Source organism: Heptranchias perlo, chromosome 29, assembly GCF_035084215.1.
Source record: "Heptranchias perlo isolate sHepPer1 chromosome 29, sHepPer1.hap1, whole genome shotgun sequence".
In the NCBI taxonomy this organism is placed as follows: Eukaryota; Metazoa; Chordata; class Chondrichthyes; order Hexanchiformes; family Hexanchidae; genus Heptranchias; species Heptranchias perlo.
In genome coordinates, this window is record NC_090353.1 from 9,650,741 (window position 1) to 9,722,829 (window position 72,089).

General features: G+C 45.2%; 2 protein-coding genes and 1 long non-coding RNA gene across 3 annotated transcripts in view; 1 reads left to right on the plus strand and 2 right to left on the minus strand.

The window, feature by feature from the left end:
- Window positions 1-14,934: 14,934 nt before the first annotated feature.
- Window positions 14,935-34,023, plus strand: LOC137299381 (procathepsin L-like). Its single transcript, XM_067968081.1, has 8 exons — window positions 14,935-15,099; window positions 18,029-18,170; window positions 19,868-19,990; window positions 21,342-21,500; window positions 22,181-22,405; window positions 31,036-31,204; window positions 32,808-32,925; window positions 33,620-34,023. Exons 2-8 carry the CDS (start codon window positions 18,039-18,041, stop codon window positions 33,717-33,719), a joined length of 1,026 nt encoding a protein of 341 aa, XP_067824182.1. The 5' UTR covers window positions 14,935-15,099; window positions 18,029-18,038; the 3' UTR covers window positions 33,720-34,023.
- On the minus strand, window positions 15,700-37,822 carry LOC137299382 (uncharacterized). Its single transcript, XR_010957888.1, has 3 exons — window positions 37,738-37,822; window positions 36,099-36,204; window positions 15,700-15,884 (listed from the first exon to the last, which is right to left on the minus strand). It is a non-coding gene; the product is annotated as an uncharacterized lncRNA (long non-coding RNA).
- Window positions 37,823-51,431: 13,609 nt separating this feature from the next.
- LOC137299383 (procathepsin L-like) overlaps window positions 51,432-72,089 on the minus strand; it is a 23,646-nt gene continuing 2,988 nt past the window's right edge. Inside the window, exons 2-7 of the mRNA XM_067968083.1 lie at window positions 69,036-69,158; window positions 67,267-67,419; window positions 59,581-59,796; window positions 59,280-59,448; window positions 57,062-57,167; window positions 51,432-52,359 (exon numbers count right to left, since the gene is read on the minus strand). Of these exons, the coding sequence (XP_067824184.1) occupies window positions 52,260-52,359; window positions 57,062-57,167; window positions 59,280-59,448; window positions 59,581-59,796; window positions 67,267-67,419; window positions 69,036-69,158 (867 nt within the window). The 3' untranslated portion in view covers window positions 51,432-52,259. The remainder of the gene's footprint in view (window positions 52,360-57,061; window positions 57,168-59,279; window positions 59,449-59,580; window positions 59,797-67,266; window positions 67,420-69,035; window positions 69,159-72,089) is intronic.

The following is a 72,089-nucleotide window of genomic DNA, read 5'->3' on the forward strand; positions in this document are numbered from 1 at the left end:
TTTACAGAATGCCCCTGCAACTGCCCGTTGCCAAGGCAATCACCGTGTTCAGACAGAGAGGTGTCACCTGCAGAACCCCCGAATACACATTCAACAAAAAAACAAACAGGAAAAAAAACAGAGAGAGGCAGAAACATCCGGAAGGCAGAGAAAGCCAGCAAATGACCCATTATATTAAAAACAGATAACATTTGTTCGCTGGTGGGGTAACGTGTAGCGTGACATGAACCCAAGATCCCGGTTGAGGCCGTCCTCATGGGTGCGGAACTTGGCTATCAATTTCTGCTCGACGATTTTGCGTTGTCGTGTGTCTCGAAGGCCGCCTTGGAGTACGCTTACCCGAAGGTCGGTGGATGAATGTCCATGACTGCTGAAGTGCTCCCCGACTGGGAGGGAACCCTCCTGTTTGGCGATTGTTGCGCGGTGTCCGTTCATCCGTTGTCGCAGCGTCTGCATGGTCTCGCCAATGTACCATGCTCTGGGGCATCCTTTCCTGCAGCGTATGAGGTAGACAACGTTGGCCGAGTCACAGTAGTATGAACCATGCACCTGGTGGGTGGTGTCCTCTCGTGTGATGGTGGTATCTGTGTCGATGATCTGGCATGTCTTGCAGAGGTTACCGTGGCAGGGTTGTGTGGTGTCGTGGACGCTGTTCTCTTGAAAGCTAGGTAATTTGCTGCGAACGATGGTCTGTTTGAGGTTGGGTAGCTGTTTAAAGGCGAGTAGTGGAGGTGTGGGGATGGCCATAGCGAGGTGTTTGTCCTCATTGATGACATGTTGAAGGCTGCGGAGAACATGGCGTAGTTTCTCCGCTCCGGGGAAGTACTGGACGACAAAGGGTACTCTGTTGGTTGCGTCCCGTGTTAGTCTCCTGAGGAGGTCGATGCGATTTTTTGCTGTGGCCCGTCGGAACTGTCGATCGATGAGTCGAGCGTCATATCCCGTTCTTACTAGGGCGTCTTTCAGCGTCTGTAGGTGTCCATCGCGTTCCTCCTCGTCTGAGCAGACCCTGTGTATTCGCAGGGCCTGTCCATAGGGGATGGCCTCTTTGACGTGGTTAGGGTGGAAGCTGGAAAAGTGGAGCATCGTGAGGTTGTCCGTGGGCTTGCGGTAGAGTGAGGTGCTGAGGTGCCCGTCTTTGATGGGCACCTCAGCACCTCACTCTACCGCAAGCCCACAGGGAAGTCTATTGTCAATTTATCCGACCACACCCTTCAACCAGACGAAATCGAAGTTCTCAGCCGAGGGCTCAATTTCTGCCCCACTACCAAAATGGACCCCGTTAGTCTCGCGGCGGACACAGAGGAATTCATCAGGAGAATGAGGCTCCGGGAATTCTACCACAAACCCCAAGATTTCAGCAGCGAACCCAATGAGACAATCGACGATCCGGAACAGCAGACAGAGGGATCCGCGGTACAGCAACCGAAGAGGAAAGAGTCAAACTGGACTCCTCCGGAGGGTCGCTGCCCTCAGCTGGACATGTATGCTCAAGCTGTCAGGAAATGCGTCAATGCCAGATTCATCAGCCGCACTCAGAAGACAGTCCAGAATGTCACCCGAGCACAACGCAACGCCATCAACGCTCTCAAGACCAACCGCAACATCGTCATCAAACCAGCGGACAAAGGAGGAGCCATAGTCATACAGAACAGAACAGACTATTGCAAAGAAGCATACCGACAACTGGACAACCAGGAACACTACAGACGGTTACCCGCAGATCCGACCAAAGAACACACCCACCAGCTCAACAAACTGATCAAGACCTTCGATCCAGACCTTCAAAGCATCCTACGCACTCTCATCCCACGTAATCCCCGCGTGGGAGACTTCTACTGCCTCCCAAAGATACACAAAGCCAACACACCCGGACGTCCCATCGTATCAGGCAACGGAACCCTGTGTGAGAACCTCTCTGGATACATCGAGGGCATCCTGAAACCCATCGTACAGGGAACCCCCAGCTTCTGTCGCGACACTACAGACTTCCTACAAAAACTCAGTACCCACGGACCAGTTGAACCAGGAACACTTCTCACCACGATGGACGTCTCGGCACTATACACCAGTATCCCCCACGATGACGGCATCGCTGCGACAGCATCAATACTCAACACCAACAACAGCCAATCTCCGGAAGCCATCTTACAACTCATCCGCTTCATCCTGGATCACAATGTCTTCACCTTCGATAACCAGTTCTTTACCCAAACACACGGAACAGCCATGGGGACCAAATTTGCACCCCAATACGCCAACATTTTCATGCACAAGTTCGAGCAGGACTTCTTCACTGCACAAGACCTCCAACCAACACTATACACCAGATACATCGACGACATTTTCTTTCTATGGACCCACGGCAAGGAATCACTAAAGAGACTACATGATAACATCAACAAGTTCCATCCCACCATCAAGCTCACCATGGACTACTCCTCAGAATCAGTTTCTTTCTTGGACACACGAATCTCCATCAAAGACGGGCACCTCAGCACCTCACTCTACCGCAAGCCCACGGACAACCTCACGATGCTCCACTTTTCCAGCTTCCACCCTAACCACGTCAAAGAGGCCATCCCCTATGGACAGGCCCTGCGAATACACAGGGTCTGCTCAGACGAGGAGGAACGCGATGGACACCTACAGACGCTGAAAGACGCCCTAGTAAGAACGGGATATGACGCTCGACTCATCGATCGACAGTTCTGACGGGCCACAGCAAAAAATCGCATAGACCTCCTCAGGAGACTAACACGGGACGCAACCAACAGAGTACCCTTTGTCGTCCAGTACTTCCCCGGAGCGGAGAAACTACGCCATGTTCTCCGCAGCCTTCAACATGTCATCAATGAGGACAAACACCTCGCTATGGCCATCCCCACACCTCCACTACTCGCCTTTAAACAGCCACCCAACCTCAAACAGACCATCGTTCGCAGCAAATTACCCAGCTATCAGGAGAACAGCGTCCACGACACCACACAACCCTGCCACGGTAACCTCTGCAAGACATGCCAGATCATCGACACAGATACCACCATCACACGAGAGGACACCACCCACCAGGTGCATGGTTCATACTCCTGTGACTCGGCCAACGTTGTCTACCTCATACGTTGCAGGAAAGGATGCCCCAGAGCATGGTACATTGGCGAGACCATGCAGACGCTGCGACAACGGATGAACGGACACCGCGCAACAATCGCCAAACAGGAGGGTTCCCTCCCAGTCGGGGAACACTTCAGCAGTCATGGACATTCATCCACCGACCTTCGGGTAAGCGTACTCCAAGGCGGCCTTCGAGACACACGACAACGCAAAATCGTCGAGCAGAAATTGATAGCCAAGTTCCGCACCCATGAGGACGGCCTCAACCGGGATCTTGGGTTCATGTCACGCTACACGTTACCCCACCAGCGAACAAATGTTATCTGTTTTTAATATAATGGGTCATTTGCTGGCTTTCTCTGCCTTCCGGATGTTTCTGCCTCTCTCTGTTTTTTTTCCTGTTTGTTTTTTTGTTGAATGTGTATTCGGGGGTTCTGCAGGTGACACCTCTCTGTCTGAACACGGTGATTGCCTTGGCAACGGGCAGTTGCAGGGGCATTCTGTAAACACCATGTATTGTTCTATATGTATAAATGCGTAGGCTTCGAGGAGCTCCTGAACATTTACCTGAGGAAGGAGGAAGCCTCCGAAAGCTTGTGAATTTAAAATAAAATTGCTGGACTATAACTTGGTGTTGTAAAATTGTTTACAATTGTCAACCCCAGTCCATCACCGGCATCTCCACATCATACTTATTAATAAGATCACCTCCATAGGCAGCCTCCTTAAGATAAGATTCTGTGGCCCCTAAAGCAGAGGAACTCTTTTCGACTGGTTCCTGCCTCGCACTGCCATCTCTACTTCCTCCTCCTCACTTCACCTGGTGGCTTCCTCTTCACTCAAAGTGGGAATGGTAGTGTAGCGTTTATGTTACTGGACCTAGTAATACCCAGACTAATAATCCAGGCTAGAATTTAAGTTCAAATCCCACCCTGGTAGTTTGAGAATTTGAAATCAGCTTTTTTAAAAGCTAGTATAAAGTGACTATGAAGCTGTCAGATTCTCATAAAAACCCAACTGGTTCCCTAACGTCCTTTAGGGAAGGAAACCTGCCGTCCTTACTGGTCTGGCTCATATGTGACTCCAGTCCTACGCTCGTGTGGTTGACTCTTAACTGCTGTCTGAAATGGCCCAGCAAGCCACTCAGTTGTGTAACGATGCTACAATCAGAGTGACCTTGCACCCACATCCCAAGAATGAATAATAAAGAGTCCCCAAGGTGGATGTAACTGGGCTAGTGCCTACATGATCAGCACATGTATGTGACTCAGTTCCTGACACACTCTGGTGCCAAGTACATCACTTTGATGACCCCTATAAAGTTACCATGGGCGCCTATCTGAAATTGCTGGGTTCAAAGCTTTATGTCATATACACTGCGGGCATCCGAAACTTGGAAGTTGCATCCCACTTAATGCTGGTGGGCGGATTGTTAAGGGGGCAATTTACCTCATTGAAATGGTTGAGGCACTTAATTTTTTTATAGATTCTAAGTCCAAAACGTATTTAACCTCACCTGCACAGGTTTTGCATGGCTTGTCAATCTTGCCAGTGAAACGGAAGCAAGATTCATGCAGAAATTGATTTGGTCCTTTGAACCTGAGATTGACATATCTGAGTAAAAGCTCAAGTATTGCAGCTGGTCTCTCAGTTCTCTCAGGCAAACATTTGGCTGAGATTTCTTCTTGTGTTGAGACTGAGAGTTCTTTGTTGGGACAGCTTTAAAAGCCTTTGGAGCTTCTCATACTGACAAGATCAGGGTGGGGGAGCAATGGATGTATTCCAGAGGACATCTGAGGAGGAGGAAAATGAACACCTTCAGTCTACCTCCAGTCCAAGGAAAGCAGTTCGACAGGGAAGGTCAGCAGCTCTAGAAGCAGGCCGACACACACAAGAAGAAACCAGAGCAACAGCCCCAGTGACCATCAGACACCTCGCGGCAACAAGGGCCTTACGAAACAACCAACCGAATATTACCACCAACCAACTGGGTAATATTGGCCACCGCGACCAAAGTAAACCAACTCGGGAGAAAACCGAAGATCCGCAAAGTTTCCACTCTACAATCTATTTCTGACTTACCTCTGGGTGAATTACTGTCAAGGATTTGTTTGGTGAGCATTATCCCTGGCCCTCTAGAGTCCAACTTAGCTAGTACAGTGGGATTGGGAGGGGTGAGGTATCTTTCTACTGTAATTTCCCTCGTGTGTACCTAAGTGTTCCCCATTTTATTAGAGTGTTAAGATTGTTGTGTTGTATTTTCTCTCTTGAATAAAGGTCAAAGTTTCTTGCACTAAAACCAGTTGTCTGCTGCACTTTGTCACAACCCCCAAATAAGTCCAAGGTCTAGAACCCAGGGAGTGGGAGCGATTCGGACCGCTCAGAAGTCAGAGGTGAAGCTGACACACACCACCACCCCCTACAGAATGGCGACCCGGATAGGACCTTGGCAAAAGGGTTGTAATGCAGTGGACACTGATTTGGAAGAGAGATCTGTAATAGAAGAGAGGATTTCAAATTATGTGTTCAGTAAGGTGAATATGGGAAAAAAATGGGTCACTAATCTGTTAAAGGCTGGGCGCCCGGTAGATGGACAGAAGGGAAGGATCATAAAAAATCCATAGAAAAGGCAGTCTGGCTGATGTGCTTCAAGAAACAGATCCAGCTTTTGGACAGGCTCGTTGAAGCACAGGCAGCTGAGATTCGGGAGTCAGCCCTGGAAGTCCAAACAAAGGCCCTAGCAGGGGAGAAGTTACTGTTAGCATTGCAGACTCTGAACCAGGAAAGGGTGCAGTTAGTGGGGGAGCATAAGACCCAGCAGGAATATTTACAGTGTCAGGTCACTGAGGCTAAGAACAACGAGCTGAGGTTGCGGGAAAAGAATGCCCGCCTGGCAAGTCAAGTAAAAGGGCAGGAGGAGAAAGTGAAAGGCTTACAGGCAGCCTATAAGATAGTGAGCGTACAGAGGTCTGAGGATGCAGACCATGGCCCCTGCCAGAAGCAGATAGAGAGTCTGAACCTTGCTCTAAGGACGGCAAAAGGCATGGTGTGCCTCATAAGCCCCAGTGCAGCCCAGGTCGACTTCACAGGGAACCTGGGGAGAACGGTTCAGACACCACAGGTAGTGCCAAGGGACGACCCGGTTGAGGAGCAGGGGGACCCACGACCACCACCCGTAGTGCCAAGCTTTAGCGATATCTGGCAGGAGGGTAGGGTGGAATTAGGGGCAGAAGCTGAGGAGGAAAACCCCCAGCAAGAGAGGCTGGGACCGGGGCCGATGTGCCCGGCCCGGCAGCAAAGGTTCGGCCCACCCGCAGATAACGGGGATGAGGGACCCCTCCAAACCCAGTTTGTCGTTCCCCACGGCACCCAACAGCTTAGGGCCATGGTAAGCCATTTAAGTAAACTTGCTGCAAATGGGGACCCCTTGGTCCACTTCAGGGAAGTGGAACAAGCAGCAAGCATCAACGAGTGCAATGATGCTGAACAGGCCAAAATGCTGCTATTCTCCCTGGAGAGTAAGCTCTTCCAGTCCCTCTCTGACCAATGTAAGATGGGACAGTGTGATTATGGGGAGCTCAAGGAGGAAGTTCTTGAGGCCATGGGGATGAATGAGGGAAGTCCTTTCTGCCGGGTGGAAAAAACTGTGCAGCTCGTAGGAGAAACCCCACAGGCTTTTGCAGACAGGTTGTGGCCGGTGTATAGGAGCGCATGCAGTGGGATACCTAACCGGGCTAACCTGGACCAGGATCAGCGGGCCCACTGGCTCCGTTGCCTGGTGGCAAACAGCTTGCCACAGGTCAGGGCCGCGGCAGGAATGTGGTTTGACCCAAAGAATCCCCTGACTACCGAACTCACAGTGGTCAGACAATTGACCATAGCTTACCGTAATGGTAAAGGAACCGATGCACACCCACCTAAAGGGAAAGTGCATGAAATGAAACCTGGCCAGGGTAGGAAGGAGTGGCATCAGGAAGGGAATAACCCTTCCAGCACAAAGCTCAACTGTTATGGGTGTGGGAAGGATGGACACTGGAGGAAGGAGTGTAAGAATCCTTGGAAAGATAACAAGGGAAAGAATTCCTCAACCCCAACCCAAAAGGCAGAGACAGGAATCCCTCCCACCACAGTCGAGTCATTTTTGGACGCCATGAGAACCCTATTGACTGGCCCAGGGAAGGTAGCAGCCACCACCAGCGCTCTGACCCCATCAGCCCCATCAAACCCACAACCCTGACTAGAGCCAGCGCAGCCTGTTTACCTGTGTTCCCTTACCTACGAATTATGGAAGAGACCCCTCGTTGAGATGGAGGTAGAAGAGGTAAAGGGGACCTATCTGTTGGACACGGGAGCATCATGTACCGTGATCCATTCAGCTAACCCCACCACCTCACCTCTATCTAATGGGGTCCCATACAGTCTGTCGGGATTCACAGGTAAAGAACAGGCTGGCTCATTTTCCATCCCGCTGAACATTCGTTTAGGAACACTCCGCTCTAAGTGGACCTGTATCCGAATGAAGTGGGTAGTGGAGAGTGGAAAAGGGATCCTGGGAGCCGACTTTATTGTAGGCCACGGGATCCTAGTGGATTTGAGGAATCACTGCCTGTGGGGGGCAAATACAGGAAAGGAAGGCGGAGTAGTAGTCATCCCAGGGAAACAGGGGAAGGGGACCCTGTGCACCATGAAGCCTAAAGAGGGTTATAACCTCGAACTCATGGTCAGCAATACCCCAAGGGAGTTCCAGGCATTTGTGCGAGCCCACCTAGCCACATTTGCCACACACAAACACGACTGTGGGAGGGTCAACGGGTTCGAGGTCAGTGTAGATGGGGACCCTATGGCCCGACCACAAAAGCAATATAACTTCCCCAGGGAAGCGGAGCCAGACATGGAAGCAGCCATGTCCTCTTTAGTGCAACAGAGGGTCCTGAGACCAATAGCCACCCACGTGAACTCTCCACTGTGGCCGGTTAGAAAACCGGACAACTCCTGGAGGGCCACAGTGGACTATCGGGTGCTCAACAGTAACATCCCAGCCTGTGCACCCACGGTAGCAGCAGTTGCCGACCTGATAGGAAGTATCCCAGCATCCGCGACCACTTTCACGGTGCTGGATATCTCCAACGGGTTTTGGTCCATCCCTTTAAGGAGAGGGGATCAGTACAAGTTTGCCTTTACCTTTAAAGGGCAACAGTACACCTGGAACTGTCTGCCTCAGGGCTTCCACAATAGCCCCAGCTTTTCCACCAATGCATGGCAAACAGTTTAAAGGGCTTCAGCCAGCCCAGGCAGCTGGTACAATACGTGGATGACCTGCTCCTATTCACCGATTCGAGAGAGGAGCATGGCCCACTTCTGGCTGAACTGCTGGAACTGCTTGGGCAGGAAGGTTTTAAAGTGAACCCAAAGAAAGCACAGATTGGCCAGCAGGAGGTGAAATTCCTGGGCCTGACAATACGCGCTGGGGAAAGGGCCATAGATAAAGCTAGAAGGGAAGCAGTACAGGAGTTACCAGTCCCCAACACAGTCACGGGAGTGAGATCGTTTCTAGGGCTAACCGGGTACTGCAGAGACTTCATTGAGGACTATGCGGCCACAGCAGCCCCTCTGCTCCGACTCCTGCATAAGGGAGTGGAGTGGATTTGGGATGAAGGGTGCCAGGCAACATTTGTCAGGCTCAAGAAAGATCTGCAGACCGCACCAGCTCTAGGGGCCATAGATGGAGGGAAAAAGTTCTTCCTGGAGGTAGCAGCCAGCAGGGACAGCCTGAGTGCTGTGCTGCTCCAAGAGCGGCATGGCAAGCTGAGACCGGTGGTCTACTCCTCCAGGATACTCACAGATGTGGAGAAGTGCTACTCCAATTGTGAAAGGTACCTCTTGGCCACACATTGCGCTGTGAAAAGATCGCTGATCTTCACAGGCACCTCTCCCATCACCCTCCTCACCCATCACACGCCCACCCAGATGCTCCTGGACGGGAGGATCAAGGATGGGACAGTGAGCAGTGCCCGCATTGCTCGCTGGACCCTGCTTCTCTCACAGATGAACCTGAAAGTAAAAGGGCTCTGTGAGCCGAAGCTCCCAGCTAACCTGGTATATCCTGGAACAGCCCACCGGTGTTCCATAGAAGGGGTTTGGGAAGTAGGCATAGGTTTACAGGCCGGGATACACCCCACAGGCCGTGAAATCTATGTGGATGGCTCCAGCACAGTATCTGCTGGTGAGCGACTCACGGGGTGTGGAGTTTATGACCCAGCGGCAAACCTTGCCCTGGCAATTAAGCTCCCCAGCACCATGAGCGCCCAGCAGGCTGAACTGTCCGCGGTAGTGTACGTGGTTACACACCCCGAGATCTTCCCCACCCCATACACGATTTGCTCGGACAGCATGTTCACATGCAATTCGTGTACGGAGTACCTGGCCATCTGGTCCCGCCGCGGATACACCTCCGCTGACGGGAGACCCCTCACAGTGAAACCCTTGCTGGAGAAAATCTTAGCAGCAGTGGGGGAGGAAGGGGAGGTTTTCATCCATAAGGTGAAAGCCCATTCCTCCGCAGAACCCCGGAGTGAGGGCAACCGGCAGGCCAACGTGCTAGCTAAGGAGGGTGCCCGCACAGGCACTTTCTGGGACCCATTTGGGTCCCGTCCTATAGCAGTAGTCACGGGTAGGAATGGGACACAGGGGAGTGCAGGGGTAGCTTTAACCCCGGACCTTAAGGCGGTCCAAACCCAAGACCCCGTCCTCAAGGCAGTCCTCATTGCAGTGGCAGAAGGGAAAAGGGTAGAGGGCTCTTACAGCACAGCAGCCCTCTCTGTAAAGGAGGGCATGCTGTTTAAGGGAGAGCAATGGGTAGTACCGCAGCAGCACAGGAGGGAATTCCTTTAACTGGCTCATGAGGGTCTAGGAGTGGGGCATCCCGGGCCTGAGACCACCTGGCAGCGGGTGGAACAGGCAGGATGGTGGCCAGGACTCAGGGAAGATGTCCGCAAGTTCTGTGCCAGCTGTCTGGTGTGTGCTGCTAACAACCCTGACCCCCACAAAAGGAACGTACCTATGGGACACATCAGGAGGGTAGAAGGATCATGGCAGTCGATCCAGGTCGACTACATCGGGCCCCTACCCACCGCCCAGGGAGGCTATAAGTACTGCCTAGTCCTGGTGGATGTGTTCACAAAGTGGGTAGAAGCCTTCCCCTGTCGAACAGCCACGGCTATGAGTACAGCCAGGATTCTGGTCAGGGAGGTGTTCTCATGATGGGGGCTACCACAGTACGTGGAGTCCGACCAAGGGAGCCACTTTACCAGGCAGGTCATGCAGAATACCCTTATGGTACTCGGCATAGAGGGGAAATGGCACGTTGCACACAACCCACAGTCCTCAGGGATTGTAGAGAGGATGAACAGAACCTTGAAAGAAAGGCTGAGGAAAGAGACGGTAGACTCACCTAGAAAGTGGGTAGAAGTCTTACCATTGGTCCTAATGGGGATCCGAGCCAGCCAGTCAAAAAGCACGGGGTATTCCCCACACGAGCTCATGACTGGTAGGGTTATGCGGACCCCCACCCATGTGCTAGCCCCGGTGCTCACGGAGGGTCAGCTCAGAGAGGTGAACTGGGACAACTTCGTCAGGAATCTGTTTGAACACCTTAAACAGGTTCACTGGCAGGCTGCTAGCAACATGGGAAAACAGCATCGGAGTAACCGATTGCTGCTAGAACCCCGTACGCACCACGAGTGGGAGATAGGGGATCAGGTTATGGTTAGGAATTTTGCTCGGGTAGGCAGTCTAGAACCATTATACATGGGGCCCTACAGCATTGTAGATAAGGCAAGCCCCATGGTATACGCCATAAAGCTGCCTCGGCGCACCAAATGGTTCCACATTAACCAATGTAAGTTGTTTAAATCGGAGAGAAGGGAACAGCCAGTTGGGGCAAGGTCTGAGGATAAAAATCCTCAGCCTGCAGCAGGAGCAAACTCCCAGACTGCACAAGCGGGTGCAGTGGCTTGTTTTAAGGGAAGGGCCATCCCACCCACCGTTTAGGACACTCCCCCGCTCATCTGGGACTCAGACGAGGTGGGACCTGAGGGCAGAGAGTTACCTGCCCCTGACATAGGTTTAGAAGAGGTACAGCCTAAGGATAGAAATCCCCAGCCAGCGGCAGTGGAGATTCCACAGACCGCACAAGAGGGGACAGTGGCTCGGGTTGAAGACCCACCAGCCAGAAAACCCCCACCAGCCAGTGTCCCTAGAAGGTCCCCACGAATGCCACGGCCAAAGAAACCATGGTCACCGGCTCCCCAGTTTAAAAGGGCAGCCCCTCAAGTCAGGGATCGATCTGAGGACAGAGGTCCCCAGCCAGCAGCCGCAGGCTGTGAGGGACCAAAGGTACAGGACAGGGCGGCCACACCGAAGGGAGTAGTGTGCTGTAGCCCAAACAGGGATTAGCCTGGCCGCCCGGGGACGGGCGGCGGATGTACATAGCTTCTGTTATTTAATTTTTGAGATTGTTATGTTTTTGAGATTGTTATGTTTGGGTGTTTCAGTTAAATGTTATATAAGATGGTTGGTGGTTTAAGTATTATTGTTTACCGTGTATTATTTTTCTATGTATGGACCGTATTTTCCAAGTGGTGCAGGGGTGTTGGACCCCCTCCGTGCTTGGATATGAATGTAACTGAATTCTTACCTGTGTCTGCATCTGAACACTACACCTAAAGGGGAATGTATGTTTTGGGTCTTAGATAGGTAAACTACAGGGGAAGGTTGGCTCTCGAGGATTGAGAATTTTGCTCACCTTTTACCAGCATGATACTTGAAGCAAGGTTAAAGTATCACAGGGGGGAGTGCAAGATTCTCAAAATTCACAGATCCCCCAAAATTCGGTGAAAAATCCTAAAAAACCCTGAGTATGGGAAAACTTTGGCCATTGACTATAATCCTAAAATGGAAGGATAGGTGAGAGGTCACCAGACGAAATCAACAACACATACACCGTGGAACTTCGGAGAATTAATGCTTCAGACATGTCTCTGTTTTAATGCAAAACTGACAGCAGGTGGTCGACACTCAGCACAAATTCGAAAGACAGTCGGCCATTGAAAGAGGCAACTGTTCCAGACATGGTGGGGCCATGTTTTTGTTTTAATGCAAAACCGATCAACACCTAGGACGTTGGGTACAAAAGGAAGCCTGTATACCAGGTGATCAGCAAATCGGAATTAACAATGACCCATCGGGAGAAGCAATGGCAACATGATGAGGGACCATCAAAAAGCCATCAAAGATTCTTAAGGACTTTGTAAGAACTTAAACAGACATGAAGTGTTTTTTTAAAGTGTTGAAGACAAATTGTAAGAGAGATATCCACAAGTGGAAACTCGAAACCGCTCTCTCTCTCTCTCTCTCTCTCGCTCTCTCTCTCTCTCTCGCTCTCTCTCTCTCTCTCTCTCTCTCTCTCGCTCTCTCTCTCTCTCTCTCTCTCGCTCTCTCTCTCTCTCTCTCTCGCTCTCTCTCTCTCTCTCTCTCTCTCTCTCGCTCTCTCTCTCTCTCTCTCTGGCTTGCTGGCTCTGGTGGGCTGCTTGTCTTGTTCTGCCTGTGTCTGGAAGGAAAAGCAGTTTCCAGAAAACAACAAGGCAAGGGGAAGGCAGTTTGACAGGGAAGGTCAGCAGCTCTAGACACAGGCCGACACACAAGAAGAAACCAGAGCAACAGCCCCAGTGACCATCAGACACCTCGCAGCAACAAGGGCCTTACGAAACAACCAACCGAATATTACCACCAACCAACCGGGTAATATTGGGCCACCGCGACCAAAGAAAACCAACTCGGGAGAAAACCGAAGATCCGCAAAGTTTCCACTCTACAATCTATTCCTGACTTACCTCTGGGTGAATTATTGTCAAGGATTCATTTGGTGAGCATTATCTCTGGCCCTTTAGAGTCCAACTTAGCTATTACAGTGGGATTGGGAGGGTATCTTTCTACTGTAATTTCCCTCGTGTGTACTGAAGTGTTCCCCATTTTATTAGAGTGTTAAGATTGTTGTGTTGTATTTCCTCTCTTGAATAAAGGTCAAAGTTTCTTGCACCAAAACCAGTTGTCTGCTGCACTTCGTCACAACCCCCAAATAAGTCCAAGGTCTAGAACCCAGGGAGTGGGAGCGATTCGGACAGCTCAGAAGTCAGAGGCGAAGCTGACACACACCACCACCCCCTACACCACACACTCGCACCTTCCAGCATTGGTTACTGGTTAGTAATCAGCAGTGAGGCTGATTACTAACCATCTCACTAACCCTGGGGCACAGAAACCATTTCTAATGGCGTTATCACCATTTCAATTAGCTCGACGCAGGCTGGCGATCGCCCCTAGAACCATCCACAGCTGACGGGTCAGTTTCACAACTGGCTGGGCATTTACCAACTGAGGCACGGGGGGGTGGGGGGTGCTCCAAATGTTACATGTCTTAAAAAATGAGACTGTGCATTTTTAACCCAGTTACCCATGAATATAGATTGATAGAGAAGTGGGGATGCTGTGGGGTTGAAACAGTTGGAGTCCTGTTGGTGCAGACTTGGACTGCATCTTACCAGTGTGGTCTCTGGGTGCAATGTAGAAAAGTGCTGCCATTCTTAATACTGATGTGGAGATGCCGGTGATGGACTGGGGTGGACAAATGTCATCGATGACGACAAACACCTCGCTGAGGCCATCCCCACGCCTCCACTACTCGCCTTCAAACAGCCACCTAACCTCAAACAGACCATCGTTCGCAGCAAATTACCCAGCTTTCAGGAGAACAGCGACCACGACACCACACAACCCTGCCACGGCAACCTCTGCAAGACATGCCAGATCATCGACACAGATACCACCATCACACGAGAGGACACCACCCACCAGGTACATGGTTCATACTCCTGTGACTCGGCCAACATTGTCTACCTCATACGTTGCAGGAAAGGATGCCCCGGAGCGTGGTACATTGGCGAGACCATGCAGACACTGCGACAACGGATGAACGGACACCGCACAACAATCGCCAGGCAGGAGGGTTCCCTACCAGTCGGGGAACACTTCAGCAGTCAAGGACATTCAGCCTCCGATCTTTGGGTAAGCGTTCTCCAAGGCGGCCTTCGAGACACACGACAACGCAAAATCGTCGAGCAGAAATTGATAGCCAAGTTCCGCACCCATGAGGACGGCCTCAACCGGGATCTTGGGTTCATGTCACGCTACATGTAACCCCACCTGACGTAGAGTCATCCAGACTCAAGTTATAGTTGGCTTGTTCTCCATACACAGATGCGGCCGGACCTGCTGCGATTTCCAGCAAAAAAAAGTTATCTGTTTTCAATACAAACCCAGCATCTGCTACATTTGACCCCTTGTGACCCCACCTCAGTATTCTTGGATGTAATGTTTCCCTGACTAACCTGTTTGAACACCATTCACTCCTTTGATTGCTGTGATTATCTCTCTGCCGAGGTGTGCTAAAGGGCAGTTAGAAAGATTATCTGTAATCACCAGGCATTGTTCTCTGACTATATATGCTGTGCCTATATGCATCTCTTCACTTCACCTGATGAAGGAGCAAAGCTCCGAAAGCTTGTGATTTCAAATAAAGCTGTTGGACCAGAACCTGGTGTTGTGAGACTCCTTACATTCCTAATACTGGTATTGCTCACCTTGGTGCTTACAGCGGTTACACACAAACAGGCAAAGGAAATCTACTTATTTGGCAGTTTCAACTCAGTCATGAGTGAATGTACACACAGGAAGAGTCTTAGTGAAATTCACTTGCTTCATCAGTCGTGTGAGAATGCACCACACAGCAAGAGAAGGCAGCGCTGCTGAATCAATACCATCAACACAATTAGTCACCTTACAACGGTCAATACTAAGATATGTGATAAGTTTCCAGGAAGTGTCAGCCCAGAGTGAACTGCAGCGCGTGACTGACAAGATCACAACAAGGTTGGTCTATAATCTTTCTGCTTCTTTCTCGAATAATCTATACTTCTAGAATGTATTTATTTTTCTTTCAGTGTGTCCTCCTGCTCCAATCCACAAGCCTTTAAGATCAAAGTTTGGTGTCATCTAACCAGTACTCGTTGATTTAACTTGCTCCTGCTCTTTTCAAATTTGGCACTAGAAGCAGTGCACAGGGTTGACAGTAGTTTTATGTGGACTAGTGTCTGCAAGGAACAGAAAATGCATTAGGTTATTGCAGATTAAGGTCCATTATTTGCTGTCTGTGAAACAAAGATGTTCTCATATTTTAATTAAGGTTGAGTGGCGAGACATTTAGTTTCAGTTATCACAGATAGATTAAATGGGGGACAAACATCTTTGCCATTGTCAAAGATTGGCTATGTATTTAACAATGATAAGGGATATTGCAGCCTTTTGTTTCAGTAAACTTCAAATGGTTTGGATCAAATTTCTGCAGATATGATCCCAAGCAACCTTGTCCCGGATCAAAGAATCATGCCAAACCTGAGGTTTTTTTTTGCTTTAACTGCATTTATTAGCAATTTGGAGATTTCAAACAGTGAGTTCTTCACCACTGCCTGTTCATGTTGTCAAGTCCAAATCCAGAGGAATCCTTCATCCAGTATGATGCAGTCTGCCTGACCTGCTGCCCGCATGATGTAAATGGTCCGAATTGATCAGTTCTGCCGAACACGCAATATAAACTTTTTGTCGGTCATGTCTTCGGTTACCACGGTTATATGTTTGTGGATTTGGGAGAGCATGAGCTTGTGGGAGAAAAGAAAAAGGTGTTAAAAATTGGACCAGGTGAGGAAGACAGGCCTAAAGCTAAAAAAGTGAAGATTGATCCAAATGAAACCATCATGGTCAAAAAAACAGTACATTTTTGACAAATCTGAGTTAGTGAGTTTGATCAACAGTGGTATCTGAAACCTTTGAGAAATGTACAGGATCATTGATTGGCTGACTTCTTTGATGGACAGCTCAGTGACAGGGGTCTCCAGTTATGGGATTATAGTGGGCTTCATGTGTTTAATTTAGCCAGTCATCAGCTTTCCAGTCAGAGCAAAGTTCTGGATTGTTAAAGCTCAGCCAGTTCAAGGCTGGAGTATAATTTGTGGTGTAGGAGGTGTGTTTCAGTTTTGGTGTTTACAGGGGGTGGGTTTCCATGGGGATTCTCTCAATTGCCACCACAGCTTTGGCAGAAGAACCATGGAAACCCCAGGAAAAATAATGTAAACACCGTTTATGCCAATTTTCCAGAGTTTCTGCGGCTCTTCCACCAAAGTTACATTAGGTGAACAGGTGAAGCCCTGTGGAAATTCACCCCCTATGTTTAGAGAGAAAGTGAATAGCTTTTGAGCCCCATTCACAAAACCTAGGCTAATACTAAGGGAGTGCTGCTCTGTCGAAGGTGCTATCTCTTGGATAAGATGGTAAACCAAAATGTCTGCCTCTCAGCTGGATGTAAAACATCCCATGGCACTATTCAAAGAAGAGTAGGGAGGTGTCCTGGTGCCAATGTCTACCCCTCAAGCATCACCACTAAAAACAGATTATCTGGTCATTTACCTCATTGCTGTTTGTGGGACCTTGCTCTGCATAAATTGGCTGCCATGTTTCCCGACATTAGAACAGTGATTACACTTCTTACAGTTTTTTCTTCTTTCTCACAACTTACCTCTCGCAATCTTCCATCACTCATACAATTTACAGGCTTTTCAAACCCAAACTTAGAATCATCTAATAATTTCTTGATTCACTTCCATTTCTCATGTCCTCTTCAATTTTAAACCCGTGCTTTGCATTGGGCCTCTTAGATTTCTCAATAAAAAAAATCTGGTTTGAAAATGTCACCACTGAGAGCTCATCAATGGAACATTACCCGACTAAATTATGTCACTGAACCCACAACCACTATTACACAGTTCACCCACCAATAGTGTTGGAAAGTATAGCAAAAGTCAAAACTGCATAGAGTGCTCTTCAACTGAACTGTAGACGCAGTGGTTTACTTATAGGAGTTTCTAAAGAAATGACTAGATCCCACTTTTCTCTCCGGTATTTCCTGGTGCTCTTAATCCTATGAGAAGGCCTTTTTATTTTAATCTTTCTTCAAATTTAATATATTTATTATCAAACTTAGAGACAAATCCATTAACCAGTCAGAACAGTTTAGTGATTTTCTTATTTGGGTCAGTTGAGTATTTGACACACTGAAACACATTAAGATTCTCCAAACCAAAGCTACTAAGAAATCCAAACATGTAGGGTTTCTGTTTTCCTGATATGGAGTGCACGAGATCACCAGAAGGTTCCACATGAAAAGTTCAGTGTTAAGTTTAAAGCTGTGGAGATTAAGGGTAAACCCTGAGATTAGATAACAAATTGGCTGAATGGAAGAAAATAACATGTGCTGGTTAGATGAGTTATATGAAGGTGGGGTGAAGTACTGTATAGGGTGCCCCAGGGATAGATGTTGGCACCTCTACTGTTTCCAATTTACATCCGTCTTCAGCTTGATGGAATGGTCCACACAAAGCATCTTGCAACTTGCCAGCCTTGAAGTTCTGGATGTCCCTATCCAGGCCTATTCATCACCAACAAGGCAAAGAGTCATGCCCAAAGTGCACTTATTCCTCTTCAGGATACTCTGTAATAAGCCAGTGTCGGCTGGAACTTACTCTGAGCCTTGGGGGAAAATGGGCACCGCTGACTATAGTATAGTCCTGCTCGCTCTTGAGTGAGTTAACATTGTTTAATGTACCGAGCTCACATCAGCAGTTAATGTAATGACATGAGGCATCAGAATCAGGGTGTTGTTGGCCATTCGTTTTAGTCAATGTTAAGGTACTGTACTGCACAGGAATAATAATTAGTCTCGTGTCTAACAGCTGATATCATCTCTTAGACAATAGACCATGAAGAACTTTCTGTTTATGGAGTGTGTGCTGACTTGCATCCTGGCTGTGGTCTCTGGATTCCCCTTTGACCCTGCATTGGATGAAGATTGGATGAGCTGGACATCATTTCATGGGAAACAGTATGGAGCGGTAAGAAACAGATCATACATGTGAGGTATCCAACTTGGAAAGGGGTCCACTATTTGATCTGTTTGCTTTTGTTGTTAAAATAAAACAAGTCCATAAATCTCAACAAGTCTCATATTTAGAGCCCAGCTATTTTTTCATGCTCTGTTGGAGAACAGGGGATGAAGTATCTCTTTTTAAAATGTTAAAGTTAAACGGTGAGAATTACTATTTTGCTTTGTAATTAATGACCTGCTAAAATTGCGGGAGATGCAGCTATGAAATGTGCAATTTCTGAAAATACAATTTCACTAGTAGGGGATTAGTTACATAGAAAAAGAGATTAGTTTTTTTTTTCAAAAAATATACTTTATTCATAAAATTTGCAGCAGTACATACAATACAGTTGTCATATCACTTTCCAAACGTACACAATACAGATTATACAATTTGCAGGTTACGTTAAGTGCAGTACAATGAACACATTGGACATCATTGCAGTTCATGACACTCTAGGGTGTCTCATTGCATCATATACATAGGAAATGAGGAACTGTCCTTTTTTAACTAGAAGAGGAATGCCATGCCTATCATGCCATGCCGTACAATCACCTCCTCCTTGTCTAACTGCACCCCAAATATTTGTCACAGTTGAGAATTTAATTTGACATCTCTATCTATTACCGCACCAAAAACAATTACACATCTGTGGAACTGTATCTCAACATGAGATGGGGGGGTCGGTGGAATTTGAGGATGGCGGGGTTAGTTTTTAATAATAGCATCATGCCTGAATTTTATTGGCTAAACTCAGGCCATTTCAAATTCAGAGTTTGGTTCACTCTTATCCCTAGGCCTCAGTAACGATTTCTCTCCTACTGTTCAACGTCATGGTTGGAATCAACATCTATTCAGTGCTGATAGTGCCATAACAGACTCAAAAGGCATGGTTTCTGACTAAAAATCAGCTCAGCTTTTGAAAAGGCCCAGTGAGATTATAAACGTACATATAATATTGTATAATACAAAGATGTGTCAAAGTGGGCTAAGAGACTGAGGTGTCCAGAAGACTTTAAATTTCACATTATACCAGAGTATTGCATCAGCACTTTCCCATGATTAGAAGAAAGGCCTCTATGCCAGCAATAACAATAAACGGTAAGCGAGTTGATAAAGAATGCGATTACAATTGGCTCCGTGTGCCTAGCACTTTCCCCATGGCGAGCTCTCAATCTTTAGCCGTGCGAGCAGGGGAAGCACAGATCTGAGGTACCGTTCCACTGGAAAGGAAGGAAAGATAGAGAGGGAGAGACTGGAGATAACTCTCTCATATGTCCTGTAGTGAGCTAAAGACTAACTTTGGCCGAGCATTGAGTGAAGACTAACAATCTTTTTAACCAAGGATTGGGATGTGGTCTAGGAAGACTGAAAATGTTATATGACATCGTGGGGGAGCAGTTTGAATGTGCTTTGTACACTATTTTTAGCAAATTTAACACATTTTTGTTGAATTTCTGTGTGCTATTTTAACAAAGTTATTAACTTGCTTATTTTAAACAAAGAATTTCAACTTCAATCTGAATCCCTTCAGCAGATGGCTGCCTTGTAATCACTCCTAGCTATCTCTAATCTCTGTGTCAGATCTGTTATTCTGGTCGTGAGTTTTCAGGAGTCTTAGTGTGTTATAAAATTATCAATTTTTCTTCTGTTTTTACATTTAGAATGAAGAAAATTGGAGGAGAATTACATGGGAGAAAAACCTCAAAAAAATTAAGCATCACAACCTGGAGTATTCAATGGGGAAACACACATTTCGCATGGAGATGAATCACTTTGGTGATATGGTGAGTGTCAACCACAAAGTGGCTATTTATATCAGTCTCACCCTACTTGCAGTGTCAGTTTGGCTCAGCTGGTAGCACTCTTGAGACAGAAGGTTGCGAGATCAAGCCCCACTCCACTACTGAGGGTGTGCAGCATTGTCGGACGTGCCGATTTTTGGACAGTAAACCGAGATCCATTCACCAGCTCAGGTTTATATAAAAGATTCCATGGCACTTTTCAAATAAGAGCAGGAAGTTCTCCCGGTATCCTGGCCAACATTCTTCCCTCATCCAACATCACTAAAACAGAGTATCTAGTCATTCAATTATTTGTTGTTTGTGGGACCTTGCTGTGCGCAAACTGGCTGTTGCCATTATCCACAAAACAACAATGTACACTTCAATGTACTTCATTGGCTGTGAAGTGCTTTGTGATGTCCTGAGGACATGAAAAAGTGCCACATAAATACAATCTAACTTCTTTCTTTACCAGTCAACCAGAACGGCTCTTATCAATCAATGTGAACTATCCTCTCAATTATCCTAATGAGTAAATCCAACATGATATCTAATTATGTTAATTGTAAATTTATCAGCTAATAAGAAGATCACAAGATAGGTTCGGCCCATCCCCCCAGAGTACCAACCCCATCACATTCCCAAAAATCTTGAAGTATCATCTAATTCTGGAATAAAACAACATCCATTTTTTTTCCAGGAGCCTTTAAGCCAAGCATCTAATTAATCCCTAAACCAAATAACAGTTACATAAATGAATGAAGGTCACAAATGCATAGCTTGCAGTATGCAAGGTGCAGCGTTCATGATGATAACAAATGACCTTTACAAAGTGGCTTGTGGACAGCCCTATGGGCTGCTCTGGGGAGTGACAATGGTGTTGGTTTGTACTAGTGTGCTTGCTGTCTGAGTCACTGTTATATTTGGATGGAATGAAGCATGTCCTTATATGGTGCTAACTTTGTGTACGGAGCATTTATCACATGTCTTTGTTCACCATGGAGTTCTGTAAGCAACCAATCGCTGTGATTCATGAATGTCAGGAGCGTCAATGAATATAGCATAAAACAAAGAGAAGCCCAAAATAATATTCATTAATATCATCGGCGCAGATGCAAATTGGGAAGATTAATGTTGAGAAAATAGTTCCTCACAGAAAGGAACAGAAAGAGAAAATATGAGCGGGTGAATGACTCTGGGTACCTCAGGAGGAGTATTGATGAAAGTCTAAAAGAAACCTATCACTTCATCAGGAGGACTAGGGCAGAGGGGGCCAATGGGAGGGGCCCTAACATGATGCAATAATAACGAAAAATGCATAAAACACCCTAATTTAAATCTTTTTTTCCTTTAGACCAATGAGGAGTTCAACCAACTCATGAATGGATTTGTTCGAAGAAACTCAGTCAGCACTCCTCCCAGTGGGCCAAAGCTCCATCAGTATGACTTTGAAGAAGTTCCTCAGGCCATCGACTGGCGTAGACAAGGCTATGTTACTGAAGTGAAAAATCAGGTGAAAAAACACATTCTTAAAGAGTTTTCCTGTTCCAATCAAGTTAAGTAATTCACAGCCCATTCTCACTGTTAGATTCTTTAAAGAATTGTTAAGTGTTCATTGTTTTTCTGTCAAACATTTTTGTCAAAGCAGAAAGTCACCTAGAATATCAAAACATACTAATGAACAATTTGGGATATGATGGTGGATTATTCATTAACATTTCAACCTACTCTACTAGTAGACAGACACATACCTCAACTGAAGGAAAAGTTTGCTGCTATTTACATATGTTGTTGTCCCATTGGAAGTACTATTTTAAGTTATACTGCTGAATAGCAATGGATTTAAATAACAGTTTCAGGCAGGAGAAGACTTTGGTCCATCTAGCCCACCTATCCACAATATTCCCTTGGTGCATTTCCAATGACCCTGAATCCCAATTGTTGACAAGAACCTGCCTAGTTCCTTCTTGAAACCTATTAAAGTCTCTTGATCCATTACCAGCCCTGTTGGTAATCTGTTTCACATCCTGACCACCATAGTAACAGTTGAGGAAAATTTCTCGAAATATCACTTGTTTATTGTGGTGAATGACACATCATTGAATCACGCTTACACTGAATCACAAATCATTTTGATCTGTAACTCAGAGAAACCGAGAGAGACTTTATTCACCTTAACTGTTGCATTACCAGGGTCACTGTGGATCATGCTGGGCATTTAGTGCGACTGGGTCAATGGAGGGACAGATCGCCAGGAAGACAGGTCAACTCATCTCGCTGAGTGAACAGAATCTCGTCGACTGTTCCCGACATCATGGCAACGCAGGATGTCATGGTGGCCGAGTAGAACAAGCTTTTAAGTATATGCAGCGCAATGGCGGAATAGACACCGAGACCTCCTACCCCTACACTGGAATGGTAAGAGGTTCTTACTTTAGAGAGAGACAAAATCCACCATTTAGTCAAAAAATTACATATTGTACATTTGTATTCAAATAAATGACCATATCGGTCACATGGTTTATTTGACTGCAGATATTTACTTCATAAGGAAGTTATTACATCGGACAAAAATACAGGTATTTATTTTCTTTTCAAATCTCTTTCCTGCTTCAAAAGTTCCCACCATGGTTATCCTCTGTTTCCTGTTTTCAAGCCAGCACCACACATCGCACTTTTTCTGTACCTCATTACGACCCCCGTTATTCACTGATGTGGAATCTTCCTGACAATCCAATTAGATCAGATCAATTGCACTACCCTCATGCACTATATCAGCTCACAAATACATCGCGGGTGGGGGAGGGAGCTTATTGCAGGTCAACCTTAGAAAATGCTCCTGTCACAAGGGTAGTTTGCCTAACAGTTACAACAGAACCATAGAGATTTACAGCACAGAAGGGGGCCATTCGTCCATATCTGTGCCGGCTCTTTGCTAGAGCAATTCAAAACTAATCCCACGGCCTTGCTCGCTCCTCATTGTCCTGTATCTTCCACGGCTACAAATATTTATCAGCTTTTCCCTTACAAAATGCAACAGTGTCTCCCTCAACTGTTTCCAATGGCAAAGCATTCAATGCTCTAACATTTCTCCTAACCTCTCTCCACACTTAGAGTGACAATTTTAAATTGATAATTCGCCAAACAGAGAAAATAGTCTTTTCCTATTTAGCCTATCAAATCTCTTTTAATTTAAAATCTCTGTTACATCTCCTCTTAAGGGTCTTCTGCTCCAGTTACCCCCAGCTGGGAAACTTTTATGTGCTTGTAACCTCTTCTTAGAGCTGCCCTTGTTTGGACATTCTCCTGAGTTCTGGGTAGGCTGTTGCGGACATTATACTCCACACTCAGAGTGTCATTAACAAAATGATCCACAACACAGGTACTGTTAAATCGCGTACAGTAGTGTAGTGGTTATGTTACTGGACTAGCAGTCCTGAGGCTTGGACTAATGATCCGGAGAACATGGGCTCAATTTTAAAAGGGCGGTGGGATGGCAGCGGGGGGAGGGGTCAATGGGTGCGCGGCAAACCTGACTAATAAAAACTTACCTTTCCCCACGCGATCGCGACTTAATTGGTGGCCATTAATCTTGTTTCCGGGTTTGCCGTCCGAAAGCTGCGCAGTGGGCGGACGGCGCACCCGCACGAAAGGCTGTCAGCTGCAGCATCTAGATTTAAAGGGCCATCGCTCCGATAGATTTTGCTGGAGCAAAGACCAAGAAGATCCAATGGAGCAGCACAGGGACAAGGCTGCTCCAAGATTCAACCATGCCTCACTTCAGCTGCTACTGGATGGGGTGAGGAGGAGGAGGGATCTGCTTTACCTGGCCGACAGGAGGAAGTGCCCTGCTTCTGCCACCAAGAAGGCCTGGCTCGAGGTGGCAGAGGAGGTCACCAGCAGCAGCAACATATCCCGCACCTGGGTCCAGTGCAGGACGCATTTCAATGACCTAGCTAGGTCAACAAACGTGAGTGGCTTATTGATTCTCCTACGTTCCGTCTTCCACATCACCCCCCCACCTCCACCAACTCATTCTGAGCTGCCAACACTACTCCATCACATCACTCCTCATCCCCAACTTACCTGCACTTCCTCACCTCCCCATGTATGACCTCACCACTACCACTCACCCCAATCCTCATCCAATGTGATGTCTCTGTCTCATATTCACCCTCTGATGCATCTCTTTCATGGTCAGCCTCACCCAAAGCAATGCATTCATCGGTTGGTCACTTCACCATCACTCACTCATAGGTCTGTACTTTCTCCCCTTCTAGGAGGAGAGCACAAAATGCACACGAGAGGAGGACTGGAGGGGGGCCTCCACAAATAGTGGTCCTCACAGATACAGAGGAGGAGGCCCTGGAGATCAGCCGCACCCTCGAGTGCCTGTCCATCGGGGACGCCGAGACTGGCATCTCGCAAACATCTGGTGACACAACTTTAACATTCATCACACACAACATGAATTGATGTTAATAATGATTGGCATGCTGAAAACCTCAGTATGCTCATCGCAACATGACACGTCCGTGATGTTGCTTAATATTGCCTTCTGTTCTCTTACAGGCCCTTCAATGACCGTAGTGATGGCAGAGGGCGATTCCTCAGAGGACCTGCCGGCCTCTGAGGGTGCACCATCACATCTTAGTGAGCCATCCACCAGCGCAGATGCTCACACCTCGGTGGGTCCTGGTAATCAGTTAGTTGGGTTGGCACCTGGTGAATCACCACACACAAGTGAGCACGAGCAGACGCTGGTGGTAGGGGCAGCTGCGGAGAGTCTGCACACACTTCTCCAGGCTCTGCTCAGCTGGACGCAGATGCTGAAGCGCGGGACCAGCCTTTAAAAGGAGAATGACAGCAGCACATTTGAGAGGTACTGGAATAGGTGCCACGCGCACTCTCCACAATAGCGCGGAGGATGGAGGCACAGCGGAATGATGGCACAGGTACGAAAGGGAATCTCTGAGATAGTGTCACAGGGACGTGAGGGAATCTCTGAGATAGTGTCACAGGGACGTGAGGGAATCTCTGAGATAGTGTCACAGGGACGTGAGGGACGTGAGGGAATCTCTGAGATAGTGTCACAGGGACGTGAGGGAATCTCTGAGATAGTGTCACAGGGACGTGAGGGAATCTCTGAGATAGTGTCACAGGGACGTGAGGGACGTGAGGGAATCTCTGAGATAGTGTCACAGGGACGTGAGGGAATCTCTGAGATAGTGTCACAGGGACGTGAGGGAACCTCTGAGATAGTGTCACAGGGACGTGAGGGAATCTCTGAGATAGTGTCACAGGGACGTGAGCAACTCCCTGAGGTAGTGGTTTTTTTTTATTCGTTCACGGGATGTGGGCGTCGCTGGCAAGGCCGGCATTTATTGCCCATCCCTAATTGCCCTCGAGAAGGTGGTGGTGAGCCGCCTTCTTGAACCGCTGCAGTCCGTGTGGTGATGGTTCTCCCACAGTGCTGTTCGGAAGGGAGTTCCAGGATTTTGACCCAGCGACAATGAAGGAACGGCGATATATTTCCAAGTCAGGATGGTGTGTGACTTGGAGGGGAACGTGCAGGTGGTGTTGTTCCCATGTGCCTGCTGCCCTTGTCCTTCTCGGTGGTAGAGGTCGCGGGTTTGGGAGATGCTGTCGAAGAAGCCTTGGCGAGTTGCTGAAATGCCTGAGATAGTGTCGCAGGTAAGTTCAGGAATGTCTGTGGAGAGAAAGCTAGCCTCCGTTGAGCTTCAAGCACGGTTCACAAATGAGTCCTGGCCCTGACAACAGCCGTTCAGACTCAGGGTGAACAACATTCTGCCGCCTTAAACAGGCAGACAGAAACTTTAAAAGTGGCCTCACAAGGCATCACACATGTCCTCCAAATTGTTGTCCACCAGGGTGGTAGGAGTGATGTGGGCCTGGCCCAGGAGAGGAATGATGGTGAAAGGGGACATGGAAGTGGGGATGCCACTCAAAGCACTCCCACGTCTCACCTGTTGCCCCTCTCTTAACCAGTACCCGCAATGCTGTCTCCTCTCCAAGTGGCTGAGTCTGCCCCTGCACAGGTGCAGGTGGAGCAGTCTTTGGAGGGGCCCTCACGGGCTCCAAAACCCAGAGGGCGTAGGCCGAAAGCATCTAAGCAGTCCTGCCATGCACATGAGCAACCTGCCACTACCTCTGCTGCAGCCACAGGGGATGCACCAAGTAGAAGCGGTAGGAAGAGAAAGGCAAAGGATTTGTGATCACGAAGGGAATGCACAAGGGTGTCTTTCAGACTGTCATGTTTTTCATTTATATTTGTTTTTTGTTAAAGTCACATTAAAGTTATCATTCTCACCACTACTGCCACATCTTGCCCATCCTTGACCAGATGGTGTGAGGACTGGACTCTTCTCACTTTCTGATCTCACGAGAACCATTCACACGAGTGACTCTCTGGCCTCACGAGCAGCCAGGTTCGTCCTCCTCCTCCTCCTCCTCCTCCTGCTCCTGCTCCTGCTCCTCCTCAATGGGGATGGCAGATGTGGGTGGTGGATGAGGGGATGAGGCCTCTTCAACTGGTACCCCTCCCTGTTGCGCCATGTTGTGCAGGACACAGCACAATACTATAATACGACCCACTCTCGCTGGTGTGTATTGAAGCGCTCCCCCAGAACGATCGAGGCACCGAAATCACATCTTCAGCAGCCCTATCGCATGTTCAATTATAGACCTGGTGGCGATGTGGCTGTCATTGTATCAACACTATTGCTCACTGATGGGGTTCCTCAGAGGTGTCATGAGCCACGTGTGCAGGAGGTATCCCTTGTCCCCGAGGTGCCAGCCCTTAAGGGTGTTCGGTGCATGCAAGAGGCCCGGGATGTTGAATTCCCTCAGAATGAACAAATCGTGGCAGCTGCCAGGGAATCTGGCACATAGATGAAGAAATCGTTTGTGGTGGTCACAAACGAACTGAGTGACACCCCTTTCTGTTGATGAACAGTCCTGGCTCGTGTGGAGGTGCTCGGATTGCTATATGCGTGCAATCGACTGCACCCTGCACCTGTGGGAAGCCAGCCACAGAGTGTAATCCCACTGCCCTCTCCGTCTGGCTGAGGTCGTCCATGGGGAAGTTGACATATTGTGAGGTCCTGCGAAACAAACCGCCGGTGACCTGTCTTATGCACTTGTGTGCTGACGACTGAGAGACCCCGGCGATGTCACCGGTGGCACTCTGGAATGATCCGGAGGCGAAGAAGTTGAGGGCAGTGAGGATTTTAACTGCGACGGTAGTGAGATGCCGCCAGGCCCAGCCCGGAGCAGCTCGGCATGAAGGAGGCTGCAGATGTCTGCGACCACCTGGCGACTCACTCTCAGCCTCCGTTTGCACTGCTCCTCAGAGAGCTCCAGGAAGCTGAGCCTCGGTCTGTAGACCCTCTGACGAGGGTAGTGCCTCCTGTGACAGCGCTCCCTCTGTTGTTGCCCTTTGTGCTCTTGTGCAGGTGCCTGTGGCGCAGCACTGTGTTGTGGAGCTCCAAGTGGCAGAAGTACATGGCGAGGATGGTGATGTTCCTCATCCTCGGATCTAGTGGTGAATGCAGCCATCGCACCCCCCAACCTGATGTTGTCAGTTTGAGGGGGGTCCGAAAAGTTGGTAAATATGAGCAAACTGAACAATTCTGAGTGGAAACCAAGAATTTTCAGTCTAAAAACAAAGACCTCCCAGCCAAAAGTTTGTCTGTGAGAACTGAGTGCCCTGCTGCAATAACTCACCTTTTATCCCCATCTGTCAAACAGGCATTTAAACGTCCAAATGGCTGCCGGCTGAAACACGACTCCTTCACCATGGCGTGTTTCACACAGCACGGGAAACACACTAAAATCACTTGCCAGCATGATTAATTACATTGATGCAGATTTCAAGTATTTTAAGTACGTGAATTGTTGGTTTAAATATCGTCACGGTGGCGTTAATTGCCGGTGGGATTTCCGGGTTTGGGAAATGTGCGCGCACCCAGATGACTCTGGTTCGTGCGCGTTCTTCAGCGAGTTGGAGCCGGGATTCCTGCCCACTCCAGAAGATCCCGATTTTCTTTCCCCCCCCCGCCCCCAACATACCCGGACTTCTGTTTTAAAATTGAGCCCTATGAACATAGGAACAGGAGTAGGCCATTCAGCCCCTCGTACCTGCTCCGCCATTTGATAAGATCATGGCTGATCTGTGATCTTTGGCCCATTGGCCCATGGCCTTTGGCCCATATCCCTTAATACCTTTGATTGCCAAAAAGCTATCGATCTCAGATTTAAAGTTAGCAATTGAGCTAGTATCAATTGCCGTTTGCGGAAGAGAGTTCCAAACTTCTACCACCCTTTGTGTGTAGAAATGTTTTCTAATCTCACTCCTGAAAGGTCTGGCTCTAATTTTTAGACTGTGCCCCCTACTCCTAGAATCCCCAACCAGCGGAAATAGTTTCTCTCTAGCCACTCCCCTTAATATCTTATAAAATTCGATCAGATCAACCCTTAACCTTCGAAACTCTAGAGAATACAACCTCAATTTGTGTAATCTCTCCTCGTAACTTAAACCTTGAAGTCCGGGTACCATTCTAGTAAACCAACAGTGCACTCCCTCCAAAGCCAATATGTCCTTCCAAAGGTGCGGTGCCCAGAACTGCTCACAGTTCTCCAGGTGCGGTCTAACCAGGGTTTTGTATAGCTGCAGCATAACTTCTGCCCCCTTGTACTCTAGTCCTCTAGATATAAAGGCCAGCATTCCATTAGCCTTCTTGATTATTTTCTGCACCTGTTCATGACACTTCAATGATCTATGTACCTGAACCCCTAAGTCCCTTTGGACATCCACTGTTTTTAACTTTTTACCATTTAGAAAGTACCCTGTTCTATCCTTTTTAGATCCAAAGTGGATGACCTCACATTTGTCTACATTGAATTCCATTTGCCACAGTTTTGCCCATTCACCTAATCTATCAATATTGCTTTGTAATTTTATGTTTTCATCTACACTGCTTACAATGCCACCAATCTTTGTTGTGGAGATGCCGGTGATGGACTGGGGTTGACAATTATAAACAATTTTACAACACCAAGTTATAGTCCAACGATTTTATTTGAAAAAATTTCAAATAAAATCGTTGGACTATAACCAATCTTTGCGTCATCGGCAAACTTAGATATGAGACTTTCTATGCCTTCATCTAAGTCATTAATAAATATTGTGAATATTGAGGCCCCAAGACAGATCCCTGCGGGACTCCATTAATCACATCCTGCCAATGTGAGTACCTACCCATGTGAGTACCTACCCATTATCCCTACTCTCTGTCACCTTTCGCTCAGCTAACTTCCTAACCAAGTCCGTACTTTTCCCTTGATTCCATGGGCTAACAGTCTCTTATGTGGGACCTTATCAAATGCCTTCTGGAAGTCCATATAAATAACATCCATTGACATTCCCCTGTCCACTACTTTAGTCACCTCTCTCTCCTTTCTTAAAAAGCAGAGTGACATGTGCAAATCCCACCATGGCAGTTTGAGAATTTGAATCAATTTTTTTTTAAATCTGGAAATAAAAAGCTGGCATCAGTAAAAGTGACTGTGAAGCTGTTGGATTGTCGTAAAAATCCAACTGGTTCATTAATATCCTTTAGGGAAGGAAACCTGCTGTCCTTACCTGGTCTGACCTACATGTGCCGCCAGTCCCACATCAGTGTGTTTAACTCTTAACTGCTCAGTTGTATCAAATGATTATGCGGTTCAAGAAGAAGGCCCACCACCTCTTATTCAGGGCAACTAGAGATGGGCAAGAAATGTCGGCCTTGCCAGCGATGCCCACATCCCAGGAATAAATTTTTAAAAATGGGCACTAGCCACCTTCCTGTACCTAGCCTAAGTGATCATATGCAAACCTATACAGTGAAGTCATCAACTACAAAGTATTGCAAAGGCACCATAGCCAAGGCTGCCCCTAACATTACCAACACCTACGCGCACAGGACTCACTGAGTAATGGTCAGAATCACGAACCCTCGCTGAGTTTACCCCCTCCCTAGCTCAGGGATGCTGAAGCCAGTTGAAACATGCCTACTGCTGCCCTGGCTGTCATCAGTCCCTTCAGTAAATACAGTGGATCCGGCCTGGTAGCTGGCTGGTCTGTGGCTCAGTTCCACACTGGTCTGTGCATCTGTGTATTAAAGAACAAAAGGAGTAGAACAGACATAACTGAAATAACACAATCACCGGGCATCCCTGAGTTAATGTGCCTGCTCCATCACACACACAGGATCAGTAACTCAATGCCATAGTGATAATATCAGTGCTCAACCTTTAAATGAAAATATTTAATTAATAAAACAACAGAAATAGACTGAATAAAAAATATAAAAATTCATCAAATAATGATTTTAGTTATAAAAACCAATAATGCTGGAAATACTCAGCAAGTCAGGCAACATCTGTGGAGAAAGAAACAGGTTTCAGGTCGATGACCCTTCATCAGAACTGACTTGCTGAGTATTTCCAGCATTTTCTGTTTTTATTTCAGATTTCCAGCATCCAGAGTATTTTGCTTTTGATTTAATGATTGTAGTTGTCTGAATTTTAAAAAGGATATGGATGACCAGACTTCCTTTTTAAATGGGAACCAACACACGAACTACCTGAGATAATTCTCTATTATTCTGACTCCAGCCTCTTTTGCTTCTCCCCTCTCTTTGCTCCACCATTGGGGGCTGTACCTTCAGCTGCCTGAGTCTCATTCTCTGGAATTCCCTCCCTAAGCACCTCTGCCTTCGCATCACCCTCTCGGACTTTAAGACTCTCCTTAAAACCCACCTGTTTGACCAGGTGTTAGGTCAACCCTCCTTCTTTGGCCTGGCATTTGATTTTCCGCACTCCTTTGTGAAGCACCTTGGGACATTTTCTACATTAGAGATGCCATATAAATGCAAATTGCTGTTGTTGTCTGAGATATCTGGAATCATTAAAACCACAGTTCCAGCTCAAATCAAATTTAAAGATATGCAACTGGTTGTGAACTTTATTCTTTTATGTTACAGGATGGGCAGCCTTGTAGGTACAATCTCCAATACAGAGCTGCCAACTGCACTGGGTACAACAGCATCCCTGAAGGCAGTGAGCCAGCCTTAGCACTGGCGGTGGCCTCAGTTGGGCCTATATCGGTTGCAGTTGATGCAGCTCATTTCTCCTTCCAATTCTATCACTCAGGTAAGGCCTATTTGAAATTAATCCGTGGTTGTATGTAGAGCGGGAGGTGGGCTCCTGGTTTCTCCCTCTGTTGTCGTCCGAAGGCTCTTAATGGAGGTCAGAAGTAATGAAAAGCTGAGGGCGAATCCTGCAGCAATCTGCTCCAGTACATCTCCTACAGGTTATTTACACTTGCCGAGGTCAGGGAGAAGGTTGACTGACTGTCTGCCTTCTTGGCTGGGAATAGATACATGACCCAATCACAACATAATTCGAGATAAGGGCAGCCTTTCTTAGTTCCTCCCATCCAACTGTCTCTTAAGTGACTCAAGGTTTTTTCTCAGATACCCTACCTGCAATTCCATTCCATTTATTGATCACTCTTTGGAGGTAATTTTGACTTTGGGCGATAGTTTAAAACGGGTGATATCAGATCAGCCGCCCATTATACACCCCACTCGATTTTTATTTCAATTGTGGGAATGAAAATCGGGAGAGATGTAGAACAAGCAGCTGATCCGATAACACCCATTTTACACTGTCACCCAAAGACAAAATTACCTCCATTATGTGAAGAAAAGGAGGAACCGAGAAGAGGGGAGCAAACAAGCATTAATAATTCTAATAAAGCTCCCAAAATTTGGGCTCGTTGTCCCTACACACGCTCCACTTACAGGGGCAGGTTTTATCTGATTACGCCTCTGTGAAATGTGTTGGGCTGTTTTTGTTCGTTAAAGGCGCTAGTTTAAATTCAAGCTGTTGCGTCAGAAATTTCTGGCTTGCATGAAAAGATTTATCGTCATTGCAGCCAATTGCAAGAAGCCAGCACAAAATCTGAACATAACAAAAATAGTATTATTTCTGGATTCTGCAAACAACCAAATATTGTGCATGATGGTCAACAGCAAAGTGTAATAATTTTCCCCACAAGTGACTATAACTCACCAGTAGTAAAGTTACTAAGGCAATAGAGTCAGCCTTATGAAAGATATTTATCACATCTTATAGCATTCTGCACTTACCATTTTTCAAACATCATTTTAACAAGTAATGGGGACTGGATAGTGTTGTGGGTTAGACATTGGCTTTCACCTTCTAGTGACCCATTCTGGGGTATGATGTGAGGTCAAGACTGGGTTTGGTTCCGATGGCCACAGTAATAGCTGATACTCATGAAATGAAGACTGGTGACTAAAATGCATTAAAGGAGGTCTGTCAGCATCGATGGAATTGTATGCAACACAACTCACTACCTTTAGGGGAGAACATTGAGGGGGGGGGGACATTAAGGTTGCTCCAATCAATTTTTATTGTACTAACTTCAGGGATAGTAAAAATAAGATCCACCTAGTCTAAGAAAAATGTTTCCTACTGGCTAATCTGCAACTAGCTTTGTTAGAGTTTCTGGTATCAGTGATTGCACATAGCCCACTACAACAGGAAGTGCCTAACTTAATTTACAAGGGAAACTAATCGATAGCAGAGACCAGTAGAACTAATGGATCACAGAGCTAGTTTCATACCAAAAGATCCATCAAGGAAAAACAATCACAGAGACAGGTAAAACCAATTGATCACAGGTACATTGCAAGCTCTTCATCTGGTTAAATGTGTTTCCATACAGGGATTTATCATGAATACATGTGCAGCAGTTTGAAGGTGAACCATGCGGTACTGGCGGTGGGATATGGAAGTTATGGTGAAGGAGGAACTGCGCAGAATTACTGGATTATTAAAAACAGGTACATTACACAAGATGGATCCCAACTCACCTTGCTCTGAAGGCTTCTATGTCAGAAATAGGCTAATAAATCAGCACGGTCTGTTGCAGATGTAAATGAAATTTCAAATTATTGGGGCCTATATTCAGGTGGGTCAGGGTGAGGTCCTGCTGATAATATTCAGGCATTTATTACCTGGAAAAAAATCTTAAATCTTTTCCTTCAGACCTCCCACTGAGGGGGCTCTTTGAGATGTGCTTTTTTGCGGTGGTATTAATCGTAGAGTGTGTGTGGGATCCCGTTCTATACAATTTTCATACAGTGAGTGAAACGATCAAACAAATGACCATCAAAGTCCTGGTGGTGTTACACTCACAAGTGGGAATCTAATGGGAAGTTTTTTCAGTTTGTGCCTTCTTCCCACTTAGATGAGGGATCAACTTACAATTTTAAATCCTAAAATATTTGTAAGGAATTTCTCTGATGGAAGTCTTCCCAGAAGTCTGATTGATTGGGTCTAGAGATCAGAATTGTCGCACCATGCCTCTCATTTGAATCAACCTGTCCCAAACTCAGCTCCAAGGGAACCTATAAATACTTCAGTGGGAATCATCACTTGGCCCCACTACATTAAACTATAGTACACTGTGACTGACTGCTAACCTGAAAGCAGACAATATAGTAAATTAATACAACTTTGTTTTTGTCTTTCCAGCTGGGGAGAGTCTTGGGGTATCAATGGCTACATGTTTCTTGCCAAGGACATGAACAATCAATGTGGCGTTGCCTCTTATGCAGTTTATCCTCTGGTGTAATGGCGGCTTCACAGCATGAGGAGATCCAGGCTTAAGCTCATGGTTGTAGTTTGATATAATCTTGGTCAGGCTAGGAAGCCAGTACAAGATGCAAATCAGCATCATATCAGTGACAACAAGAAATTGTTGCATTAGACTGCAAATTTTAACATGAAATGTTTGCGGTTAACTGATACCAATATTTGTAATTGAGTTGATATCAGGGCATTGCCAAGGGTCTGTAGAAACGGAACATGATTTCTGTTGCGATTGCATGCACAGCAATTCATTGCAGTCAACGTAAAAATAAAATAGCTGCCATTGACACACTGAAGTAATGTACTCACTGTCAGAACATTGGTAAGGTTGAAAACCAGTTAAGTCCTCGGCTCCTGTCGCCTGCCTATACACAGAATGAGCTAGCAGCAGTGCTGGGTTTGGTCGAAATAGGCTGGGGCAACCAGTTCTCTCATTTATAGAAGATCCCCTGATATATGTGGAGGGAGTGAAAGACAAAGATGTGAAGGAGACTCTATGGGCTCAATTTTGAAATGGTGGTGGGTTGGCAGCAGGTGGGGGGAGGGCTGCGTGAAGGTGCGCGTGGCAAACCCGAATAAAAAAAACTTACCGTTTCCGACACAATCGCGATGTAATTGATGGTGATTAAAGTTCTTTCTGGGTTTCGGGCCCGGCGGCCCCTAATTGACAGGCTGGCAGCCAACAGGAACTGCAACGCCGAGGTGGGGGGGGGGGGGGAAGAGAAAGAGAGAGAGGGCTGGAACGGAAGATTGGGGTGGGGGGAGAGAGGGGAAGATCTGTGGGGGAGAGGGGAAGATCGGGGGGAGGGCAAGATCGGGGGCACATGGGGGGAGAAGAGGAGGAGATCGGGGGGGAAGAAGGGGAGATCGGAGAGGGAGACATCGGGGGCTGAGGGGGACATCGGGGAGGGAGACATCGGACATCGGAGCAGGGTGGAAAGGTAGGTTGATTTTGTGTTTTAACTTTGTGCAATGGTTTTTTTTAATTTAATTTATTTTGTTAATTTTTCCATGATCTGGCCCTTCACGCCAGGCATGAATTGGAAACCGTGGGAAAGCCGCCCAGTTAAAAATCATTCTAACTACCTAATATGTCACAAGTAAAATGCCTTAAATGCCTCAATGAGGTATATTTGGTTCTTTAACTATCATCCCGCTGGCTTTAATTGCCGGCAGGACTTCCGGACTCGGGAAGCCGGTGCGCACACAGGTGCGCCTGTGGGAAACTTGGAAGTCGGCAGGTTGGAGCCGGCTTCCAAACCCACTCTGCATTTCTGTAATTTTCGCAGCCCCCCCCCCCCACCCCCAATGGACCCGCAATTTAAGTTTAAAATTGAGCCCTACGTCTTTACTGCAGCATGGACTTCTAGTGGCCCAGTGACAGCAGACAAACTCAAACCCTGATCCCCTCCCAGAATAAAAGCTTCCGCTAACCTTCAGATTTAAAAGACATCTGAGAGAAGGTGCAGAGTTCGACGGGCCTGTTACTACAGGCTGCTTCCAACTTGTGCAGATGTTGAATTTTTGGAAACTTTTGGCGATGGCATCTTCAATGCTGGAGAAATGCCAAAAATCCAGTAAAGATTTTCTTGGGCAACATCTATGACTTTGGGATCTCAGGGCACTATTTGAAGATCAGGGAATTCTCCTGGTGTCTGCGCCAACATTCTTCCCTCAACCAACAGATTGCCCGGACGTTCATTGTCCAGTTGTTTGTGGGACGTTGCGGAAGCAGAATGGCCGTCATGATTTCCCAGATCATAACAGTGACCGCACTTCCAAAAGTAATTCATTGCGTAAAGCGTTTTAAGATGGGAATGGCACCATGTAAATCCGAGTATTGCTATAGATTGACCCCAGGTTGACTTAACGTTATATGTACCCTGTCAGGTCAGAAGCTAGTTGTGTTAGAGATGAACCTGTCCTATAATCCGTGGTACAGTACTTTAGTAGAACAATACTTTATGCCACCAGGATGCTGATGCACTTGGGATTCTTTCCCTGGCATTGTTTTCATTGGCACATTGTCGACTCTTATCAACACCATAGAATGTTCCAGGCAGAAATAGGCAATTGAACTATGTTTTGGTCTACATGAGCTACCTAGTCGAATCCCTCTCTCCTACTTGCTCCTCATACCCATTAATATTCCTCTTTTTCAAACAACTATATAATTGCCTTTTAAAAATAATTATGGACTCTCCTTCAACAACAGTTTGCAGCCGAGAATTCCACATTCTAGCCACCCTCGGTATAAGGAATTTTTTCTAACCTCCCTTTTAATTCTTCTCATGATTATTTTAAATTTATGCCCCCTGCTTACCATGTTGTTGATCAGTGGAAACAATCTATCATTATTTACCTTATCACGACTCCTACCAATTTCTGAACGAGATATTCTCTCTGGTCCAGAGTCACCGGTCTGTCCTGTAAAGTGACCCCACACCTTCAGGTCAATGACCCTTCATCTTTAATTAAAAGAAAAGGCCTTTTAACACAAAAGCAGAACATGTATCAACATTTATACAAGCAAACCCAAATGCACTCACAACGTAACCATTCATTTTGAGCGAGACTTTGCCTTAGTGGTTGCAACCTCACCACTGAGTCAGAAGGTGCAGGGTTCGAGCCCTGTTCCAGATAATCCCGGCGAGTGGAGACTGGAGCTCCGGCTCTGAATTCTGGATTGATATCCAGCGGGATATTCGTGTCCGGTGGGTGCCTAACCCTAATCCTAACCCTAACCTCTTCTCATTGTGTGGGTTGTGGGAGCCCATAAAATCCTCCCGCCATATAGGACAAACCCCACCCCAACCCCCCACCCCCCCATCCCCCCATCATCTGATATAAAGATGGTTACAGCCATGGAAGGAGAGTTCACATCGCGGCCTGTCAGACTATTAATTAGCCTACGAATCCTTCCACTACCGTTCTCCAAGGGAAGAGTGTGAAGATATGAAAACAATAACTACTCAGATGTTATCTGGTCAGATTTGCCTACAGAAAAATTTTGAAGGACCCAAGCATGTAGCTTTCATTTGTACAATAACTCATCATCACGCAGCTGAATATGGCAGTGAGAAGAGCCATTGGCTGCTCCGTCCTCATCTTTTTTTGAGATTGTTAAAAAGTATGGATCAATTTTAAGACCAAGAGTTTGAAATCGCACTGCATAGCAACATCTCATCAGGTGGTATGAAATTCCTCTGCCTGCTAATTTTCGAAACAAAGTGGATTGTTCCTCACTTTAAACAGTAGACAAAGGGATTTGAAAGGAGTGCATTAACCAAGGAGTGTCCAACCTGTGTCCTAAGACCACGTGTAACCCCCAGACCCTGGAAATCCAGCCCTCGAAACCCAGGAAACTCAGTCCTATTTTCCCCTTATATTTCCTACTTGATGGTTTGTCCTGTTTGAATTTTGTGAGCCTGGAGGTTTGGAAAAGGCCATTGCCTCATTGGTGGATAAATCCTAAATCAGAACCCCAAGCTCTGTTTGTATCAGCAGCTTCAGACCTCTGCACATGAATAAGAACCTGGATTTCTACTTTATAAGTGCCCCCCACCCCACCCCCAGGCTCCCTGGTCAGCACCTATGTGGCCCACAAAAAGAAATCTTGGACCCTAGCCCTACATTAGTCAACATTGTATGACAGGATTTACACACCATAGTTTTGGTTAAATTAATGTCAGTTCATTTTCAGTATCTGAGTTATGAAGCAGGCGACCCCTGACACACTGACCACAAGCTCACAAAGCTCAGTTACTTTCAGCCGCAAAACAATTGCATGGCTTCCTGTTTCAGGGTTTTTACATGTGTGATGACAGTTTTATGCAGTTTGCAACATAAAAATAACCCAGTCCAGGTTGCAGATTGTGCTTGTGAACTGCCTTATTATTTTTTACCACCAAAGAAAACAAATATGTTTCTACCAAAGGAGTCCTTAATAAGTTAGATACAATTGCAATGTTGGTGCAGCAACAATTTTTATTGGCACTTACCCCAATGCATGTGCCTGTTTAGTTCAGCCTCATAGTTATAAACCTTGTAACTGCAAACTAGAGCTCAGGAAGAAGACAAATTTTCACAGCCCAGCCTACAGATCTTATCTTCCACAACTCCTCTAGGCCTAGGGTGATTTTATTTTCTGGTGATATTTTTCCTGTGGTGATTTTTTTGTCCTCAGCAAGGTGAGGGATGTCAGTGCTGGGAATTGGGGCACTTTCCCACTTTTGGTGTTATCAGCGTCAAGCACTTCCAGGTCAAGTGTACGACAGGCTATCAATATTGGTGTAACTTTCTATCCCTAGTTAAGTGCAGGGAGTTCCCTGACTGACTTGACTATTCCAATGCTCTCCTGGTCATCCTCCCCCCTCAGTAAACTTCAGCTCATCCAAAACTACTGTGCATTTCCTATCCCGCTCACCCATTACTCCTGTCCTCACTGACCTACATTGGCTCCCGGCCTCCCAACACACTCCCTATGGACTTGCCCTCCCTACCCCAGAAGGGGTTTCTCCAATTCTGGCCTCTTGAATGTCTCCCATCCTTCTCCCCACCATTGCCTGTTGTGGCTTCAGCCGTCTAGGCCCTATACTCTGGAATTCCCTCCCTAAACCCCTCGCTTCTCCACCTCCCTCTCCTTCTTAAAGACCCTCCTTAAAACCCAACTCTTTGACCAACTTTTTGGCCACCCCTCCTAATATCTCCATCGGCTTGGCATCCATTTTTGTCTGATTACACTTCTGTGAAGCGCCTTGGGCCGTTTTACTATGTTAAAGGCGCTATATAAATGCAAATTGCTGTTATTGATGACACTTCTGTGAAGCGCCTTCGGACATCTTTCTAAATTGAAGGTGTTGTATAAAGACACGTTATTGTTTAATCGGACCTGGGAATGTTTGTATGATTGCAGCGGCATGCAGACTGCTACAATAGCTGATGAATATCCACTTCTTGGGGGGGCCTAGCACCACAAAGCAGGGCAGGTGCACTCCTGGCCGCCGGCACCAGGGGCATCTGGCTACTGCAGTCCAGTAGTGGCATCACCTTCAGTGAGAAGCCCAAGGTCACACATCTGTCAGATAAGAATTCCTTGAGTTGCAATGTGTTCTAGCGAAACTAGAAACACATTAAAAAAGGAAGAATGAGTTTGTTAGAAATAGTAAAACAAAGGAGGTATCCACACATTCGTTTACAGTGTGACTAAACACAGCAACCAGAGGAACTCGAACTCATCTGTTTAAACTTGGTATAAACTTTGGGTTCAACCAAGAGATTGGGGGGGGGAGCACAGGAGGCAATCTATATCTGGTCCCTTTCTACAAAGAGGAAAAAGATTGGTGTATCCTGAAACATCTATCATCATTGTCGTCAGTCTCGATAATCCTCAGAGGATGTCACTTTTGAGGGAGGATATTGTTTTCTTTAAATTCATCTAAACAATTTTTGGACAGGATCAGACACATCGCTGCAGACATTTGTATCCCCCATCTACTCTCTCCCGAATAGTATGCCTCAACTGGATGTCCATAGTTGCTTGGGTCTTGGCTTTGGCTTGGCTGGGCAGGAGGGATCCACTGTACTAGGATTCAGTTCTCCACAGTTACTGGTGGTATCTGCTCAGGGTATGGTAACCTAGTGGTTATGTTACTGGTCTAGTAATGCAGAAGTTGAGAGTTTGAATCCCACCATGGAAAATTGAGAGATTGAGTTCATTAATTCTGGGCTGGCACCAGATAAAATAAACATGAAAACTGCTGGATTGTTGTCAACCCAACTGGTTCATGAATGTCCTTCAGGGACTGGTCTGGCCTGGCCTGGCCTGGCCTACATGTGATTCCTGTCCCTCAGGACAACTAGTGATGGGCAATAAATAATTCTGATTCAATGGTCACTAGCTACCAGTGGATCAGGAATCCAGCAATAACAATCTATACAACACTTTTGTAGTAAAATATCTCAAGGCAGTTCACTGAGCGGAAAATGGATGCCAAGCAGTGGCAGAGAATTTGGGCGGTGGCGACCAAAGGCACAGTCAAAGTGTAAGGTTTCAAGAAGGCTTTTGAAGGAGAGAAAGGTAGCAGGATGGAGGGGTTCAGGGAGACAACTCCAGAATGCAGTGAGTGCAGAAATGGCTGAAGGGGCCCTGCCACTGAAGAAAGAGAAGATGGTGCATGGTGACACAAAGTTGCTGGAGGGAAAAAGCAGATAAATCCCCAGGGCCTGATAATCTGCATCCCAGGGTACTAAAAGAGGTAGCCATGGAAATAGTGGATGCATCAGTTGTCATCTTCCAAAATTCTACAGATTATGGAACAGTTCCTGCAGACTGGAGGGTGGCAAATGTTTTCTCTCCCTCCATTTAAAAAAGGAGGGAGAGAAAACAGGGAACTACAGATCAGTTAGCCTAACAACAGTAGTTGGGAAAATGCTAGTCTATTATAAAGGATATGATAACAGGACACTTAGAAAATATCAGTGGGATTAGACAAAGTCAACATGGATTTATGAAAGGGAAATCATGTTTGACAAACCTACTGGAGTTTCTTGAGGATATAACTGGTAGAATTGATGAGAGAACCAGTGGATGTGGTTTATTTGGATTTTCAGAAGGCCTTTGATAAAGTCCCACACAAGAGGTTAGTGTGTAAAATTAAAGCACATGGGAATGGTGGTAATATACTGGCATGGATTGAAAATTGGTTAACAGACAGGAAACAGAGAGTAGGAATAAATGGGTCTTTTTCAGGGTGGCAGGCAGTGACTAGTGGGGTACTGGAGGGATCAGTGCTTGGGCCCCAGCTATTTACAATATATATCAATGATTTGGATGAGGGAACCCAATGTAATATTTCTAAATTTGCTGATGACAAAACTAGGTGGGATCGTGAGATGTGAGGAAGATGCAAAGAGGCTTCAAGGCGATTTAGACAAATTGAGTGAGTGGGCAAATACATGGCAGATGCAGTATAATGTGGATAAATGTGAAGTCATCCACTTCGGAAGGAAAAACAGAAAGGCAGAGTATTATTTAAATGGTGATAGATTGGGAAATGTTGATGTACAAAGGGACCTGGGTGTCCTTGTACACCAGTCACTGAAAGCAAACATACAGGTGCAGCAAGCAGTTAGGAAGGCAAATGGTATGTTGGCCTTCATTGCAAGAGGATTTGAGTACAGGAGCAAGGATGTCTTTCTGCAGTTATACAGGGCCTTGGTGAGACCACACCTGGAGTATTATGTGCAGTTTTGGTCTCCTTACCTAAGAAAGGAAATACTTGCCATAGAGGGAGCACAGAGTAGCAGCTATCGACAGAGTCTGGTTTCAACAAAGTCTATAATTGGGAATTTGGTAAGTCAGGGGATTTTTAAGGGTTGATCTTTATCTAAAATTTGACTAAGTTTGGCATCAAGCATTTAACTTAAATTTAATCTTAACTTGTAGTTTTCAGTTAGTGGTAAACAAGCAGCATGAAGTGGCAGTTGGTCACCTAGTTAATTAGGTGACAGTAGATTACCAGTTCTAACCAGTCAGCTGAGGCTAACTCAGGTGATTGGCATTCTAGCTAGCATAAATTCACAAGGATTTTGCTAATGCACAGAGTAGCAGCTACTGACAGAGTCTATAATTGGGAATTTGGTGCAGTAAGGGATGAGGTGCATTTGATTAGTCAGTGGAGAGGAGTGTACCGAGAGCGGGTCACAGCAACAACAAAACCAAACTACAGTGTGATGACACAGGTAAGGCAGGTAGGTGGTTTATGGTGAGTATCTCTTCTGTTTTCTTCTTTCTTAGGACTGTGGGCTAAGTAACTTATAGCATAAAACTAAATTGTTTTTAAAAAATAACTAAACTTAATTTAATAAATTAAACAAGGCCAGTACTTGATTCAACCTAAAAATAATTTGATTGGCATTGTAGTAAATAATAAAATAGGTATGACAGGGTAGGAGGTGTGTTGCAGCTACAATATGTGGGAGCTACTGGACAGTTTTGTCCAGGGTGACTACATTTGCGGTAAGTTTCTGCAGCTCGAGGAACTTCGGATCTGAGTTGAGGAGCTAGAGTCCGAGCTGCAGACATTGCGAGGCATCAGGGAGGGAGAACATTACCTGGACACTTTGATCCAGGAGACAGTCACGCCCCTTAGACTAAATACTGTAGAATTGGCATGTGGTCAGGGACAGGAGGGTGTGACTGCGAGTGAGGCAGGTATGGGGATCCAGGAGGTAGCATTGCAGGAGCCGCAGCCTCTTCACTTGTCCAATAGATATGAGGTGAGAGTGACTGCCCTTGACATCAAGGCAGCATTTGACCGAGTGTGGCACCAAGGAGCCCTAGTAAAATTGAAGTCAATGGGAATCAGGGGGAAAACTCTCCAGTGGCTGGAGTCATACCTAGCACAAAGGAAGATGGTAGTGGTTGTTGCAGGCCAATCATCTCAGCCCCAGGGCATTGCTGCAGGAGTTCCTCAGGGCAGTGTCCTAGGCCCAACCATCTTCAGCTGCTTCATCAATGACCTTCCCTCCATCATAAGGTCAGAAATGGGGATGTTCGCTGATGACTGCACAGTGTTCAGTTCCATTCGCAACCCCTCAGATAATGAAGCAGTCCGAGCCTGCATGCAGCAAGACCTGGACAACATCCAGGCTTGGGCTGATAAGTGGCAAGTAACATTCGCGCCAGATAAGTGCCAGGCAATGACCATCTCCAACAAGAGAGAGTCTAACCACCTCCCCTTGACATTCAACGGCATTACCATCGCCGAATCCCCCACCATCAACATCCTGGGGGTCACCATTGACCAGAAACTTAACTGGACCAGCCATATAAATACTGTGGCTACGAGAGCAGGTCAGAGACTGGGTATTCTGCGGCGAGTGACTCACCTCCTGACTCCCCAAAGCCTTTCCACCATCTACAAGGCACAAGTCAGGAGTGTGATGGAATACTCTCCACTTGCCTGGATGAGTGCAGCTCCAACAACACTCAAGAAGCTCGACACCATCTAAGATAAAGCAGCCCGCTTGATTGGCACCCCATCCACCACCCTAAACATTCACTCCCTTCACCACCGGCGCACTGTGGCTGCAGTGTGCACCATCCACAGGATGCACTGCAGCAACTCGCCAAGGCTTCTTCGACAGCACCTCCCAAACCTCTACCACCTAGAAGGACAAGGGCAGCAGGCGCATGGGAACAACACCACCTGCACGTTCCCCTCCAAGTCACACACCATCCCGACTTGGAAATATATCGCCGTTCCTTCATTGTCGCTGGGTCAAAATCCTGGAACTCCCTTCCTAACAGCACTGTGGGAGAACCGTCACCACACGGACTGCAGCGGTTCAAGAAGGCGGCTCACCACCACCTTCTCGAGGGCAATTAGGGATGGGCAATAAATGCCGGCCTTGCCAGCGACGCCCACATCCCGTGAACGAATAAAAAAAAAAAGGTTCTTGCAGCCCTTGTGGATGAGTGCAGGGAAGATGAGCAAACTGGCCATGGCACCATGGTTCAGGGGGCCATTCAAGTGGGGGGAGTAAAAAGGAATGTGGTTGTAGTAGGCGACAATATAGTTAGAGGGATGGACACTGTTCTCCGCAGCCAAGAGCGAGAATCCCGAAGGCTGTGTTGCCTACCCAGTGCCAAGGTTAAGGACATCGCCTCAGGGCTGGAGAGAAACTTGGAGTGGGAGGGGGATGATCCAGTTGTCGTGGTCCACGTAGGTATCAACGACATAGGTAGGACTAAAAGAGGTTCTGCTGAGGCAGTTTGAGCAGCTAGGGACTAAATTTAAAAAGCAGAAGCACAAAGGTGATAATCTCCGGATAATTTCTTGAGCCACGAACAAATTGGCACAGGGTAAATCAGATCAGAGAGATGATTACGTGGCTCAAAGATTGGTGTGGGAGAAGTGGGTTTCGATTCATGGGGCACTGGCACCAGTACTGGGGAAAGAGGGAGCTGTTCCGTTGGGATGGGCTTCACCTCAACCATGCTGGGACCAGTGTTCTGCCCAACTGAATAACTAGGCTTTAAACTAAATAGGGGGGGGGGGGGGGGGGAAGGCTCAGGTGGGGCGAAGTTTAGATTGATAAAGAGACAGACAAGGAAGTAGTACAGGAAAGTGATGGGGGAATGATAAACAGAGTGTGTCAGGAAGGGACAGAGCGTACAAACATAAGAGTGCACTAGCAAATGGGGCCGGGGTAGGAAAGAATGGTAAAAAGACAAAATTAAAGGTTCTTTATCTGAATATGCGCAGCATTAGTAATAAGATAGATGAATTGACATCACAAATAGAAACAAATGGGTATGATCTCATGGCCATTACAGAGACGTGGTTGCAAGGTGACCAAGGTTGGGAGCTAAACATTCAGGGTTATTTAACATTTCAGAAGGATAGGAAAAAAGGTAAAGGTGGTGGGGTAGCTCTGTTAATAAAGGATGAAATTGGTATAATAGTGAGAAATGATCTTGGCTCAGAAGATCAAGATGTCGAATCAATTTGGGTGGAGGTAAGAAATAGCAAGGGAAAGAAATCACTGGTGGGAGTAGTATATAGGTCCCCTAACAGTCGCTACACTGTAGGGCAAAATATAAGTCAGGAAATAAGGGGGGCTTGTAAAAAAGGTAATGCAATAATCATGGGTGATTTTAACTTTCACATAGATTGGACAAATCAAATTGGCAAAAATAGCCCTGAGGAGGAGTTCATAGAATGTATTGGGGACTGTTTCTTAGACCAATATATCAGGGAACCAACCAGGGAACAGGCCATTTTGGATCTGGTAATGGGTAATGAAACAGGATTAATTAATGATCTCAAAGTAAAGGATCCCTTGGGAAGCAGTGATCATAACATGATAGAATTTCACATCCAGTTTGAGAGCGAGGATCTTGGGTCTGAAACTACTGTATTAAACTTAAATAAGGGCAATTATAAAGGAATGAGGGTGGAATTGGCTAAAGTGGACTGGATAAACAGATTAGATGGTATGATGACAGATAAGCAGTGGCAAACATTTAAAAAGATATTTTATGACTCGCAACAAAAATATATCCCTGTTAGGAGGAAAGACTCCACAAAAAGGGTGAACCAATCATAGCTAACGAAGGAAGTCAAGGATGGTATCAGGTTAAAAGAAAAAGCATACAACATGGCAAAGATTACTGGTAAGCCCAAAGATTGGGAAAACTTTAAAAACCAGCAAAGGATGACTAAAAGAATAATAAAGAGGGAGAAAATAAATTGAGAGTAAACTAGCAAGAAATATAAAAACTGACAGTAAAAGCTTCTACAGATATATTAAAAAGGACGAGGGTAATTAAAGTAAACATTGGTCCCTTAGAGGATGAGACTGGGGAAATAATAATGGAAAACAAGAAAATGGCAGAGGAATTGAACAGATGTATTGTATCTGTCTTCACAGTAGAAGACGCTAATAATATACCAATAATAGTAGAAAATCAAGGGGCAAAGGGGAGGGAGGAACTAAAAACAATCACCATCACTAGAGAAAAAGTATTAGGTAAACTAATGGATCTAAAGGCTGACCAGTCCCCTGGACCTGATGGCTTGCATCTGAGGGTCTTAAAGGAAGTGGCTACAGAGATAGTGGATGCATTGGTTGTAATCTTCCAGAATTCACGAGATTCTGGAAAGGTCCCAGCGGATTGGAAAACTGCAAACGTATCACCCTATTCAAGAAGTGGAGATGCCGGTGATGGACTGGGGTTAACAATTGTAAACAATTTTACAACACCAAGTTATAGTCCAACTATTTTATTTTTAATCCCACAAGCTTTCGGGGATTTTCCCTTCCTCAGGCGGTGTGGGCCTGAGGAAGGGGAAAGCCCCCGAAAGCTTGTGGGATTAAAAATAAAATCGTTGGACTATAACTTGGGTGTTGTAAAATTGTTTACACCTATTCAAGAAGGGAGTGAGACAGAAAGCAGGTAACTATAGACCAGTTAGCCTAACATCTGTCATTGGGAAAATGCTACAATCCATTATTAAGGAAGCAGTAGCAGGACATTTGGAGACTCATAATACAATCAAGGAGAGTCAACATGGTTTTATGAATCTATTAGAGTTCTTTGAGGAAGTAACGGGCAGGGTGGATAAAGGGGAACCAATGGATGCAGTATATTTGAATTTCCAAAAGGCATTCGATAAGGTGCCACATAAAAGATTACTGCACAAGAGCTCATGGTGATGGGGGTAATATACTGGCATGGATAGAGGATTGGCTAACTAACAGAAAACAAAGAGTCGGGATAAAAGGGTCATTTTCAAAATGGCAATCTGTAACTTGTGTGGTGCTGCAGGGATCAGTGCTGGGGCCTCAACTATTTACAATATATATCAATGACTTGGATGAAGGAACAGAGTGTCTTGTGGCCAAATTTGCTGACGATACAAAGATAGGTTGGAAAGCAAGTTGCGATGAGGACACAAAGTGTCTGCAAAGAGATATTGACAGGTTAAGCGAAGGGCAAAAATTTGACAGATTGAATATAATGTGGGAAAATGTGAAGTCATCCACTTTGGGAGGAAAAATAAAAAATCAAAATATTTGAATGGAGAAATGCTACAAAATGCTGCAGTACAGAGGGATCTGGGTGTCCTCGTACATGAAACACAAAAAGTCAACATTCAGGTGCAGCAGGTAATCGGTAGGCAAACGGAATATTGGCCTTTATTTCTAGGGGGATGGAGTATAAAAGCATGGATGTTATGCTACAACTGAACAGGGCACTGGTGAGACCACACCTGGAGTACTGCGTACAGTTCTGGTGCCCTTATTTAAGGAAGGACGTACTTGCATTGGAGGCAGTTCAGAGAAGGTTCACCAGGTTGATTCCGGGTATGGAAGGATTGTCTTATGAGGAAAGATTGAACAGGTTGGGTCTATATTCATTGGCGTTTAGAAGAATGAGAGGAGATCTTATTGAAACATATAAGATTCTGAGGGAATTAGATATGGTAGATGCTGAGAGGATGTTACCCCTCATAGGGAAATCTAAAACTAGCCTCAGAATAAGGGGTCGCCCGTTTAAGACGGAATCGAGGAGGAATTTCTTCTCCCCGAGGGTTGTGAATCTTTGGAATTCTTTACCCCAAAAAGCTGTGGAGGCCGAGTCATTGAATACATTCAAGGCGGAGTTGGACAAATTTTTGATCAGCAAGGGAGTCAAAGGATATGGGGAAAGGGCGGGAACGTGGAGTTGAGGTAAAAATCAGATCAGCCACGATCTCATTAAATGGCGGAGCAGGCTCGAGGGGCCGAATGGCCTACTCCTGCTCCTATCTCTTATGGTCTTCTGGAGTGCAGCGAAGGTTCACCAGACTAATTTCTGGGATGGCAGGACTGTTGTATGAGGAGAGATTGGGTCAACTCAGCCTGCATGCACTCGAATTTAGAAGAATGAGAGAGGATCTCATTGAAACTTTTAAAATTCTGACATGGCTAGACAGACTGCATGCTTCCCTGTTTCCCCTGGCTGGCCACTATTACTGACTAGTTTTTTTTATACTCCAGATTTTTAAAAATTAATTGAATTTAAATTCCCCAGTTGCCGTGGCAGGATTTGAACTCATGAGTCCGGATTATTAGTCCAAGCCTCTGGATTACTAGTCCAATAACATAACCACTATGCTACTGTACCCCTGGATGCAGGGAGGATGATTCCCCTGGGGGGGTCTAGACGAGGGGTCACAGTCTCAGGATATGGGGTAGGACATTTAGGACTGAGATGAGGAGTAATTTCTTCCCTCAGAGGGTGGTGAACCTGTGGAATTCTCTACCACAGACGGCTGTGGAGGCCAAGTCACTGAATATATTTAAGGAGATAGATTTCTAGATACAGAAGTCATCAAGAGGTATGGGGAGAGAACGGGAATATGGTATCAAGATAGAGGATTAGCCATGATTATATTGAATGGCGGAGCAGGCTCGGAGGGCCGAATAGCCTACTCCTGCTCCTATTTTCTATGTTTTTATGTTTAGGAGGTCAAAGACAGGGAGGGGATCGGGGTGTGGAACCTGAGCCTGGTCTTGTTCAACCTCTTATAGTTGACAGTCCTGTGAGGATGAATGGTCTTTGGAGGGTGGAAGCATTGGGCTGTCAACTAAGGCATTGAAAACCAGGTTCTAGGTCAGGATACCATGAACCCCTGAAGACAGGACAAGAATTTTGCTTTAAATTTATATTATTGGGAGCCAAGAGGACCACAAAATCATCTAGGTTAGGGAGGAAGGGGAGGGGGGAATTAGCCAGGGTTCCTGCGACCGATAGCTGTCTAGTGACTCCTGCTGTAAAGTGTACTTGTGATGGTGACAGGTGATTTGCTGCTCTCAAAGTTGAATGGCTGACTGATACTCAGTATCTAGACTCACAGATCAAAAAAGACCAGTTGGGAGAGATAGCGGAGATAAATCGGAGACAACACCAGAATTGCAAATTGGGCAGATAACGGTTCAAGTTTGGTTCAGCTCGGCTTATCTGCTGAAACTCAAAGTCTCTGGCTCTAGGTTTGTGTGACATCAGCCACTTTTAGGTTAGCAATTATGATCAGCTGATGTTTGTGTGTAATGTAACAAAAGACCAGCAGAGGGAGTTCCAAATCACTGAAAAGAGAGGAAGCAGAAAGATCTTGGTCTCTTTTCAACTGATGGTGAGTGGTGTGGAGGATCGAACAGTTCAGAATACATTTGAAAAACATTTTGTAATGTGCTGAAACCAATTTTTGAAATAGCTAAATACAATGAAAAGAAACAAGATACAGAATCAGTGGACAGTTTCACTGCAGTTTTTGACTATTTGACTGATTGTTGTATACTGTCCCTACCGACTCTCCCTTTGTACTGTTTGGCTAAATACTGTCCTCTATGGGACTCTCTTCGCAACCTCTGTCCTATTTGACCCTGAGCTGAGCTTCCGACGTAATATCATCTCCATCACAAAGACCGCCTACTTGTACCTCTAAGTCAGTCTCCGTCCCTGCCTTAGCTGTTGAAACCCTCATCTATGCTATTGTTATCTCCATACTCTTATTCCGATGCTCTCCTGGCAGGCCTCCCATCTTACACCCTCCATAAACTTGAGCTCAATCAAAACTCTGACGGTATCCTAACCCACTCCAAATCCCACTCACTGACCGACATTGGTGCACCAACACCTTGATTTTAAAATTCTCATCCTCATATTCAAATCCCTGCATGGCCTCACCTATCTTTGTAAACTCCTTCAGCCCTACAACCCTCCAAGAACTCTACATTCATCCAACTCTGGTCTCTTGTGCATCCCCCACTCCCTTCGCCCCATTATTGGCAGCCATATAGGCCCTAAGCTCTGAAATTTTTCTCAACCTCTCCGCCTCTCTCTCCTCCTTTAAGACCCTCCTTTAAACATACCTCTGTAACCAAGCATTTGATCACCCATCCTAATATCTCCTCCTTTGGCTCAGTGTCAATTCTTGTCTGATTACGTTCCTGTGGGATTTTTTTTTACATTAAAAGGTGTTATATAAATGCAAGTTGTTGTTGTTCTGTTTGGCCACACAGTGTCCCTATAGACCCTCTCCTTATACTACTTGGCCAAACACCGTCCCTAAGAAACTCTGCCTGACAAAATGGTTTGAGATATTATTGTCGTGAGTTTCCAAACTCAAACTGAGAGGTTAGTTAACCCTTGATAAAATACCAACCCCAGCGAGACAGTGAAGCTTCAAGGGACAAGTAGTGCTCAGGCAGCAGTTGGCGGGGGAGCAAATATCGACCAATTGGAAATTGACCACAGCAGAATGTAAAAATACAACAGCCAAAATATAATACCCCCCAAAAAAATGACAAAGAATCATAGAAAAGTTACAGCACAGTAGGAGGCCATTCGGCCCATCGTGTCTGCACCGGCTGAGAAACCAGCCACCCAGCCTAATCCCACTTTCCCGCATTTGGTCCGTAGCCCAGCAGGTCACGGCTCTTCAGGTGCACATCCAAGTATTTTTTTTTTAAAATGAGTTGAGGGTTTCTGCCTCTACCACCCTCTCAGGCAGTGAGTTCCAGACCCCCACCACCCTCCGGTAAAAATAAAATTCCTCATTTCCGCTGTAACCCTTCTACGAATCACTTTAAATCTATGCCCCCTGGTTACTGACCCCTCTGCTAAGGGAAATATTTCCTTCCTATCCACTCTATCTAGGCCCCTCATAATTTTGTACACCTCAATTAAATCACCCCTCAGCCTCAGGAAAACAACCCCAGCCTATCCAATTTGTCATCATAGCTAAAATTCTCCAGTCCTGGCAACATCCTCATAAATCTCCTCTGCACCATCTCTAGTGCAATTACATCCTTCCTGTAATGTGGTGACTAAAACTCTGCGCAGTACTCAAGCTGTGGCCTAACTAGTGTTTTATACAGTTCCAGCATAGGGGGTGGGAGACCCCAGAGGAACTTGTGATAGAGTTGGGAGGTCCCCAGTACACTTGTGTCTGGCGAGTGAAGTATATTGCTGGAATTACGAGATTGATTTCTGGGATGAGGGTTATCCTATGTGAGATTGAGTAAAATGGGCCTATATTCTCTGGAGTTTAGAAGAATGAGAGGTGATCTCATTGAAACATGTAAGATTGTGAGGGGGCTTGACAGGGTAAATGCTAAGAGGTTGTTTCCCCTGGCTGGAGTGTCTAGAACTAGGGGCCACAGATTCAGGATAAGGGAACGGCTATTTAAGACTGAGATGAGGAGGAAATTCTTCAGAGGGCTGTGAATCTTTGGAATTCTCTACCCGAGGGCTGTGGATGCTCAGTCATTGAGTATATTCAAGGCTGAGATATAGATTTTTGGATCTAGGGGAATCAAGGGATATGGGGATCGGGCAAGAAAGTGGCATTGAGATCGAAGATCAGCCATGATCTTATTGAATGGCGGAGCAGGCTCGAGGGGCTGTATGACCTACTCCTGCTCCTAGTCCTTAGGGACATTTCCATGTGGTAAAAGGGACATGCAGTTGGTAATATTTCAGTGGGAACCAGAAAAGAATATGAACATACCTTTCTGGGCATGGTAGAAAGGGAGAAAAACCCATGCATAGGAAAACTGTTCCTTAGAAAACCTCAGGTTGTACTTCTAGTTAAATATAGTTGGACTACTGTTTGCAGTTTTGGGCTCCACACTGCAGAAAGGATGTTGAGCTAATAGATGGCAACGCAGAGTCACTAGGGTGCTGCCTGTTTGAGGGAATAAAAGTACAAAGAAAGGCTTGAAAAATTAGGTCTGTTCACATTAGAATAGGAGATTACAGGGTAATTTAATAGGTGTTTAAAATTATGTAGGGATGGGATAGGGTATATAGAAATAAATTGTTTCCAGTGATTGAAGGGTCAAGAACAAATGGACATAGATATAAGATTAAATTAGGACAGAACAGTTTTGTATTTTGAGAGTCGTGAGGCTGTAGAGTGCACGACCGAAGTTAGTGTTCGACATGCCAACGTTTAAGAATAGGTTAGATAGATGGTTGAAGGAAAAGGGAATAAAGGGATATAGGAACAGGATGGTTACGACATTAAGACTACCGTTAACGTGGAGGATAAACACCAACATGGACTGGTTGTGCTGTTTGCATGTTATAATTTCTATGTAATTCTGTGTAAAATACACAAGAGACATAGACTGACTGCTGGCAGGCTTTATTGCATTGCTGTGCACTACGAATACATTCAGGCCATTGTCTGTATGTTAGACAATGTAGTTACTCAATATATCAATACATTGTTACTGTACACAAAGAGCAAAGCTATTGCACATTTTATTTAACTATTGAAGCATGTGCCGTTATTTCATTCCAGGAAAGATTTTCAGCCCTTTCTTCCAATAAGAGAGAAATTTAAGGTGTCAGCCACGGCTCAGTCGTAGCACTCTCACCTCCCAGCCAGAAGGTCATGAGTTCAAGTCCCACTCCGGAGACTTGAACACACAATCTCGGCTAACGGTCCAATACTGAGGGAGTGCTGCATTGATGGAGGTGCCGTCTTTCAGATAGGAGGTTAAACAGAGGCCCCATCTGCCCTCTCGAGTAGATGTAAAAAAAATCCCATGGCACTATTCAGAGAAGAACTGGAAAGTTCTCCTGGCCAACATTCATCCCTAACCGACACCAGTAAAACAGATTACCTGGTCATTTCTCTCATTGCTGTGGGACCTTACAGTATGTAAATTGGCTGCTGCATTTCCCCACATTGCAACAGTGCCTACATTTCAAAAAGTATTTCATTAAGCGTGAGGTTAATTAATCCAGAGGTTATGAAAGGAGCTATATAAATGCAAGTTCTTTCTTTCCATTTACCTTCTTTCTCATTACATTTGGCGCCTAATCCTCCATTAACCACATTAGCAAAGATACATCGAGACAGACGGCAGCAATGATGCATAAGATCAGCAGCTCCAGGCAAGCGATTGATTTCTTTAGGTGGAGTTTTAACCAGCTCCACATTACACACTTCAACCTTCACATTACAGGAAACATTGCAGTTTTGGCGATTGCACAGTGATTTTCCTTATCTTTGGCCATGTGGACATAGCCCTGGATGCCCCAGGTTTTATTCCAACTAAAATGAAAAAGAGGTCTATGTTAGATTTCTATTGAAACACATCTTTAAACAGAAGATTTAAATAACAGTGGTTAACAGAATTTTTCTACTTCAGATTACTGCTATTTTAAAACAAAATCTCTGATCAGGCAGACATAACTTCTTACCAAAATGGCAGCACCTGTCATAATATAGCACTCCCTTAGTACAGCACTGAAATGTCAGCCTAGGACTTATTTGTTCAAGTCCTTGTGCAGAACTCAAACCCACTGCCATCCAGGGGACGGAGTATAGCAAGTGAGTCAGGCAGATACTTACATACCAGAGTTGCTATTGTATAGCAACTCTGCAAGACATGCCAGATCATCAACACAGATACCACCATCACACGAGAGGACACCACCCACCAGGTGCACGGTTCATACTCCTGTGACTCGGCCAACGTTGTCTACCTCATACGTTGCAGGAAAGGATGCCCCAGAGCATGGTACATTGGCGAGACCATGCAGACACTGCGACAACGGATGAACGGACACCGCGCAACAATCGCCAAACAGGAGGGTTCTCTCCCTGTCGGGGAACACTTCAGCAGTCATGGACAGTGAGCCACCGACCTTTGGGTAAGCATACTCCAAGACGGCCTTCGAGACACACGACAACGCAAAATCGTCGAGCAGAAATTGATAGCCAAGTTCCGCACCCATGAGGACGGCCTCAACCGGGATCTTGGGTTCATATCACACTACACGTAACCCCACCAGCGAACAAATGTTATCTGTTTTTAATATAACGGGTCATTGACTGTCTTCCTTCTCTTTTTTTTGGGGGGTTTGTATATTCGGTGGCCTTTTAGGTGACACCTTTCTGTCTGCTCACTGTGATTGCCTTGGCAACGGGCAGTAATCACCTGGCATTGTTCTGTGATTTTCAAATGCGAAGGATTCGAAAATGTCATTTCCACACCGTTCACCTGAGGAAGGAGGAAGCCTCCGAAAGCTTGTGGAATTTAAAATAAATTTGTTGGACTATAACTTGGTGTTGTAAAATTGTTTGCTATTGTATAGAGTGGTGATTAACATTTTTTTTTAAGTCAAGTTTTTCTCTCCTTCACTGTACTATGTACAAGTCTCTTACCTGTAAGATTATTGCAAGAAAAAAGAATTACCATCTTTGTCACTTTTGAGGGAGCTAGAGTTTTTCATTGAGGGACCAAGGCCCAGGGCCAAGGCCCATGGTGCAGAACACCACCAAAGTTGAAAAGGGTAAAAGAAATAAGGTACGTCAGGGTGTAGTGATTAGGTGAGGCCAAGTTTGTGGTTTAAAAGCCTGGAAGACATAAGGAAGCAGTGGGAAAGAACTAATTGGATACTGTGCAATGAGTCTTGATGAGTCAGTGGAGATGCAAGGAGGAGGAATTTGTTGCATGGTGTCCATAGCAGTATCAATACAGAGAGAAGAACTAGCAGCACAAGGTGACACGCGCTCAGATTTTCCCAACCTCCCTGTGCAGAAGCAGCCCATTGCATTCAGTAGCACGGATTCTCCATTTGGATTGACCAAATTTTCAGCCAAATGGAACACTGTGGAGATCCGTTGAGCTGGATCTCCACCCTTCTTTGCACTGTGCTTACATTTTCAGTCACCAAAGAAACAGGTCCAGAAAGGTCCCAACTGAAACACGTGGCTGCTTTGTTGTATATAGGAGTGAAGAGCACTCACTACCCTGCACACACAAGCACTAGAGAGGGTTGATGAAGGTAATGCAGTTGATGTGGTGTAGATGGACTTTCAGAAGGCATTTGATAAAGTGCCGCATAATAGATGTTAGCAAAATCGAAGCCCATGGGATTAAAGGGGCGGTGGCAGCGTGGATATGAGACAGAAAGGAGAGTAGTAGTGAATGGTTGTTTCAGACTGGAGGGAAATACACAGTGATGTCCCCTAGAGGTCAGTATTAGGGCAACATCTCCTTTTGATATATTAATGAGCTGGACTTGTGTATAGGAGGCAAATTTTTCAGATGACAAAACTTGGAAATGTAGTTAACAGTGAGGAGGATAGTAGCAGACTTCAGGAGGACAGACAGACTGGTGAAATGGGCAGATGAAATTTAATGCAGAGAAGTGTGAAGTGATGCATTTTGGAAGGAAGGATGGGGAGAGACAATATAAACTAAATTGTATAATTTTAAAGGAGGTGCAGAAACAGAGACTGGAGTGGGTGGGGGGGGGGGGGGTGTATGTACACAAATCTTCGAAGGTGGCAGGACAAATGATATGGCTTTTAAAAAAGCATACGGGATCCTGGGCTTTATAAATAGAGGCAGAGAGTACAAAAGCAAGGAAGTTGTGCTAAACCTTTATAAATTACTGTTTAAGGCTCAGTTGGAGTATTGTGTCCCATTCTGGGCACCACACTTTAGGAAGGTTATCAAGGCCTTAGTGAGGGTGCAGAAAAGATTTACTAGAATGGTGCCAGGGATGAGGGACTTCAGATACGTGGATAGACTGAAGAAGCTGGAGTTGTTCTCCTTAGAGCAGAAATCTCTAAGGGGAGATTTAATAAAGTTGTTCAAAATTATGAAGGGTTTTGATAGAGTAGATGGCGAGAAACCGTTTCCACTGGCAGGAGGGTCAATAACCAGAGGTCACAGATTTAAGATAATTGGCAAAAGAACCATGGGGGAGATGAGAAGAATTGTTTTACACAATGAGTTGTTATGATCTGGAATGCACTGCCTCAAAGTGTGGTGGAAGCAGATTCAATAGTAAACTTTCAAAAGGGAATTGGATCTATACTTGAAAAGGTAAACTTTGCAGGGCTATGGGGTGAAGAGCAGGAGAGTAGGGCTAATTAGTTAGCTCTTTCAAAGAACCGGCACAGGCACGATGGGCCGAATGGCCTCTTTCCGTGCTGTAAGATGGGGTCATTTTAAACCTAACTCACTGGGTGGGAAACCCATGGGATCAGGTGGAACGCTGGTTTTACACCCTGCCCAATATTTCTCTACAGACTTCAATGGAGAGTAACATCGGGAAAGGGTATAAAACCAGCGTTCCACCAGATTCCGGGTTTCCCGACAGGCAGGTTAGCTTAAAATTGCCACAACAAAGCTAGGACTGATATCATGAAGTTGTTCTTCTCAATAGACTCCCAGATAGAGTAGTGGTATTAAAATCCTGAAATTACTTTAGGATCAATTGGATGCTGCAATGGGGGAAGTGTAGGTTATTTCTGGATGGATGAACTAAGATGGGCCAAATGATCATCCTCAACCTTAAATATCTTGTGATCGACAGCAGAAATCTTTTCTTTTGACAGATGCTGATAAAAACAGAAAATGCTGGCAATTTATTTCAGGTTTCTAGCATTTGCAGATTTTTCTCTCTTTTCAATTTAAAAAGCAGATAAAGTGATCCTGATACGTAACTGGAGCAGTAAAAGATTGGGTAAACCTTCCAATCCCGCAGCTGAGCCTGCAGGACCAGTGTGTTGAAAGCTTTGCATTTGCACAAGTTGGAAATGGTCAAACCCCCCAGATCACCTGGGGTTGACTTCATTATATATTCATTGTTATCTCTTGACCTGGATTAGGCCTGTATGCTGGGAGCTTGCTGAATGGTGTGGGTGGGAGGGAGGGAGGGAGGGAGAGAAATCAGTCATAGCCGCAGCTTATAAGGGGCTGCAGCTTATTCAAAAGTCATTTTGCTGGCAGCAGAGGCACCACAGGCAGCAATGGCACAGTGCCCAGAAAGACCCGAGCTTTCAGTGATGCTCCTGCAAGAAAGGGGCCAAAGGAAGTGCCTTGCTTGTCATTGAAAGGCACTGCTCACACAGGAGAGGTGTCTACATTGTGTGTGAGGAGGAGGTGAAAAAATTCAGAGGACCAGAGAGCAAAGAAGAAAATCTACTAAGGTGAATGGCCAGTTGACAGGCTCACAGAAAATAAACTTATAGAATTTATTGCACAGAAACAGGCCATTCGGCCCAACTGGTCTGTGCCAGTATTTATGCTCAACATGAGCCTCCTCCCACCCTACTTAATCTAACCCTATCAGGACATCCTTCTATTCCATTCTTGCTCATGTACTTATCTAGCTTCCCCTGAAATGCATCTTTGTTATTCAGCTACTCCAAGTGGTAGCGAGTTCCATATTCTAACTACTCTTTGGGTAAAGAATTTTCTCCTGAATTTCTTATTGGATTTATTAGTGACTATCTTATATTTATGACCCCTGGTTTTGGACTCTCCCACTTACTGAATTTCCTTCTCCTCTAAGCCCTTTAAAAGGCATCTACTCCCAAGGCTATGGGGAACTTGTTACAAATTTACTTTTTCTTTCGCATGCAGGTACTAAATTCAAGAAGCCCCAACTATTAGGTCATTTTCTCCTAGTCAGTTTCTTGCGACAGCTGCCAATCACTCATAGCGCGAGGTCAATGTGTTCATATCATCGATCTCCATTTTCACCTGAGTTCCTGTCAATCACAGAGCCAGAGGTACGAGGTAGAGTGGGACGGGGTCAGTGATATGAGAACACACACCTTACACTCCTATGCTGTGAGAAATGTAACATCTCAATCCCAGTACAGATTTGTTTCCTTAGACTTTGCCAGTATATACACATCAAAAAATTCACAGCTTTAATTATAGATAAAATTAAACTCTGCAACAGAATTAACTCGTTTAATGTATTTTTAACCTTATTATGGGATGTACCTGTTCTTAACGATCCAATATTTTCTCCCTTTATCGATTCCATATCCAACCACCAGCATTGCATGATTAGGCTTAGTGGAGCTGCATTTTGGCTCATTATAAATACCTGTAAGAAGCACAAATATTATCTGTACAATTACAACATTTTAAAATGTTTCAGCAGATACCAGTACCCTGGGCTTTTACAGCAAAACAGAACTTGCAGTATATTTGATAAGGTGACTAAATATTATTGAACATTCTGATCATTTGATTGGATGTGAATTGTCCGAGACTAACTGAACTGTTTCGAACGCACATCCCTTTCAGTGTCTGTCAAGAATTAGTCAGGAAAAAGCTCAGCCATTCTGGCTGGTGCCTAGCTGGAGGTTTCATCACATAACCTCCCACCTCAAACTGCCCCGCCCCCACACTCCCATCATTGGTCGCTTGACACGTCAATCCTTGCAGCGACTCGCCTTCCTACGCCAATTGGAAAGTGAACAGACTCTTCGTTACCTGGTTGAATCAAACAGCCTTTTTTTCCCCCCCATCTTTGATTTTTTTTATGCCTTTTATGATTTTTCTTCTGGGTTGCTTGCATTATTTCCTGGAGACTCCAGCACAATTCAGGAGGGCTGGTGATGGAGTTGGAATACATTTATCGACCATCTCAGATAGAAAAACTTTTAAAAATAAAAATGCCACATCTGCTCTGCCCACTATAGTACTGGGACAATGAAAGTGTGAAAGATGGAGCAGAAAAAATGTTCTTGTGGCTGGATACTTGTTCTTTTGTAATGCTAAGCACTATTTTTAATGGACAATCTCATCTGAATATAAATGGATCCAAATTTAGCCAAATTAGGGAACTTGAAACTAAACTCAAAACGGCCCTATTCAAAACATTTCAAGATTTTAGTTCAGAAAACTCAGTGAGGTGTGTATAAGACAGACAGAAGTACCCATGTTACACAGAATGCATTGTACAAGTACCAATTCTTTATCACCTCATATTGGACAGCCTCAGTTAGAAGCTATACAGTAGGGTTGGACCTTGCTCAGTGACTATGGCCTCATCTCAATCCAATTTAAACAACCGCATTACATATTAACAACCAGATCTAGACTTCACCACATGATTCTGAATGAGGAGAAGGAAATGGATAAAGTATTGGGCAGAGGACAACAAATGCCCAGGAGTGTGTTGCATGGCTGTATTTTCAATTTATAACATTTCGACCTTCAGATTTATTATAAAGCTTGAGTGGTTCATGAATGTCGCCGAAACAACAGTGCAACATACACATTCATTTTCGGCTTTCGTTAAAACCTTCCTGATCTTTGTGCACAAAAGGTAGGTACGGTGTTGGGTGATATGCCTTATGGTCACCGTGATCACCGTGATCACCTGGAACTCCTTTTCATTGTCTTCGGGGGTTGGAGAGGAATTTCCCAGCATTCATTTTCTCTGAATTGGCCCAAAGTTTTTTTTAAAAATTTGTTTTTTTGCCTCTCCCAGGAGCTTACATGGCTGCTGGTAGGAGAGAACACACTGGGGGTTCTGGGACAGGCTTGCTGGACCATGTGCTCTTTTCCTGTCCATTTTTTCATATGTTGGTATCAGCTTTCCTTTAGAGTTTGGACACTGGTGTTCAGTGTTTCTACTGCTGCCAGTGTTTTCTCAGCACCATTACACTGGCAGAGTGTGGGCACATCTACTATGTCATAGGACAGGACAATTTTTTTCTTTAATTACAAAATTTAGAAGCTAGAACAAGTTTACAATTGCGCTGGTTGACTGGGAGAATTCCCTACTGAAGAATAATGCCCTGATTCACAGATATACGTTTAGAACATATACAATACTGTTATAATCCACCAGAGTGTTAAACCCTGTAAAATTGTCTATAACTTTTCAATAAAAGACCCTTTCCCGTTAGATCTTCCTGTCAGAAATGTGAATCTAGGTCCATAAACTGCAGCTGTAGAAAAGAGTTGGTGGCAAAACAGAAGGTGAAAACTCCAACCCCAAGAATATTTGGTAATGGGAGGCACACAGAGCAAAGAGTAAAACAATATCTGGGAGTGTTTTGAATGATTAGGGCACAGAGTTCTGATAAAGAGCTAAGTTTCTAACATTCTCCCAGTAACTGGTTATCCTGTATTTAATAAATGGCTAAAGTGTGATGCTCAGTGGCTTCTTAATGGAATATATGTTGAAGATCTTGTTTCTTACCTGATTTATAAAGCATGAAAGATTCGTGGCTTGCATCTACAGCAACAGATATGGGTCCAACCATAGTGACCGCACAAGCTAAAAGAGTTTCAGAATTTTTTGGAATTATCTCGACACCGTTGCAATTGGTGACAATATCATTTTTGTTAAACTTGCATCTTTGACCAACCTAAAGTATTAAAAAAACGGAAAAAAATGTTTGCACCACACAAAATAAATTGAAACGGGTCAGCAAATTAAGTAATGAGATACAACCTCAATCACTCTCTTAAAAATGGTGTTAAATGGATTTAAGAGTTACCATTGCAACGTAGGGATAACGTTTCTCAGAGTTAATGCCATTGTGTTGTACATATTCCAAGGCACTATGTACAAATCCCCCAGAACATCCATGGCTTTTCTTGTCACAATCAACCAGGTTCTGCTCACTCAGGGAAATAAGCTTGCGTGTTTTCTTAAATAACTGTCCCTCTAGTGCTCCGGTTGCACCGAATGCCCAGCATGAGAGACAATCTCCCTAGACAATGAAGAATCACAGTAAGGAGAAAAACATGTGTTATCTTCCACATAAAAACATATATGCCTCGATATTAACCACCCCCCACCCTTCCCCCCCAACGACGGGCAGGTTTTTATGGCACCGGGTTTCGAGCCGTGCGAGTGTCCCGTCTTGGAGAGGTGGGACACTTCATTACCGTATTTAAATCATGCTCCCACAGTACAATTGGGAGCCTGGTTTAAATGTAACTGCTGCTGGCCGGGTTTCCCAGGATCCAGGAAACCCGGCAGCAAAAGGGAGGCGGGAGCTTCTGGCTCCTCAAGCAAACCTTCAGCCTTCCTTCTGCCCATCATGGTCTCTCTCTAGCCCCTTCCGCGATCAGTGACCCCCCCCCACCCCCCAAAGACCCAATCTGTAGCTCCCTCCCCCTCCACCCACAAAGACCCAATCTGTAGCTCCTCCCCCCCACCCCCAAAGACCCAATCTGTAGCTCCCTCCCCCCCAAAGACCCAATCTGTAGCTCCCTCCCCCCCCCCCAAAGACCCAATCTGTAGCTCCCTCCCCCCCCCCCCAAAGACCCAATCTGTAGCTCCCTCCCCCCCCCCCCAAAGACCCAATCTGTAGCTCCCTCCCCCCCCACCCACCCCCAAAGACCCAATCTGTAGCTCCCTCCCCCCCCACCCACCCCCAAAGACCCAATCTGTAGCTCCCTCCCCCCCCACCCACCCCCAAAGACCCAATCTGTAGCTCCCTCCCCCCCCACCCACCCCCAAAGACCCAATCTGTAGCTCCCTCCCCCCCCACCCACCCCCAAAGACCCAATCTGTAGCTCCCTCCCCCCCCACCCACCCCCAAAGACCCAATCTGTAGCTCCCTCCCCCAAAGACCCAATCTGTAGCTCCCTCCCCCCCCACCCCCAAAGACCCAATCTGTAGCTCCCTCCCCCCCCAAAGACCCAATCTGTAGCTCCCTCCACCTCCCCCCCCCACAAAGACCCAATCTGTAGCTCCCTCCCCCTCCCCCCCCACAAAGACCCAATCTGTAGCTCCCACCACCCCCCCCCCCAAAGACCCAATCTGTAGCTCCCTCCCCCACCCCCAAAAGACCGAATCTGTAGCTCCCCCCACAAACCTGTCCTCTCAGGTGGACATAAGGGATCTGTGGCACTATTCAAAGAAGAACAGGGGAGTTCTCCCAGTGCCCTGGCCAACATTTATCCCTGAATGAACATCACTAAAAGAAAGGCAGGCTTGCATTTATATAGCGCCTTTTCATGACATCAGGGTGTCCCAAAGCACTTCCCAGCCAATTAAGCATTTCTTTGAAGTGTAGTCACAGTTATAATGTAGGAACAGGTTATCTGGTCACTTATTTCATTGCTGTTTGTGGGACCTTGCTGTGCACAAATTGGCTGTTGCATTCATCAACATTACAACAGTAACGACATTACAACAGTAACGACATTACAACAGTAACGACATTACAACAGTAACGACATTACAACAGTAACGACACTTCAAAAGTACTTCATTGACTGTAAAGTGCATTGAAGTAATCAATCTCCCATGGCAATGCTCACGATTCATCAGAGGAAATAATATCGATGATTTTTTTGGGTTTAGTACCCAAAAATTGCCTTAAAAGAAAGACACATTCATATTGCACCTTTCATGACCTCAGGACGTCCCAAAGTGCTTTGCAGCCAATGAAGTACTTTTTAAAGGATAGTCACTGTTATAATGTAGCACACGCTGCAGCCAATTTGCACACAGCATGGTCCCACTAACAGCAATGTGATTATGACCAGATAATCTGTTTTAGTGATGTTGATTGAGGGCTAAATATTGGCCAGAACACTGGGGAGAACTCCCCTGCTCTTCTTCGAAAAAGTGCCGTGGGATCTTTTACATCCACCTGTGAGGGCAGACAGGGCTTTGGTTTAACGTCTCATCCAAAAGACAGCACCTCCGACAGTGCAGCATTCCCTCAGTGCTGCACTGGAATGTCAGCCTAGATTTTGCGCTTATGCACAAATAAAATGTGCACTAATCATTTCTCTCCCGCTCTACACCTGAACAGTAAAGTTCCTGTACGGCTTGTCAGCTGATTGAACCGGACTCCACCTGAACAGAATGCAGTAAAGTAAACTGCATGCAAGTGACTGTCAAAGGCCTGTGCACTCAGATTTCCTGCTCCATCACTGGTGCAGTTTGGAGGTTATCCACTCCCAAAATAACCTGGCACTATCTATCTTAAAGGGACTGGCTGCTCTCAAGAAAGGTCTTCATTTTTGCCTTTTTGAATAAAAAAAGTTTTGCTGCTTCTCTACTTGTTACTGTTTGTTAGTCCTTTACAATTGGTAACAGAGGCTTTTTGTGATATGGGTTATTTGGAGGCAGATGAGAGGAACAACCACAAACTCTCGACAGCTGCTAAAGCCATTTGCCTGGGCCTGTCCTGAGCAACTAATAACTGTCGCCCCATCACAGAGTAGGGATTTCCTGTTCCCTGACTGTACAACTGCTCCATGCCAAGAGAATAAAATGAGAAGCCTCACAGGCAAACCAGCACTGTCCTCCTTTTCCCACACCAACATTCTTCAATTGTTTCTCCTATTCCTCCAACTATTGCTTGGCACACATCCACCCAGTTACCAGCTCACTGCAAAGCAGACTGCAGGGGTGCCCGGACTTCTGCTTGCGTTGCTGCAAATGTTGCAACACTGCAAATTTGCCCTCTGGATACAGAAAGCTTTTGTCCAGGTAAAGTACAATTTCTTACTCCCACTGTGGATGTCCTTTCATGACATATTCAGGCTAAGGATCAAAATTCTCTATTGCAATCACTCAACTTCTGTGAGCACTTATGATTTCTCCTCCCGTACATTCCCCCATCTGCTACTTGCCCTGACTGTTGAAGGTAATTTGGTGCAATTTCTGGCATTTTGAGGCCTATTTTAAATCTGCTTTTCAACCCAAAAATAGTTTATTCCAAAAAAAGTTACACAGTTTAAATCTGAGTGAATGAATTAACTTTATTGGGACTCTAACCCCAGATAAATCATGTTAGTAAACTGAACCCTTCAACGATACACCTATAATAATCCCAACCAGCAGTGCATTCCCCATTCACAGGATAAAAGGGCCATTATCGCATCTGTCCCTGTTCAAGATCCCATGGCAGCCCAGAAGCAGGTGGTCAACTATCTGGATTGAAGGTCTGCAGCTTTAACTATTTGAAACAGACAACTTTTAGTTTTGAAATAAAAACAGAAAATGCTGGAAACTCTCAGCAGGCCAGGCAGCACCGGTAGAGAGAGAGAAACAGAGTTAACATTCCAGTTCTGATGAAAGGTCATTGGCCTGAAACGTTAACTCTATTTCTCTCTCCATAGATGTTGCCTGACCTGCTGAGTATTTCCTGCACTTTCTCTTCTCAGTTCAGATTTCCAGCATCCACAGTATTTTGCTTTTGTTTTAACTTTCAGTTTTGAGTAGCTTCAAGAAGGACAAGGAGTTGTCAATAATCAAAGAAAACCTTAGAACTGTGTTCTGACAGAGGGTCAGACCCAAACATTAACCCAACTTTACTTCATTAACTACTGATCAACATGCAGCACATTTCAAAATCTTAATATACCTCAAGCTGGAAATTACTACTGACAATATCGATCGTTTAACATATTAATAGAAGATTCATCTGTCCACTGTTTTAACAGAGGGGTTAAAACATTTTATTAAAAAATGACTGATCTGATTGGTTCTGAGAGCCAACAGCTGATCTGGTTGGTTGATAATCTCCAATCACAGTCATAAAAGCTGCTTTTTCTTGCAAAAAGCTGACAAGTTGCCACTGGGGTTGAAATAAGAACATAAGAAATAGGAGCAGGAGTAGGCCAATCGGCCCCTCGAGCCTGCTCCGCCATTCAATAAGATCATGGCTGATCTGATCCTAACCTCAAATCTAAATTCATGTCCAATTTCCTGCCCGCTCCCCGTAACCCCTAATTCCCTTTACTTCTAGGAAACTGTCTATTTCTGTTTTAAATTTATTTATTGATGTAGCTGTTCGCCAGCTGATGGGTTGGCATGTAATGGCTCATGGCGCTCTCTGCACTGCTTCCAGCACTTGAATGTCTCTCTTGAATCTTGCCGATGAGAACTGGACAGTACGCAATTAAGTCAGACCGGATCACTGCTTCCTCTGACTTGTATTCTACTGTTTTGGCTTTCAACATTCTATGGGCTTTGTGGATTGCTGTTTTGCACCGCTTTCACACGTTCAGCATCAAGTCTACCAAAACTCCCTCGCCTCTTTCAACTTCATCCGTAGTTACTTGGCTGTTTGCGCCTATCATTCCCTCCAAACTTCTCTCTTCCTGTATGGATTAGTTTCCACACAGGAATAAGACTGCAAACTCAGTCTCAGGTGCAGTGTTCTATCCTACCACTTGGTGGAACAGTGCCCAACAGTATGATACCCCACACTGATTAACACAAGAGGAATAAATCATCAACTTCATTTAAACAATTATAAATTTTCAAGAAAAACAGATCCTTGGAACTTATCTAGCGTGATTAGATGTTATTTTAATACTGATACATTTTAGCCATGAGCTGAAATTTTAGAACAGTTTATGAAAACATGGGGATGTATTTTTTTTGGAATAGGGAAAGGCCATTAAATCCAACCATCCTGACTAAATTTTGCCAGATCAACCCCACCCACAGGGCTTATCATAATCCCCCATCTCTCCTCTCTGAAGAAACATAATTGGTAACCTCCAGAACCCACTGATGCTGTTTGCTGCAGTGGCTTTTCCTGGAAATTTATTTCACAGCTCTGTTGCCCTTTGCGTGAGTGTTTTTCACCTTTCTTACTCCTAATGTCTCATCTTGCAACCTGTGTCTCTTTATTTGAACCCTTTGCCATAGTGGATAATTTGCCTGAATCGACTGTCATTTTCCTTCATGCAGCAAGAACTGGACAACATCCAGGCTTGGGCTGATAAGTGGCAAGTAACATTCGCGCCAGACAAGTGCCAGGCAATGACTATCTCCAACAAGAGAGTCTAACCACCTCCCCTTCGCATTCAATGGCATTACCATCATCGAATCCCCCACAAACATCATCCTGGGGGTCACCATTGACCAGAAACTTAACTGGACCAGCCATATAAATACTGTGGCTACAACAGCAGGTCAGAGGCTGGGTATTTTGTGGCAAGTGACTCGCCTCCTGACTCCCCAAAGCCTTTCCACCATCTACAAGGCACAAGTCAGGAGTGTGATGGAATACTCTCCACTTGCCTGGATGAGTGCAGCTCCAACAACATTTAAGAAGCTCAACACCATCCAGGACAAAGCAGCCCGCTTGATTGGCACCCCATCCACCACCCTAAACATTCACTCCCTTCACCACCGGCGCACAGTGACTGCAGTGTGTACCATCCACAGGATGCACTGCAGCAACTCGCCAAGGCTTCTTCGACAGCACCTCCCAAACCCGCGGCCTCAACCACCTAGAAGGACAAGGGCAGCAGGCACATGGGAACACCACCACCTGCACATTCCCCTCCAAGTCACACACCATCCCAACTTGGAAATATATTGCCGCTCCTTCATAGTTGCTGGGTCAAAATCCTGGAACTCCCTTCCTAACAGCACTGTGGGAGAACCTTCACCACATGGACTGCAGCGGTTCAAGAAGGCGGCTCACCACCACCTTCTCGAGGGCAATTAGGGATGGGCAATAAATGCTGGCCTTGCCAGCAACGCCCACATCCCATGAATGAATAAAAAAACAATAATTTCAACTGGGTGGCCTCAAAGTCTCCTCTCTCCCAAAGAGAACATAACTTGCATTCTTTAACCTTTCCGCATAACTTGGATTCCTGGCTCTCAGTCAACTTCACTGCTCGCCTCTCAAGGGTAATAATAACCTTTCTACGACTGGACACGCATTACTGTAAATGGGATCTAACCAATCCCTTGTATCAGCAGCGCCCAAGTCATAGCCTATGGGCCAAATGCATCCCATGAGCTTGATCTGAATATCAAAGATCCTGCCAATTCTGTTCTTCAATCCGGCCCATGAAGAGCGAGAAACAAACAAAAGACAGGTGGAGAGAGATGACGGGGGAAGAGACTGGGAGAGATGGGGAAGAGAGAGGGAGACTGGGAGAGATGGGGAAGAGAGCGGGAGAGTGGGTGACTGGTGGAGAGGGGGGAAGTGGGAGAGGGAGAGAAGAAAAGCAGGCTTCGGAGAGGGAAGGATCGGGGAAAAGGAAGGAATAGCATGGGGGCCTTGCATGGTCACGCTTTTTTAAAAAAAAATCTATGGGGTCTCATGTATTGCATATGGCCTCACAGTTGTGTGAATGGGGAGTTAGTCTTTTATGCATGGGGATTGCATTTTCCTGCATGGGGCTGGGGTGGCGGGGGGGAGGATCACATTAATGTGTAATCATTTGCAGCCCACTCACTAGTTTCAACACGTTTATCCAGCATCCACTCCCTCCACCACCAGCACATCATGGCTGCAGGCTTCATCAGCAGCACCTCCCAAACCTGTGACCTCCACCACCTAGGACAAGGGCAGCAGATACATGGGAACGCCGTCACCTCCAAGTCATACACCATCCCAACTTGGACATATATCGCCTTCGTTCATTGTCGCTAGGTCAAAATCCTGGAACTTCTACCTAACAGCATTCTGGGAGCACCTTCACCACATGGACTGCAGCAGTTCGAAAAGGCCCACCACCACCTTCTTAAGGGCATCTAGGGATGGGCAATAAATGCCGGCCTTGCCAGCGACGCCCACATCCCAAAAAATGATTTAAAGAAAGCCCCCAAGCTCCAAAAGGTTGTACATCTCAGACTTGTACAGCAATAGTGTACCTCTGTTGATCTTTTACCTTATCCCTCTGCTAATTCATCCCAATACCTTATTTATTTGTTAGCTGCAGCTAAACACTAGCCTGAGACTTTCACGGCTTTGTCCACAATAATTGTAGGTTTCCCTCCTGATCAGCACACTGCACGACCATCCCATTAGACACAGACGCGTGGAATTTCACAGGGTGGGGGGGGGGGAATTCTTCCAATTTCCTGCCATAGCTTCAGCGGAAGGTTGTCAGAAACTCCAGAGAAACAGCGTAAATGGTTTGTTTACACCGTATCTCCACCGAAGTTACAGTGAGAGATCGGGGATCCTCACCAAAGATCAACCCTATACAGCCCCAGTTAAAACATACTGTCCCCTTTGATGCATACCATCCCATTTAACACTCGCTGTCCCATTTAACACATTACCTCTTTAAATTTCTTACTCCTGTACTAGTTATTTTATAGTTAATCATGTTGAGTTCAATAATTCAAATTTCAGGATTTGTCATACTTAGTATTTTATTTGTTGAGGATAAGTGAAAGGACAGTTATTTTTTTGAAGTTTGTAATCCAATAAACTTTGTCTCCCTATTCTTACCTGGCTCTTCACTGGAGTAACATAGCCTTTTTTACGCCAGTCAATGGTCGCAGGCAGTTCAAAATTCTCTGGTGCTGCAAACACTTTGTAAGTTGAGTTCTCAGCTTCCATTTCATTGAATCCATTCAAACGCTGATTGAACTCCTCAGTGGTCTAGAAAATCAAGATACAAAGATTATTGACAGGATGGAGTGTAAACAGAGAGTAGGGGTTCAGGGTAGCTACTCAGACTGGCAAAAAGTGGGAAGTGGTGTTCACAGGGATCGGTGCTGGGACCACTGTTGTTCACAACTTACTTAATGATTTGGACTCAGGAATCAGAAGTACAATTTCAAAATTTGAGACCACCAAATGGGGGGGTGGGGGGGGGGTACAATTAATACTGAGGAGGACTGCAACAAAATACAGGAAGACATTAAACCTGCAGAATGGGCTTGTACTTGGCAAATTAATTTTAATATAGATAAATGTGAGGTGGTGCATTTTGGTTGGAAGAACAAGGGGGCCACATACTGCTTAAATAATAAGTGTCTAAATGGGATGGAGGAGCAAAGGGATCTGGGGGTACAGATACACAAATCACAAAGTAGCAACTTAGGTTAATAAGGCCATAAAAAAAGCAAACCAAGCACTGGGGTTCATTTCTAGAGGGATAGAATTGAAAAGCAGAGAAGCGATATTCAACTTGTATAGAACCTTGGTTAGACCACACGAAGTACTGTGCATAGTTCTGGTCTCCATATTGTAAAAAGGATATAGAGGCACTGGAGAAGGTGCAAAAAAGTTTCACAAGGATGATACCAAACTGAGAAGATATTCTTATCAGGAAAGGCTGAACAGGCTGGGGCTCTTTTGCCTAGAAAAGAGAAGGCTGAGGGGTGACCTGATAGAGGTCTTTAAGATTGTGAAAGGGTTTGATAGGGTAGACGTAGAGAAAATGTTTCTACTTGTGGGGGAGTCCAAAACTGGAGGTCATAAATATAAGATAGTCACTAATAAATCCAATAGGGAATTCAGGAGAAACTTCTTTACCCAAAGGGTGGTAAGAATGCGGAACGAGCCACCACAAGAAGTCACTGAGGCGACTAGCATAGATGCATTTAAGGGGAAGCTAGATAAGCACAAGGGAGAAAGGAATAGAAGGATATGTTAATAGGGTTAGATGAAGAGCGGAGGGAGGAGGCTCATGTGGAGCATAAACACCAATATAGACCAGTTGAGCCGAATAGCCTGCTTCTATGATGTAGACCCTATGAGACATTACTTTTTAATGACAATTACAGATCATGCATTTATTATATATTAGATATCCATACGGATCTGCATATGTTCTGTTGCTAGAAAATCAATGAATTCTTAATTTCACACAAATGATGCTTTTCTTATTCTGGAAAGACCAGTGAATTAGACCACCAGTCCCAATCAGATAGTTGCACTGACTGAATCAGAGCTCTTAGTGTCCTGGCTTCGCCATGGCATGGAGGTGGCCTCATCTGGACATGAGGGAAGCGTTGAGGAGCTCTTGGTGGACAGTGAACTATTCTTTCCAGTGAGTTGGTGAAAAAGAGGATAAAAATCATTTGTTGATGTGTCTGTACCTTTACCAAGCTCAGAACGAATACTTGTAAGAGGAGAGAGTATGAATGTAGGAGATAGGGATGGAGTTGGCAACTAGTGGATTTCAGTGATACAAACTAATTTAACTATGGTAAGGTGAAGTTTCTTTTCAGTGACCAGTACCTACAGATCCCAAACATGTCTATACACACCAGGTCTCCAAACTGGTTCATTCCCACAGTAAATGTGTGCTTCCCCATTGAGTACTCCAGGTTGTGCTGTTCGACGTATCTCACGTTGTTCTCCCAAATCATTCTCCTGTAGGTCTCCTCATCCTGAAAAAAGGTTCCACCAAGTCAAACGCTAATTCTTCAACAATTAAAAACCCAAAAGAATGGTCAGATTTTTTTTATTGAGAAACCTAAGGGAAGGGACAAGGCCCACATAAAGGACAATATGAAAGCTGAAAAGAGTAGGAGAAAAGATGAGATAAATGCATTACTAACATCAAGCCCATGTTTTAAAAGACTAGATTGTAGGAGGAAGGGAGGACTGAGGAAGGTGAGGAATCTACAGTTTTGGATCCTAAGGAAAGAGTTGCTGTAAAAGATTCAGGGAAGAAGAAGAATGGGTACTTGAAGTTTAGGAGGGAGGAGAGGAAAGATCAGAGAAGCAATGACCAGCATAATATTTACAGTATAGAAAGATAGAATAGGGGCAATACAAAGAGAGGGAGTATAAGAATATGGTTTGAAACAAGCATAGACAAGGATACCAGCTCGCATAGCACCAAGCATCTTAACAAAAGGGCGGACGTTAACAGTGAAAGGCTACGTAAACAGTAGACATGGTGGGAGCTATGCAAGGCCCAAGTGACTACAATGCAAAAAAGTACTTCATTGGTGTAAAACACTGTAAAGCTATATAAATGCATGCTTGCTTTCTTTGAGACGGCACAAGAGTGGGGTTATGTCACAAACATCAAAAATTGAAATTTGTTTAAGTAAAAAAAAGATAGTCTATGATGGAATCAAGGAGAAAAGGAAAGTGTCACAAGCTGCAGAATGTGTCCTTTTGTTTTCCATGCACTCTCTCTTCAAAAAGCCTGTCCTCATTGTGAGTGCTTTCTTTTCGATGTTGCAGGATATAGCTCCTTTTTAATGCTTATGTGTTTTTCTCTTTGATGTAAGATTACAAAGATTTTATTCAGCTGTGAAAGCAATTATTTTCAGTATTTTTACAGTTTTTTTTGGAAAGGCATGCCTGAAGAACGAAGAAATGAAAGATGATTTAATTTATTGGGTTTTAGTAAGCACGTACTATATTGATCATTTTATCTGTTCTGTCTTGTGTTTAATTTTGATATTGCTGAATTAAAATTGGACTTTGAGGTTAATCAACCTATCAAATTGTAGAAACCAGACTTTTGTCGTGGCCACAGTGAAATTCTGGTTCTTATAAATTTAAGTGTGAGACTCTCAAATTCTGGACATGAGATTATCACATGAAAATTGGCATTTTGAATTTCTTAAATGCTTAATGTGTTGAGTATTGGAGGGTGTGAATTGATGTGTAAGGAGTTATTGTTGTGTGTAACTGTAAATTGAAGAACGATATCTTGTTATCTAGCACAAGGCATCAATTTTGAAAATTGAGATAATCATCTTTGTTGTACTGAAACGTGATAGCTGTTAACAAACTGACAGCACCCCTTTTAGCTTGTGGTCAGAAAAAAGTGAAGGAAGAAAGAAAAGATTAAATAAAGGATATCTCGTATCTCTGACAAGAATTGGGAAATGTTGTGTTGTTGGACTATCTAAGGATTAATAAATTTTGGTCACCTGTTAAATAAATGCTAAATGCTTTAACAATTGGAATTTAATCTGCAACGTTTGTAGATAAAAAGGCCAAGTACAAGCACTCTTTAAAAACAAGACATGAACAAACTGAAATGCGATCTCCCGACATGATAGGTTTTTTAAAAAAAAATTACGAGAAAGCTGTGTTGACATCCATTGACGTATGCTGCGTGAGTCTGATCATATCTGGCTCCATCATTTCTGTTTCTGCAAAGAAGTTAACCCCTTCCAAGGACACCAAAATCTGTTTTTAATTCACCAAGCAACAACCTTTGCATTTATTTAAAAGAACTGGCATAATTTAATTGGATATTTACCCACCGTGACAGAATGAAATCATGAATTGACAAATTAACCCCATGGGCTCACAAGAGCCACAATGGATTTTCTGTGTTTATTTTTAAATCAGGGGACTATGGTTTTCGGGACCACATGAATGTTGATGGTACAGGATTACCAAGAATAGTTCTTTGACATAAAAGTGGCTTCACTAAGATGTGGAGCAACCTTTGCTGGAGAAGAGTTGGTGCAGGAAACCAATGCAGGATCCAGTGCCGTTAAGAATTTAAGACCTTATATGCAGACATCGTCACAGCATGGTGAAACTTCAGACTTGGAATTTGAAAATTCAAAATTACGCAGAGAAGGAAAAAGCAATCAGCCTTGATCAAATTTCTTCTATACTTAACTAAGAATATACCAAGTCACTTTTCCTCTTTTGAAAATGTTTTGATTTGTTTTGCTTTGACCTATTTATTTTCCGAGACAGAGTGCTTATGGGGGGGGCGGCGAGGCGGGGGGATATATCCAAAAGTAATTACAAGCACTTCTGTCTACTGTAAGCCCACAAAGCTTGGACATAATTGGTTTCTGAAATTGGAATTTATAAGAAAAATTGATATGAGTTCAAGCACGCGAGAAGGGAACATTTATCTGTGGTTTTAAGGAGATAATCAAATTATATTTTAAAATAAAAGGAGTCCAGTCTAAATGATCCCTGTCTAATGCTGTGTATCAAGTAAGAAAGTATTTTTGGTTGGGGGCAGTGGAATAAAACTGTACATTGACAAGTCCCGTCAGTCCAACAATACTGCTCTCTGGAATTGTGAAATGATGGAACGGACTCAGGTACAATGTAGCTGGATATTTTGAGAAATAAAAAGCGGTCCAAGAAGAATTTAAGTGAAATAAACAACAAAAATGTATTCTGATATCGGACCAGTCTGTAAATGTTATATTGGTCAGTAAAGTTCCTCCAGGGCTCATGATAGAGATGAAATGGTAATATGGATGTGTAAAATTGGATCCGAGGAAGTGATTGAGATTATAAGATAGAAACAGAGAAATTACACCACCAAATGGGAACTTTTTTTAAAAAAAAGTAATCGCCCTGGGTGATTATGGGTA

What these genes read in the sequence shown, in the direction of transcription:
- LOC137299381 (XM_067968081.1), top strand. Translation starts at nt 18,039, where the DNA reads ATGAAGAACTTTCTGTTTATGGAGTGTGTGCTGACTTGCATCCTGGCT. An exon ending in TGAATCACTTTGGTGATATG is followed by an intron (nt 19,991 to 21,341) that starts GTGAGTGTCAAC and finishes TTTTTCCTTTAG; the next exon opens with ACCAATGAGGAGTTCAACCA. An exon ending in CTTCCAATTCTATCACTCAG is followed by an intron (nt 31,205 to 32,807) that starts GTAAGGCCTATT and finishes GTTTCCATACAG; the next exon opens with GGATTTATCATGAATACATG.